This window comes from Theropithecus gelada, chromosome 4, assembly GCF_003255815.1.
Source record: "Theropithecus gelada isolate Dixy chromosome 4, Tgel_1.0, whole genome shotgun sequence".
NCBI classification, from domain to species: Eukaryota; Metazoa; Chordata; class Mammalia; order Primates; family Cercopithecidae; genus Theropithecus; species Theropithecus gelada.
In genome coordinates this window covers 95,782,118-95,843,065 of record NC_037671.1, presented here as the reverse complement: position 1 = coordinate 95,843,065, position 60,948 = coordinate 95,782,118, and the positions used below count along the sequence as shown (strand labels likewise).

Below are 60,948 nucleotides of genomic sequence, written 5' to 3'. Positions count from 1 at the left end.
GAACGCAATTCCACTGGGCAGTCGCCACTGGAGGTGCACTTTGGGGACCGTGGGAGCGGGAAACCAGGACCCTAAAAGGACTGCCAGCGATTAGGGGCGGAGCGACCCTCTAGGAGAGGGCCGCGGGGTTCAGGGCGCTGGCCAACGGCGAGGCTTGCCTCAGTGCCGGGCGGGCGCACTTGCGGTACCCTCCATGCCTTTGCCCAGGTAGAGGAGCGACGCGAGCTGAGTATAGAGGAGGTCAAGGCGGGGAGCGGCGGAAAGGGGCCGGCGATCCGCCCTAGGGCAGCTCGGGCGTGGCCTCCCGGGATCTCTCAGTCTCTACTTGCCTCCTCCCTCTTTACTTGCCTCCTCCCTCTTTCTCCTCTCCTCCCACTCACCTCACGGTCTAAAACCCGGGCCGGCGCCTTTAAGAGGGAGCGTTGGTTACCCTGGGGGCGGGAACCCCTCGGTAGCTCGCGAGGCGGCGGCGCTCGTCCGCGATGCTCCTCACTTTCAGCTCCAGCTCCCGCCACCGCCGCCTCTATAGCCGCCACCACCTCTTCCTCGTCGTCCTCCTTCCTCCTCCGCCTGGCAGCGTTGTTCTCTGCAGCGGAGGAGAGAAGTGCTATGTCAGGAAAGTTCCGGGAGGGACTACATGGGGCCATGCACCCTGGGCTCTTCCGCGGGCGCCCGCGCGCTGCTTTTCGCTTGAGGTGAGGCTGGGGGTCTCCGGCCCGCGGGACAGGTAGTCGCACAGGGCGGGGAGCGCTTGCATCCGCCGCGCTGGGCAGGGCGAGCGGTTTGGCAGTGTGCGTGGGGGGAAATGAGGCTGGGGAGACCGAAGTTGTGCCGGAGAAGCTTGGGTTTTCGGGAGGAATTTTGCAGCCGGACTGGAGTTATTTCGGCCGGCGCCACACGGTGGGGGCCCGGTAGGGACTCGGTTTCTCCCGGGCCGCCTGCCCCCCTCCGCTGCCCGTCTGAGCGGTTAGGCCTTCTAGGAAAACGGTCGCCTGCAGAGGTGCACCCCGCGCCGGCTCCTTCCCTGCTGGGCTGTTCTGGTCGAGAATTCAGTGCTGGGAGTAAGAGGAAGGAGATGGGCTCCACTTGAACTTTTACACGGTGGTCTCGCTGCTTGAGCGCTGAAATTTACCTTGTTGGCGGGAGCGAAAGGTCCCTTCGCGCTCCAACAGTTAAACGAGAGGTTCCCTCTTCCATGTGGTTCATTCTGCAGCGCTGTGTGTGTTGGCTGGTTTTCAGCGTCGCCCTGATTTCAGTCTTCTCTCCTCTGCTCTTTTCGGAAACATTCTTCTTTTTAATAATAAAATATTCGTGGAGGCTCAGAGTCCTTAAAAAAAAAAAAACCAACAACATATCTTTATGAAAATTGCCCCCAGGGCTAGCCCAAATTTTCATTTATTATTTAGTCTTTGATGAAATGTTTAGACTTAGTCTCGACACTTAGGGAATACAGGCATCCCTGTAGTAGCATGCAGGTTTTTAGTGAGGTAGGATGAAGTTTAAACCATATGTTTTTAAAATAGGATTTCTCTTTGTTTGTTGGTGAGCTTGTTTTTCATTATGTGTTGGATTAAGAAGCCTTCAACCAGTTCTAGGAGTAGTGTTTCTAAGAATCATGGATAGAACCTCATGTTTCTTGCATAAGCTGATACTGCTTCAGACATTCTAATCTATGGACGAGGTATGTAATACGTGTTTCATTTGATGAAACCTAACGTAAAAGTACATTTATCGCAGACGTGGTTAAGTTTTTTTTTTTCCCCCACATGTCCTGTGGGTAAAGGAAGCCCCATTTTCTCACACCCCCAGGTCTCTGCCACACCTCTATTCCTGTTTGCCTTATTCACCACATTGCCAACTACAAATCAAAGGTGCTGATGAAAAGTCCCTATGTTTTGTTAAGTGTTGCATAGCCAAAATGTTAGTGACATAATTGATTTTACATCAATTATGAACATGCAGATCATTTTGAACAATAAAAACAGAATGTGGGAGCTTAAATAAGAGTGCCTTGAAGTATTTCTGGTATATGCGTTACATACAATTTTGTGTGTGAAAAGTATACTACCAAAGCAGACAGGGGATAGTGTAGGAAACATTGTTTGCAGTGGGAAGTTTTCGAAGAAAATCGTCCCAGAATAACCATTAATACTGTCAAATTTTGTTTGGGATATAGATTTCTCATCTCTAAGTACAATTTTGTCACTTTACTGTAAAATATACCAGTACTAAAACTGAAAAAAAAGAAAACAACTCACCATCTCAAGCATTTTCTGAAAATTTTCAGCAAACCGAGCATTCTTGGAGAAAATTTGCTTAGGAAAAATAAATGTAACTAAAACCCGGATGTAGTTACTATTTTACCTTAAGTTTGCTGGACTACAAGCAAGAAAGTAAGAATTTAGTGTTCTTAGGTGGATGTGACTTAGTTTCTAGAGTTATTTGAGCACCTTGAGATTTTGTATATGGTGTATTTAATTTGGGATGATTGTTTTGTGAATGAGTGTTTTGGAAATGATACACACACGTGGATTTATATATATATATATCCATATCACACATATACCTATATTTATGTATCCATACTATATATAGTATAATTATATATACCATATCTATATATACTATTGAATATATAAAAAACACGAGAACCGTTTTAGGAATCTAATAATACGTGTGCACCAAGAACAGCAGGTCTAAAAGATCAGCTAAAAATGGTTATTGCTAGGGCTTGTCATCTTTTCAGCATTTTAGTCAATATCAGTTAGGTTAAAAAGCACTGATTTTCAATATGTTCTTGAACTCTTAACAAGGCTTGGATCAGGGAGCCATATCCTAACCACATTTATCTATTCAAATGGATTGAATTGCCCCACTAATGGATAATTGAACCAGGTATTTCTTAAGCTTCAGTAGGCAAATTTTAGGTAAAATTTAATTTGTCAATATAGTGTTTTCTTTTTTTAACACTTCAAAAATAACCTTTACGACATTCTTCATAGGTCTGGGATTTAGAGAGTATGTCTCAAAGGCATGAGAGGCAAACCTTGGGGAAGTTCTGGTACTCCAAATTTATGAAATGATGTCTTAAGTGCTTGATTTGAGAGATGGACCCATTAATGCTTGGAAAAACAATATGTATAAATACAGTGCTCCAGTTACTGCAAGCAAAACTATTTCATTCACCTTTGGTATATTTGTTACCACATTTCACAGCTGAAGCTGCTACATTTCAGCATATGTATGAAAATTAGAAATGAAATGAAATAATCTATTAGGCTGTTTTTTTTTCTTTAATTTGCTAGCTGTTTACCAGAAATGTGTTTATATTTGCTGCAAATGACCTTTACTTTGTTGCAGGTGGCAGTTTTTCCTTTTTTTGCAACTATGACATATGTATATTTAGGATGAATTCTTAGTGTGTGCTTGAAAACATGAGTTTCACAGAGTTTATGTTGTATTTCCTCACCTTTCGAAACATAACATATGACATGTTTGACTATGAGCCTGAGATCATGGACCTTCAGAGCTGATGTGATCCTGGTCAGTTATAGTTTCAGTTTCCTGGGAATTTTCTGTTTAAGGTTAGATGTGCCCTTAATTTGAACTAGATGATCCACGAAATAGGTACTTTTGCAACCATAAAACAAGAGAACATTCCAAATGATTTGAAGTGTGGGCAGCCCAACATGCTTTAGTATTTGGTTGGCTTGAGGCAGTATGCCATACTTGTAAAAATGGTTTCCGAAGCTGACAGCAAGCTGTTTCAGGCTTTGAATTTGACACATAGGATAAAATGCATTCTAACCTCTGCACCAGTAAATATGGACAAGATTTATATTCATTGCTGTTTGTATGACAGAAGATTCAGAAAACTCAAGCATGAAACTCTAGCTTAATATACAGGAAAGTTCATTTATATTTGTTATAAACATAATGAAGAGTTAGAAAAGTTGGATTTTGACACAGCCCTCAGGTCTTGGGGAATAGATGGTATATTTGCAGGTATGGGGGTAATCTTGTGGTTGCCTATTGAAATTAATAATAGGATTATTATTATCAGCATTTCCTTTGAGTGATATGCTAAAGAATTACATCTTCCCAGATCCAATTTAGATTAAAAACACCCCCAGCCAGATACTGTACCAATCACCTGGCATATATATTAATTGATTCTTAGATCTTTTTCAAATTCTTAGATCATTTTCAATTTAAACCTTTATGTGTTGTTATAGTTATAAGCTTTACATACCTTTTAGGGTTTTTGAGCAGAGCTTCTTGGTTAACTTCTTTCTCTCAATTGACTTAGCTCAGTCTGTGTTATTAAAGTGTTTGAAAAATATTTAAGGCAAATTCTTTTCTGTGGAAACTTCTAAGGATCTGCCTTGGGGAGGCTGGTGAAGAAGGGACATGATTCTGTATTCTAGCTGTTACCTTTCTCCTAAAGTGAGGCATCTTTACATCTTCCTACTTTATACAATAACAATATAAAACAAAATGAAAACAAATGCGTAGGTAACTTTAGAGAGAGAACATTTGTAGACATTTAAAGAAGCCTGAAGTTTAGATCAGAGTAAGTTTCAACTGAAAATTATATAAGAATCAATTAAATCTATCCCATGTGTTTGGTATGGTATTTGGCTGAGGCTGTCTGGTGCAGGATTTTTTGCTCTAAGTTGATCCTGGGAGGATGTGGATACAAAGGGAGTTGGGTGTAGGCATAACATCCATTGTCTTCCAGAGGGAAAAATGTTCAGATAAGTGTGCTTTTGTAATAAGATCCATTCTTTTCATCATTTTAACTTACTCCATTTCCCTTGTATTTGAAGCACACAGTCTTCCTACTCCATTTTGATTAACCCTGCATAAACCATGATACCTTCTAAAGTTTCACACTGTCTAGCACTAGCAGAAAGTCTCTTCTCTCAGCTCGTTCCCACTCAGCACTTCTTCAGATGTTTTTCCTTCGTTTGCATTATTCATTTCTTGAATGATAGGAGATTTGAGTATAAGTTGAGTATCAGGTTTCTCCATTTTCTATAAGTTACATAAATTTGCACCCACTTACAGGTTTGGTAATGTTGGGAACTTCTTGTTTTTGTTTCTATAGTTCATGTATAGTTACTATTTCAAGGTTTCAAATCTGTTTTTTTTTTTTTAAACTTTTATTTAAGTTCAGGGGTATAAGTGCAGGTTTGTTACATAGGTAAACTTATGCTGTGGAGCTTTGTTGTACAGATTATTTCATCACCCAAGTATTAAGCCTTGTACCCATTAATTATTTTTCCTGATCCTCTCCCTCCTCCTACCCTCCACCCTCATGATATAATAGATTTTTTCTTCCTTTATAAGTTATTCTTGTTCATTATAGGAAATTTAGAGGCCAGGCATGGCCACTCATGCCTGTAATCCCAGAACTTTGGGAGGCCGAAGTGGGAGGATTCTTTGATCCCAGGAGTTGGAGACCAGCCTGGGAAATGTGAGGAGACCCTGTCTCTCCAAAAGGTAAAAAAAAAAAAAAAAAAAAAGTTAGCCAGGTATGAGTGGCACATGGCTGTGGTGCCAACTACTTGTGAAGCTAAAATGGGAGGATCACTTGAGCCCTGGAAGTTGAGGCTGCAGTGAGCCGTGATCATACCATTGCACTCTAGCCAGGACAACAGAGAAAGACCCTGTCTTCAAAAATAAAAAGAAAGAAAAGAAAATTTAGAAAATCCAGACAAACAAAAAGAAAAGAAAAGAAGAATTACACCCAGTGATAACTATTATTAGCATTTTGGTATCTATTTTTATATACATATAGAAAAATACTATGATATTTTAATTTCTAAAAATGGCCCTTAGTGTATATCTATTGCTTTGTAATTTTCACATAAAGATGAATCACTTCCCTTGTCATGGAATGATCTGTAACATTTTAAATTCTGAATCATATTATTCTATGGATGTATCATAATTTATTGGGGATATAATTTTTTTTCTTCAGCTATACAGTAATGACTATCTTACAGCTCAATTTTTTATATTTATTTATTTATTTATTTTGTGATGGAGTCTCACTGTGTTGCCCAGGCTGCAGTGCAGTGGCGCGATCTTGGCTCACAGCAACCTCCGCCTCCCGGGTTCAAGGGATTCTCATGCTTCAGCCTCCTGAGTAGCTGGGATTACTGGTGCCCACCACCATGTCTGGCTAATTGTTGTATTTTTTGTAGAGACGGGGTTTTCACCATGTTGGTTAGGCTGGTGTTGAACTCCTGACCTTTAGTGATCTGCCTGCCTCAGCCTCCCAAAGTGCTGGGATTACAGGTGTGAACCACTGTGCCTTGCTATAGCTCAATTTTTATATGCATCGATGGTTATTCCCTTTGGGTAAAGCCCTAGATGTAGAATTTTTGGGGAGGAATAAAAGGGCATTGATATTTTTCATTGCCCTCAAGGCACTTTATTATTCCCAATATAAAATCTGTAGAGCTAATCATTGTCTTCCCTGTTTATCTTCTACAGTTTTGTGTGTGTGTGTGTGTTTTTGGTAAGTGTAATATGAAAGAGTCAAATCAGATAGGGTTTGAACCCAGACCTGATTGCTTTTTCCAAATGAAGTAACCTAGTTGTTCATAGAGATTTAGCCTCAATCCCAAACCATTCATGAGTGCTCAGTTATAACTATAAATGTGACCTCCAGCTAAACAGGTACAGTAGTTGAGTGTGCCATGAGAATGCTGTCCCTTTTTCAATTTCAGTTTACTGTATTGCCAGCTGCCCTCTTGCCCACACATATTGATACATAATTGTGGAATGATAGAGTGAATGAATGTCATTTTCTGTATAGTCATCTCTAAAATGTAAAAATATTCTGTTTTCTGCACTTTGCTGCCAACTCCTGGACTCTTAACATTTAAAATAAATTTGGAAGGTTTAAATTTACAAAATTTAGCCTTGAGCTGTGTGTGTATGTGTATGTGCATGTGTTTGTTTACATCTATATTTTATCTATATATTTGTATCTTTCTTCCTTTCTGTCAATAATACGAAACTTCTTCTTAGCCAGAAATTCCCTTTTGAAATCAGTTGAGTATCACTCTGGCTACTACAGAAGCATGTGGTCACTTCTAGGAACAAAACTAGAGCTATAAAATGAGCAAAAGTCAGGAAAAGATAGAAACTTAAACACTGACGGCTAAATGTAGAGAGAAATTCTCCCTTTTATTTTTGAAACTAAAATTATCTTTAGCTATCAAACATGATCCGAGTGAATGCAGTTATATTTGCATTTTTCATTTTTAGAATTTGGTTCTGAATGTAGAAGGTAAACACACGTGTACTCCCAAACATGCTTTCTGGGACAATTACTGTTTTCCAGACATTGTTTTCTTCACTGTGGAATAGTTGCCTTTCCTCCTTTCTCTAAGTCAGGCTTAGGTTATCTGCTCCCTTAATACCTGGTGCTTACCTCTGTTTTAGCACTTGGATAAGTGCTAAATACATTTTGTTTGTTTGTTTGTTTAGATAAGTATCATTTTCCTTTTTACTATCTCAAATAACAGGAACTATATTTTCAGTGTGGAATCTAACAGACATGAATAGGTTAAACAGGTAAATTTTTTTTCGTGAGATCTTGTGGATGTTCACTGTTTATAGGAAAGTTCAGAATATCCTTTAGAGACTGATTTTGCCATGTTATTTTTAAAGAGTATTTATTGTGAAGCACATTGTACATTTAAAATTGCATAAAACATGCCTTTAAGTTAAAAAAATTGAATACTCATGGACTTACTACTAAAGTTAAGAAATATACCTAGCATTCCTCTGTCTACTCATTCCTCACATGGAGGCAACTCTTGCTTTATCAACCCTCTTTGTGTGGTTATTTTTGGCCTTTACATAAAGGGAATTTTACTACTGTAAATATTTATACTTTTATGCTTGCTTCATTTGCTCATTGTTATATATTTTTAAGATTCATCAGTGTTGTTTGTAGCTGTAATTTGTTTTTTGTTGTTTAATGTATTGTATATAATATATAATATATAGTAGAGATGATCAGCAAAGCCAAAAGTTGCTTCTTTGAAAATATTTATATATTTGTTTCTAACATGTTCGGTTTTACTCTTTTGTTTCCATGTTTTTATGTTTATTCCTGCCTTTATTCTAATTTTTTAGGTTGAGTGCTTAGCTCAGTTTTGAGTCTTGCTTTTTCAGAGTATAAATTTCTCTTGAATCATCACTTTAGCTACTTATCAGAATTTTTTATGTTTTCATACAGTTCTAAGTATTTTCTTTGTTTTTAGGACAGGTTCTCGTTCTTTTAGCCAGGCTGGAGTGCAGTGGTGTGATCATGGCTCACTGTAGCCTTGACCTCCTGGGCTTAAACGATCCTCTCACCTCAGTCCCCTGAATAACTGGGACTACAGGTGCATGCCACTATGCCTGGCTAATTTTTTTTTTATTTTTATTTTTTGTGGAGATGAAGTCTTGCTCTGTTGCCCAGGCTGGTCTTGAACTCATGGGCTCAAGCCATCTTCCCATTTTAGCTTCCCAAAGTGTGGGCATTCTAGGAATCAGCCACCGCGTCTGCCCTAAGTATTTTCTATGATTTCTTTAATCCATGAGTTAATGAGCATCATGTTTCCTAATTTCTAAGCATATTTTGTTGTGGTTGTAGGTGATCTCTAAACTATTTGTGACATGGTCAGAGGATGTGGTCTGTATCTTACCAGTTCTTTGATTCTTGTTAAGGTTAGCTCCATGGACAATGGCAAGTCTTCTCTACAAATAAGTGTTCCATGTGTAGCTTTAAAACAATGTGTATTCTCTAGTTTCTGGATGCAGTTTCATGTGTTCCATAAGATGAAAATTTTAAATGTGCTGTTTAAGTCTTTATCCTTCTTGATGTTTTAATTTACTTGATCATTTAATTACTGAGAGATTATAATTATGGATTTATTATTTTCATCTGGTTAATTCACCGTTTACTTTATATGTTTTTGAGGTTTATTATTAGATGCATACAAGTTTAGATTTTTAAATATTTTTGTGGGAAATTAACCCTTTTGTCATATGTCATACCTTCTGTATCTCTAATAGTATAATTTGAATTAAAGTCTCTTTTTCTTTGATAGTAATAAAATGATATAGAGTCCCCTATAGATTATGATGGGCTTGACACACTTTTCCTTACTTGTTGGCTTTAATGTTGCATCTATATCCTTATGATTTTAGATGTGTCTCTTGTAAATAGCATATAGCTGGATCTTTGCTTTTAACTGGAGAGTTTAGAATGAAGAGTGACTTGGATTTATTTATCATATTATTATGTATTTTCTATTCTGCTTTTTCGTTGTCTTCTTTCCTGTCTTGCCTTCTTTTGGATAGACTGACCCCCTGCCCCACTTTTTTTTTTTTTTTTTTTTTACTATTTTTATTTATTTGGGGGGTCAGGAGATTGGCTATAAGTTCTATATCTATTATTTTAGTGGTTACCCAGACAATTTTAATATATACTCATCTTTATCTAGTCTAAAGTTAATATCCTTGCCTTCTATTACGGAATTGAATTGTATCCCCCAAAATTCATATGCTGAAGCCCTAATCCTCAATATGACTGTATTTGGAGATAGGGCTTATAAGGAGGTAATGAAGATTAAATGAGATTATAAGGGTGGAGCCATGATCCAGTAAGATCTCTGTGGAGATACAGAGATCTCTGTCTTCCCTCTGCATAGAGAGGGAAGGCTATGTAAGATCATACATGTCTACCAACCAGGAAGAGAGGCCTCACCAGAAATGCATCTAGATAGTACCTTGATCTTGGACTTCTAGCCCCCAGAACTGTGAGAAAATAAATTTCTATTGTTCAAGCCACCCCGTCTGTGACATTTCATTTCTTAGGAATTGTTTAACTCTTATAATACCTTCCTCCAACTTACATGTCATTGTTGTTGAGTATTTTAGTTCTAACCTGTTTTTTCTCTCTCAAGTTAGATATTACTTTTATTGCTTTATACAGTGTCTGTTATATTTAGCCATTTATTCATTAATATCTTTCCACCCGGTTTGTTCTTGTCTATCAGACCTTCTATCTGGGATCATTTCTCTTTTGCCTGACATATCCTTTAATTTTCCTCTGTTGAGTGAGTGTGTGTATGTGTGAAAGAGAGAAGGAGAGGGAGGGAGAGAGAGATTTTTGTTTGTGACAATCCTTTTAATTTGCTGAAAGGAAGTATCAAAAATATCATTTTATTGTCTTCTGAATTTTATTATCATTGAGGATTAAGCAGTCAAGCTCATTTTTTTCTTCGTAAGGGAACTTATCTTTCCAAACTCTGGTTCCTTCTAAGATCTTTTGAAGATGCTTTCTTTCTCCTTAAAGATATTCTCTCTCTCTATTCTGAATTTTTGATCTGATGTTTTTGGGCATGAATTTTAACATATTTGGCATTGGATAGGCTACATTGAGGACTAGCATTTTTCAGGAATTCTGGAAACCTATTTACAGTCCTTTTGAATATTTTCTCATTAATTTTATGATCTCCTTCTGGAACTCCAATTCCATGTCTGGTAGACTTTCTATGTTTTTCTTCCTTAGGTCATCCCTTTTATCTCTTACCTTTCATTGTTTTTGCTTGATTGTATTTGGAAAAATTTCCTATGTTCTAACTTGCAGTTTATTCACTTCAACTATGTCTAATATGCCACTTTGTCGATTTAGTTTTTAAGATCAGTTATAGTTTTCATATGTAGAACTTTATTTGCAAATCTGCTTGTCTTCTGGTCATAATTCTAACCAGTTATTATTTTTATATTTCTTGTCTAATAATTTTTATAACTGAAGTCTTTTGTGAGTTTGTCTTTTTTTCCCCTTGCTCTTAATCACTCATCTTACTTTATTTTGAGGTTTTTGTGATTTTTTTTTTTTTTAAGGCTGTGTTCACTTGCCTTGGAATTTTGCAGTCATTATTTCAGGCCTGTGTTGAAGGTGAGTTCCTCCAGAGGGGAAATATATTTCCTGTTGCCTACTGGCTTGGGTGGTGTACTGACTTCGGCACATTTTAAATTAGATTTCTGTTTGATGATGCCTTATTTCTTAAAATGTATCTTGTGGTTACAGATCTTTTGGGAGAGATTATTTTCTTTTTTCCATGGTGTACTTTGTTCATGTAATAAAATATAATTTTTATTTCTGTTTCCTTTGACATGGTAGAGTTTATTTTCTGTTCATTTTTTCCCTAGCAAATATTGGTCCCATGAAGTCCCTGGTTGCCATTGAGGTATTCTGACAAATATTCTAATTCTATAATCGCAACTCAAATGATTTTAATTTGACTATACTAAAGACACTATTTTATTTCTGAGATCATAAACATGTATAAAATAGAATATCTTTGTTATTCAGATTAATAAGCAGACCTTAACTAATCTTACTGTAGAGCATTTGCTTTTGAAAAGAAAAAGCAGCCATTAATGTATTACAATATGATAGCAAAATACCTTTCTCTTTTTAATTTCAATTTTTAATTTGACATTTTTCTCTGTTAATAAATTAGAAATTTCTGTATATAATGTTGTTGTCAGCACTTTGTGTTCTTCAGTCCCAAACTTCATTTTTACAGTCATTTAGTATTTAGTTTTGTGTTTTGTTTTTTAGAAAGTTATTACCAGCTCCTTGTTTTAAATTTGGTTTCATCTTCCAGCTGGAAAGACATTGCCAGTCACATTTAGCTTTCTGTTCCTTCATATGTCTAGGCTTTGCCTTTAAAATGGTAGTAGCTAAAGTTAAAAAGCCATCCATGGTTCACAGATTCCTTACTTATATTCTCAAAAGCAAGTTAAAGATGGCAAACTGCAGCGTTCTTCTGGGTGCTTCACTTTTAAAAAGGAACAGTTGTTTTATGCTTATTTGAAATGGTCCATCTTGGTAAATATTTTAAAGTAATGTTTGTTTTTATTCTTTTTATTTTTTATTTTTTAGTTTTTATAACATCTTCAAATTTTTACTTTTAATCCTACGTGATATGGTGATGTGGATGCAACCTTGATTGTGATGGACAGTTAGTTACTAGAAAGGTTGAAGAACTTCAGCATTATATCTCTCAATTCTCAGTTGCTGTACGTTAGCAATAAAAGCAGATATAGTAGCAAACGAAGCTGAATAAATTTTAAAAAAAGACTAAGGTAATTAGCTTGATTATCTTTGGAGAATGATTCCATTCATCAGGTGATGATGGAATAAAATTAAGCTTCCATGTCATAAAATTAAGCTTTTACTATTTTCTGTGCTGTTTTTACATTTTCAGTTTTAAAGTTTATCTTTTTGTCCTTTTACTTTTCCTCACTTTGAGTATACAGGCACCAAAATGGAAATAATCTTTGAAGCATACATAATAGAATCTCACTTTGGTAAGATCTTTGCTCATATCTAGATTCTAGGTTGGAATAAACTTCCTGCAAACAGTCCCTCTAGTAGCTATTTTTTTTTTTTTAGTAGATAGAAGACCCTCATATCAAAAGCCACATTTTATAAATAATCCATTTAGTCTGTGGCCCTTGTAGGAGGGAGAATTTTCTTTTTTATCTTATACAAACTTGAGACTTGATCGTTTCACTGAATGTTGTTTCTCCCAGACCCTATGTTCAAGTCTAATTTTTTTCCTGCTCAATTCCAGTGTAATAAATACTCTGCATATAAGAATTTTCACATTTGTTTCATCACCTGTTATACAAACTCAGCATTTGGGTCACATTGTTGCAGTGGTTCTTGCCCTAATTGAATATATATTGAATATACACATACATACACATATACACATCACTTTCTGGTGTTAGTCAATCTCTCATGGGCCCTATTTGCTAGATGAAATAAAATGAGTAAGCATGAGTGAGGTATAATACAAATGGAAAAGCTTTATGTAAGTATAAGCAGTGATATTTATAAACAATACTTCATACTTTTCATTCTGTGCCTCTGGTTTGAGAGAAAATCCAGGAATTGCATTTCTGACTTTTGTGTGCACAGTTAATGCTGAGCCATTGAATATCCTATGGGTCTTTGGTCTTACCAGTCTTAATATCAGTTGCATCAGCTCTTTGTGATCTTGCAAAGCTTTTACCAGTGCTTTAATCTTTGAGCAGAGAACTAGAAGACCAGTGGCAGGTGTCTTACTGTGTGGGGACAATAACTTGCAACACTATCAGTGGGAAACACCACAACCTCCCACCGGACCCTTTCTCCCTTGTGACTGTGGTGCATGATGATAAATTGTTCTTTGGTGTTAAGAACACAGCCATTTTATCATCTTGATTTTTTTTTTGTTTTCATTTTTAAAAGTTCAAAATGAATAGTGCAGATTTTCTTTAAAACATTTTTTTTGCTAAGTCATTTTTGGTGGGGAGTGAGCAGGGTTTATGTTGGTAGGTGACATGCAGTACTTTGAATTTAGAATGATAATTATGTAGCCCTTTTACTTGGAGTAGTCCTTTCCAGTTGTTGGTTGCACAGAAAACTTGACTGAATGTTAAAATTTAGAAATAGTAGAAATGGGGTTGTTTTAGAGGATTTAGTTTTTTGTTTAGATGAATTCTGCTTTATAACAGGATTCAGTAGAGTCGTTCAGCTAGTAAGGTTTTAAGAAATATTAAATATTGTTGAATTTAAAATGGTTTGCCAGCAATTTGATTTTAGAAGACATTTTTTCAGGACCACATGCATATTGTAAAATTTTATCTGTTCTTACAGTGAAAGACATCTGTTTTTGGTCTTTATTTTCTTTCTGCTCTTATTCCTCATGACCTATTCTTTCCCACTTTTTGCCTACCAAACTATAACAAATAAACTATAACTTGAAAACTAAAATATGCTAGTCTTTAGCCTAGTACTTAGAGATTCATCTTAGTAGATAATACCATGCTATCATAGAGCATGAGCTTTAGAGAGTGTTATAAGAAGACATGGACACATAAATGTTCTGAGAAATGAGTCATTGGGCAATTTCTTCATTGTGTTAACGTCATAGAGTGCACTCACACAAGCCTAGATGGTATACCCTGCTCTACACCTAGGGTATATTATGGTGTATACTATTGCCTCTGGGCTACAAACCTGTAAAGCATGTTACTGTATTGAATACTGTAGGCAATTGTAGCACAACTGTAAGCATTTATATATCTAAACATAGGTACAGTAAAAATATGGTGTAAAAGAGAAAAAATAGTACCCCGTATAGAGCACTTACCATGAATGGAGCTTGCAGGATGGAAGGTTATTCTGTCAGTGAGTGAGTGGTGAGTTAATGAAAGTCTGGGATGTTAACGTACACCACTGTAGACTTTATAAACACAATATACCTAGGTGACACTAAATTTATTTTTAAAATTTCTTCAGTAATACCTTACTGTAAATTTTTTACTTTATACACTTTTTCTTAAAACTTTTTCATTTTTTTGTAATAACATCTTAAAACATGAGTGCATTGTACATTTGTATACAAACATTTTCTTTATATTCTTATTCTATAAGCCTTTTTCTATTAAAATTTTTTTTGTTAACTTTTAAGCTTTTTGTTAACTAAGACACAAACACACAATAACTTAGGCCTACACAGGGCCAGTATGACTGTCTTCCACCTCTATAGCTTGTCCCGCTGGAAGGTCTTCAGGGGCAATAACACATGGAGCTGTCATCTCCTGTGATAACAATGCCTTCTTCTGGAATACTGAAGGATGTGCATGAGGCTGTTTTATGTTAACTTTTAGAAATCTTAATAAGTAGTACTCTAAAATAACAATAAAAAGTGTAGAGTAGTAAATACATAAACCAGTAACATCCTTTATTATGTTTGTTCAGTATTATGTGCTGTATGTGCTAGACTTTTATACAACTGGCAGCACAGGAGGTTCGTTTATGCCATCATCACTTCAAACACATGAATATTGTGTTGTACTACAAAGCCGTGATGGCTACGATGTCACTAGGTGATAGGAGTTTTTCAGCTCCATTATAATCTAATGAAAGGAATTTTTCAGCTCCATTATAATCTTATGAAACCACTGTCATATGGTGGTCTGCCCTTAGCTAAAATGTCATTAAACAGTACATGACTGTAAATGAGGAATTATGTTTTCACTGTTTTTCACTCTTGTAGCATCCTGAGTTTTTCTTCACAGCACATACATCATGGCATAACCCAGGAGTTACCATGTGAGTAGTGTGAGTCTCCCTGATGAACTTGTAAGTTACATAAGATCAGGAGATATATCCAGTTTGTTTCCCATTGTAAGTAGTGCTTAGTCAGAAGCTGGTTTAGAGCAGGTGCTTAGCAACTGTTTGTTAAGGGAAGGATGGAAATGTATTTAAAGAAGTGTGTAAGTCAAGTTGAAAAGTATATGCCAAAGATTTATATAGTATACTTGGATAGCGTGGTGGAAGACTGAGTATCAGGGAAAGATGTGCAAGTGAAGGTAATTTCGGTTGGCGCATGATGACGCTGTCAACATTTCTTTTGTCTTTATCTGGTGGTCACTTCGAATACTAAAACTGAAGTCTTATTTCATAGATTTTAAAATTCTAAGTATTTTTAGTATGACCTTTAGAACCTTTTCTTCAGAACCTTCTTAAGTTAACCGTAATTATTTTGATCATAGCAGTGAATCAAGGTCAAAACAGATTCGCCGTTATTTTTGAGGATGAGTCAGCGTTGCTCTTCACCAATCCTATTTTGAAATGGTGTACGTTAGAGCAGAATGATCTTTATTTCAGTGATGTTTCCCTTATGTTACTTTGTGGTTTCCCACTCATGAAAAAATTTCATAATTCTATATTTTTCTTTGTGTTCATTATTGGAATTTGCTATGGTAATTCATTACATTTACATAGTGCAGGACCAAAGGACTGAGGATCCATCCTTTGATTTTTTTTTTTTAAAGTATGTGTGTATGGTTGACTGTTGTATATACAATCATGAGGTTATTTGAGGTATCTGATGGTGTTGTGAAGGTCTTCTGATTCTATGTTCTATGAAATTTCTATTATACCCTTGGAAACGAGGTACCTGGTTGATGGGGGAGAGGTAGGGTAGGGAGTCTACCAGATGTGTCTGTTGTACCAAGAGATTATGCTTGAACTGTCTCAGATAGTGATGTTATCTGGTGTGGGAAGAAAGAGGAGACCGTGGTATATGTATATGTGTCCTTCACTTGTTTTTAGTAGATATCATGTCATATATGGGCTTGGTACATGATTGTTGCCTGAGACCTATTTGTTGAATTGACTTGGCTGGAGCTCTCAGGGATAATCACAGTCAGCAACAAAAAGTGTTGTTATGAAAAACAAGTAAGCTAGACTACAGATGCATCTGGGGGTAGAGGAATACTCTGGGCATAGTTGTAGTAGACTATTCCTAGAAAGTTGAGTAAGAAATATGTAGAATTCTGACGCTGCTTAAAGTCGTGAAAAGGCAAAAGAAGCTGTACCATTTTTTTTTTGTTCTGAAAAGAGATATTTGAAAGTCACTTTTCTGAAATAAAAGGGTAAGTTAGAGGAAGAGAAACAAAGACATCTTATCAAAAATCACAGCGCAGAATCTTGAAGTGAGAAAGAGGTTTAAACTCAGTTTGAGGTGAGGTATGGAAAAATAGTCGTTTGCAAGGATGAAGGAGTAGAATCCTAAATGTCACTGAAGGGTTGGTGTTGTAGAGGATGTGATTTTCTTTTCTGACTTAAGTGAAACTGCGAGTGCATACTTATTGAGCACTATGTGTCAATACTTAACATTTGCTATCTCGCTTAGTCCTTGCTATAGCTTCATGAGCTAAACTGCACTATGATCATCTCCATTTTTTCTGATGAAAAACCCGAGGTTCAGTAACCTGCCCAGTGACACACAGTTTGTAAATAGCAACCAGGCACTCTGACCACTGCCAAGGTGGGCACAATGAGCTTCTGGAGGAAGAGTGTGGAACTGCTCAATAGATAGACTATTGTTTCCCCGACTGACTTTTTATTCCCTCCAAAGAACACGCCAAAATCATTTGTAGTGAGATGCGGTGAAGAGAGTACCAGCATTTTTAGAAGAAATACCACCAGTATGATGGTATAAACATTTAGTTTTGATTAGATAAACTAATTTTAAGTCCTTGGAAATTCGTGCTAGATTTGTGACTATTAAGGAAAAATTAAGTGTCTAATTGTGAAGATAGGCATATGGGGTCAGATGAGTACAGAGTTGCTAAGGAAACAGGTTAAAAAAGTGAGTGGCATGCTGAGCTCTACCCAGAAATTCAGTTCAAGGCTAAAGCTGGATGAAAAAAAATTCTAGTGGAATAGCATGAAAATAACAAAATAAGCATGCTTTTTTGGCTCGTTTTGCTTTTTTAAAAAAATTACATTGATTCTGAGGGAATATTTGTGGAAACTGGAAAGATGACCTAGAGTTTAATATGAAAAGACAAAGACTTTTTTTTAGATTACTAGGTAAGTAATTGCAGGAAATATGGGGTACACTTAAAAGTAGTGACTAGGTAAAGTACCATATTTAAATTTTATTCTTTAGGGGATAACAAAATCCTATTCTCATAAGAAACATGTGCCCTTTACCGATGAGAGTACATTTCTTGCGTAATAACAGTAACACTTACCTAACAAGGTACATTTGAGTAGTTCCTCCTGTCACTAGTTTCTAAATGTTTAAATACCTTATTTCATTTTATCCATGGACAACAGGCATGATGAGATAGACAGGAGAATGCTTATCTTGCTGTCTTAATGTATTTCCTAACGAACAAATTTTTTTTAAGGAATATGTTTTATGATCATTGAAAGGAAATATTAACTTATATTTATAATATATGAAATGTTCAAGAAGATTTTTTTTTTCTGACTATAAGAAAACTCATTTTACAAGATTTGGAAAATAAGGAAAAGAAAAGCTGGAGAAAAATGTACCACAGACTGTCCTACTGGTCAGAAATATATGTGTTTTTTTTTTTTTTTTATTTTTTTTGAGATGGAATCTTGCTTTGTCGCCCAGGCTAGAGGGCAGTGGCACGATCTCGGCTCACTGCAAGCTCCGCCTTCCGGGTTCACTCCATTCTCCCACCTCAGCCTCCAGAGCAGCTGGGACTATAGGCGCCTGCCACCACACCTGCCTTATTTTGTTTTTGTATTTTTAGTAGAAACAGGGTTTCACCGTGTTAGCCAGCCATCCCTGACCTCATGATCTACCCGTTTTTTGTTTTTTCGACAATTTAGTTGGGTTTTCCTTTTTCTTTATTTTAGTTTAAGTTCTGGGATACATATGCAGAACATGCAGTTTTGTTACACAGATATACATGTGCCATGGTGGTTTGCTGCACCTATCAACCCATCATCTAGGTTTTAAGCCCCGCATGCGTTAGGTATTTGTCCTAAAGCTCTCCCTCCCCTTTGACGCTGCACCCCAAACAGGTCCCAGTGTGTGATGTTCCCTTCCCTGTCTCCATGTGTTCTCATTGTTCAACTCTCACTTAAGGGTAAGAACATGCGGTGTTTGGTTTTCTGTTCCTGTTAGTTTGCTGAGAATGATGCTTTCCAGCTTCATTCATGTCCCTGCAAAGGACATGAACTCATTCATTTTTATGGCTGCATAGTATTCCATGGTGTATATATACCACATTTTCTTTATCTAGTCTATCATTGATGGGCATTTGGTTTAGTTCCAAGTCTTTGCTATTGTAAATAGTGCTGCAGTAAACATATGTGTGTGTGTGTCTTTATAGTAGAATGATTTATAATCCTTTGGGTATATACCCAGTAATGGGATTGCTGGGTCAAATGGTATTTCTTGTTATAGATCCTTGAGGAATTGCCACATTGTCTTCCACAATGGTTGAACTAATTTACACTCCCACCAACTGTAAATGTGTTCCTAGTTCTCCACATCCTCTCCAGCATCTGTTGTTTCCTGACTTTTTAATGATTGCCATTCTAACTGGTGTGAGATGGTATGTCATTATGGTTTTGATTTGCATTTCTCTAATCACCAGTGATAATGAACTTTTTTTCATGTGTTTATTAGCTGCATAAATGTGTTCTTTTGACAAGTGTCTGTTCATATCCTTTACCCACTTTTTGATGGGGTCGTTTGTTTTCTTTTTGTAAATTTTTTAAAGTTCCTTGTAGATTCTAGATATTAGACTTTTGTCAGATGGGTAGACTGCAAAAATTTTCTCCCATTCTTAGGTTGCCTGTTCACTCTGATGCTTGTTAATATTTTGATATGTTCTCTTCTAAGTCTTTGAAAAAATTTTCAAAACATAGTGGGAACGTATTATATGTATACAGCTTTTCTTCACTCAATATGCTAGCATAATATTTTCACGTGTCATTAAATATTCTTCAAGAACAGTTTTAGTTGCTGTGCAACATTCTATTTTATAAATCATATAATTCTGTTTTTTAAATGTAAACCTTTAGATTGCTTCATATTTCTTACTATGACGTACATGAATTTTTTTTTTTTTTTTTTTTTGAGTAGGAGTTTTGCTCTTGTTGCCCAGGCTGGAGTACAATGGCGTGATCTCGGCTCACTGTAACCTCTGCCTCCTGGGTTCAGGTGATTCTCTTGCCTCAGCCTCCCAAGTAGCTGGGATTATAGACATGAACTACTACACTTGGCTAATTTTTGTATTTTTAGTAAAGAAGGTGTTTCACCATGTTGGCCAGGCTGGTCGCAAACTCTTGACCTCAGGCGATCCCTGGCCTCCTAAAGTGCTGGGATTACAGGCCTGAGCCACCACACCCAGCCATGAAATTTTTTTAACTTTTTGCTCAGGATTACTCTTGCTATAAGGGATCTGTGGCTCCATAGAAATTTTAGCATTTAAAAAAATATTTCTGTGAAGAATGTCATTGACATTTTGAGAGATTGCTGTGAATCTATGGATTGCTTTGGGTAATATAAAGTTACTTCTTAAGTATGGATCCTGAGGAGTAAAATTTCTAGAAAGTTTTAATATTTAATTTTCATAAACTTTTTGAAGTTTTACGTAACAGGCAGAAAGATGTACCAATCATAAAGGCACAGTTCAGTGAAATTTGAAAAAAACTGAATATATGAACCTCCCAGAAACCCTTTCCCAGTCATAACTCCTACTCTTCCCCAAAGGTAACCAATAAACTGCTAACATCATAGATGAGTTTTGCCTGTGTTTGAATTTTATATAAATTGAATAATATTGTATATACATATTTGTGTCTGTCTTTTGTTCAGTGTTATATTTGTGAGATTCATCCACGTGTTGTGTTATAGTAGTTTTGCCCATTTTCATGGCTGTGTAGTATTAGATTAATGAATATAATGACATTGATTTATCAGTTCTATTGATGGACATTTTTGCTGTTCTCATATTTCAAATAATGCTTCTAGGAATATACTTGTATTGAACTTTTGGTGTACAAATCTAAGTATTTCTGTTCATTACTCAGGAGTGGGATTACTGGGTAACAGAGCGGGCATAACTATAAATTTACCATAGACAGCATACTGTTATCTAGTTACCCGTTTCCACTCCCAGTGAATGAAAGTTTCATTTGCACCACATCCTGGTCAATATTTGCTATATTTTATATTTAGTTTTTCAACTTTAGTCATTCTGTTGGGTTTTTATTTTATTGTGATTTTCATTTGCATTTTCCTGATGAGTGGTGAGGAAGAACACGTTTACATATGTTGTGGATTTTGTTTTGTATTGTTTTGTTTTAGCTGTTTGGATATGTTTGTGAAGTTTTTGTTCAAATCCTTTGCCTATCTTTCAGCCTGGGTTGTTTATCTTTTTCTTACAAATTTGTTGGCATTTAAATATATATATTCAAAGGATGAGTCCTTTGTCAGTATGTGATTGCAAATGTCTTCTGCCTTTTGACTTGCCTTTCTGTTCTTATAATTTCACCTTTTGGTGAATTTATCCTTCTTTATAGGCAGTGGTTTTGACATCCTGTTTGTGCCTTAAAAATATATTTGATTTGGAAACTTAATAAATGTTAAGAAACTTAAACTTGAGCTAATTAGAGGCTGATATTTGGTTGTTATGAGAGCTATTCAATTTTTTCTTCATGCTTATTCCACGAGTGACGTCTTTCAGATGTTGTTTCTCCCAACCTTTCCATGAACCCAGAATGCCAGCTTCCAGCCCACTGAGACTGTGCTCTACCCAGCTTCCCAGCCTTTCAGCTGCCTCTTTTACCAGACTTTCAAGCTCTTCAGCAGCTTTTAATCCTTTCAGCTGCCACTTTGCAGGCTCTTGGTTTCTCAGCTGCCTTGAGAAAACCTCTGAGCTAGCATTTCAGAATTAGCTCATGCCTTCAGGTGAAAAATTACCCAAATTGCAGAGTGCCTCACTTTTCTATACTTCATTTCTCTCAGATCGTAGCCTCTCAGGTTCTCCCTGCTTTGGTGGCTCTTAGATGTCTTCAAAGAGATGTAAAAATGTTATCCAGCTTTTTTGGTTGTTTTTGGTGGGAGTGTTTGTCTGCTGCAGGCTTGACTTTATTTGCTAGAAGTGGAAGTCTCTAGGAATGTTTTTAAGGCTTTTGAAATAGCTTCCTGAATTACTATAGGCTTACATTCCCATTGGTGGAGTATCAACTTGCTAGAATTATTTTCATCTTGTTTAAACCTTTGAAAATCTAGACAAAAAATTAATATTCCATTATGTTTGAATTCTCATTTTTACTTGAGTGAGACTGAACACTGTTTCAAACAATAGTTGGTTTTTTGCACCTTCTATTTATGATTTACTCGCGAATATACATTATTATTCGTTGATTTTTAAGAATTTTTAATGTGTAATATTGCCTGTATTAACAAATAAGAATCCATCCATTTGAAGATACTATATTAATTGACCAGAATAATTAGCCTTTTCATTAATCTTTATAATGTTTTAATATTTTTGAAGGCAAGGGTTGTGTCCTCTTTTCTTTTGTATTCTGTCTTAGTATCTGGTATGTGGTACAGGTCATATTAACATGAACCGGATTACATTTAAAAAATAATGTCGAGAGAAGAGCAGGAAACCCTTGAGGAATGTTTTCTTATGTCATGCTGTGTTCAGTGGTTTATCTGTATGAAAGTTTGTCTATTTAGGAGCATCATCTCAAGTCTTAAGTTCATGAGACATCACATTTTTTAGCTTTATTGATATATATGATATACAAAAAATTGTACACCTTTAACATATACATCCTGAAGAGTTTGGACATATGCGTACACCTGCGATATCTTCACCACAACCAAGGCACTGAGCATATTCATCACCTCCAAAATTTTCCTTGTGTTGTTTTGTATGTGTGTGTTCTTGTAAGAACACAACATCAGATCTGTCCTCTTAATATATATTAAAATACGCAATACTCTATTGTTAATACAGGTACTATGTTGTACAGCAGATTATTAGAACTTATTCTTCCTGCATAACAAACTTTATAACCATTGAAGAACACGTCCCCATTTCTCCCTCTCACCAGTCCCTGGCAACTACCATTCTGTTCTCTTCTATGAGTTTGACTATTTTAGATACCTCCTATAAGTAGAATCAGAGCCATTCCAATTTTGAGTTGTTATTTTCTTTCTCACGTCCATGCAAATCACTAACTTAAGATGAAATTCTCCTTTGTGATATATCAGAAAGTACCTGTTTTATAAATCTCCACAAATTTAAAAGGGGAATTGTATATCTTGGCTTCCTCACATGAAGTTAAATTAATCTTGCTCCTGGAAGCATTCATATAAATGGTGAGTGTCAACCTTACCAGTTGCATTTTGAAGGAGTTGAAGTGTTAGACCCCTTTAAACTGATTTCAGAGTTCTAAAGCATGCACATAAAAATTTAGAAAATCTAAAACATTCTTTATTCCCATAGTTTATCCAAGTCTTAAGTGTTTGGATTTTAAGAAATCATCCAGTGTAATTTTTAGTCAGCAATATGAAAATTGTGTCTGAGGATAAGGGATAATGGAATTTTCCTTATCCACATTTTGGCTCTATTAATTGTGAAAGTATGATATAACTCACAGAAATGTCCTTGTTTTAGTCACTGCCCTACATTTTTTTTTTTTTTTTTTGGTCATTTTGTAAAACACATCATTTGCGCTCACGCTGCCTCAGGCCCTCAGGGAATGGTGTTCTGTAGAAAACTTGAAGCCTTTAGGGAAGGCTGGTCTAAAAATAAAACCCTCAAGGTGTTAGACCAGGGGTGAGGGACAGCATTTTTAACATTGCAAATTGCTATATTAAGTGGCATAAAAGTCTGTTCTCTTTCATAGGTTATGTGAGAAGCAGTAAAATCTTTTGGAAAGAGCAGAAACTGTGGAGCCAGGCACCCTGGGTTCTAATTCCAGCCCTCCCACCAGCTGTGTGATTGGCGGCACATTGCCCTCTAAGCCTTGGTTTACTTCTCTTGAAAATGGGGAACATAACTTCTATTTTTGGGGTGGTTTGTCAGGATTAGCAATAATATATGTTAAGGTCTGGTACATGGTAGACATTTAAGAATTGATAGCTATAGTAATTGCACATCTGAAATTTTGTTTCTTTTTCTGGGATAAGACCTTTTTTCTGCCCCTAGTATAATGATAACTCAAAGATGAGAGGTAGTTTACCTGAGTTCCAATCCTTGCTCTACTGTTTACCAGCTATGTGACCTTGGGCAAGTTACATAGTTTGTGGCTCAGCTTCCTCATTTATAATTTACATTTCCTCCTTTGCTTGAAAACTTACTAAGGTTTTACATGTATATACTATTGTATGTATTAGATATAAAGTTGGAGATTGAACAAGTACGTACCATTGAATGTCATTTACAAAAAATGACATTTTTTGTATTTTCTGAGTACGTACCGTTGAATGTCATTTACAAAAAATATTTTTTTTCTTTTGCTTTGAAGTAACAATACTAGAATTGTTTTCTTTTTTGTTGCATTTTTATAGTAATTTTTTTATATCCTACATTTCAAATATACCACTTTTTATATAAGGTTTTGTTTTACTCATAGTTTAGTATCAGGTAATCTTATGCAGATGTTCATATGATGCCATCTTTATGGCTCACTCTTATGTTAATAAACCATAGTTATTCCTCAGAGACAGAGAATATATAATTGTAGCCACTGCTCAGAGATACAGATAAAAGAATATATGACATCTCAAAAGTAAAACAAACTTGTAGAGGAGACTAAAGACTCTGTAGGGGACTTCAACACTACATTCTCAGCGTTAGATCATCTAGACAGAAAATTAACAAAGAAACCTTGGATTGGACCTAACAGACATTTTCAGAGTATTTCACCCAACAGCTACAGAATACACATTCTTCTCATCAGCACATGGAACATTTTTCTAGGATAAACCATGTGTTGGGATGCAAAACAAATGTCAACAGAATTGAAACCATATCAAGTATCTTTGCAGATGACAATGGAATCAATAACAAGAGGAACTTTGGAAACTTCACAAATAAATGGAAATTAAACATACTCCTGAATGACCACTGGGTCAGTATGGAGTTTTCTCCAAAAACAAAGAGTAGAACTACCATACAATCCAGCAATTTCAGTACTGGGTATGTATTCAAAGCAAAAGGAATTTGTATATCCAAGGATACCTGTGGTCGCATGTTTATCATAGCAGTATTCACAATAGCAAAGATATGGAATCAACCTAAATGTTCATCAACAGACAAAGGGCTAAAGAACATGTATATGTACACAATGGAGTGCTATTTAGCCATAAAAAATGAAAGCATGTTATTTGCAGCAAGATGGATGGAACTGGAGGTCACTATGGTAAGTTAAATAGTCTAGGAACAGAAAGACAAGTACCACATGTCTTATTCATGTGGGAGTCAAAGGAGATATGTCCTGGAGGTAGAGAATAGAATGATAGATACCAGGAGCTAGGAAGATACCAGAAGAGGAAGAGAGGATGAAGAGAGGTTGGTTAATGGATACAAAGATACAGTTAGATAGAAGGTATAAGTTCTAATGTTCAATAGCAGAGTAGGGTGACTATAGTTAGCAGCAATGTTCTTTATATTTCAAACTAGCTAGAAGAGAGAACTTGAAATGTTCCCAACACATAGAAATGTTAAATACTCTAGATGATGGATACTCCAGATACCCCGACTTGATTATTACACATTCTGTACATTTAACAGATGGTCACATGTACCCCACAAATACGTAAAATATGCATCAATAAAATAAAAAAATAAAAAGAAATAGAAATAAGAGACAAAGGGAATTATGAACAAAACCTATCACCCATAGGACTTATCACTTCTTTTGCTTTTTGCATTTCTAAAAGGTTAATCTTTTAGCCACTTAAAAATACATTTTAAAGTTTTCAATTATAATTAATTTTCTCTTTTATTAAATATTGACCTTTCCTGCCACTTGAGTTTCAGTTTTAATTGTCATCAGAAGTCACTTAGCATATTCTCTGAAACAGAGCCCTTGCTGGCATTTAGTTTCTTTTTAGTATTTTTGGGATAAAGTAACAGGAAGGCAAATAAATCTTTGTGCTTAATAATCTAATTTTTTAAAAGTCCATGGAAAAACTGAGTGTTCCTTTGAATATCAGTGAGAAAATTCTTCTTTTTTTGTGGTGAATATTCTGGTTGGAATTAGAAATATATTAGGAATGGAATGGCGTTATAAATAGAATACTACTTGTGGTTCATGCTTAAAATGTACACACAGCATGTTTTCCGTTAGCTTTATTGCATATAGGTTTTAGGTTAGATATGCCTTGCATACAAGGTAATTTTGATGCCATGATGATGTGCTCTATATAAAAAATAACTTTAGATAAGCTCTTCCTTACCCTGTCTCACTCTATGTGATTATTGTGTATTCCTTTTTGGTTTGTTTTCAAAGCTTCCTTTGACTCTATTTACAGGTAAACCAGAGAATAACAGAATTCAACAACAAAAAAATGTAGACATTGTTATAGTGATCTAAATTTATGGACTATTCATTTTAATTGCAAAGTAGGTTGCCCAATGAAAGTGATTGCCTTTTTAAAAAAAATGAAATAAAGTTGAAAGTTGCATTGCTTCTGAAGTGAAATGGTTGGTTCTTTATTTCTGGTTCCACCTTTTTCATAACAGAACTCAGGAGTATACTTCCATCCTGGTGTGTCCTTCAACTACCATTCCCCCGGTTTTAATTAGAATCTCTGGATATGTAGCAAGGGCCTAATATAGGAAGGAATATAAATTTATATGTGATACGTTTTTTTCTTTCCTCTCTTAGTTTGCAATTTTATTTCTTTCTTAGATGAGAGGAAAGATGGGAATGAAGGGAGAACCAAGTGAAATTCTTCTTGGCTAAGAGTGTGGCAAATAACAGAAGAACATGATGTGACATCTTTTCTCTTCGAGTGCAGCCTCTGGCCCAGAATCAAAGAGAGATGCTCCATAATGTCACAAGAGCTCTGCTTTCTTTTAGGCATTCTTTCTTTTAGACTTCCATTTTGTTCAAGACAAAAGCAGACACTCTTGAGTAACACCAGTATTTCAGATTCCTATCTGTTTTCTTCTGCTGTCAGTGATGAGTTGGCTAGAAGACGTGGGTTATTCCCTTAGTCCTCTCCTAGGCTTTACCAGCGCTAGTTTCTGTTTATCAGTTAGGGTATAGAAGAGTAATTTTAGAACAACAATTTTTTCATAGTGTTGCCACTCATTTCTTCCCAGCATCCTGGGATCAGTGGAATCAAGGCCAACCTTTAGAGCATATGCAGTGAGTACAGCATTTTAGAGGATTGGACTGGGACTGGGGCTGTTGGGAGGTCTCTACTGGGACCCCTGAGATGCTTGAGCCCAGGTCCTGCAGAATCTGCAGACTGTGGTTTGCTTCTTACCTTCTTTTCCATGGTTAGAGTGACATAAATGGTTATCGTATCTTAAGCAACACTAGGATACACAGCTTTGTGTTAGGTCAGATAGGTTGCAGCTTGCATCCTCAAGGAATTTTATACAGGAAACAGGAAGAAAAGTGTGACAGAATAGTACAAGATCAATATTGATTTAATGTGAAAAAAATTATACAAAACTGTAAGTGTATGGGTAAAATAATATTTTACTCCCTTAATTTCATACCAGAAAAGAAATCCCTTTTGTCCATTTGGTCTGTTTGTCTATACATATGTACATATGCACAAACACATGCATGTATATATATACACACACATCTACATACATACATAACAATGGGACTATGTTGTATGTCATTCTGCATGTTAATTTTTTTTTTTTAGTATATGATGAACATTCTCTGATGTCACTATTCTAGATTGACATTGTTTGTGATAGCTGCATGGTATTTCTAGTATGTATGTACCGCACTTTATTTAACTGTTATCTTTTTTTTTTTTTGAGATGGAGTCTCACACTGTCACCTGTGCTGGAGTGCAATGGCGCGATCTCAGCTCACTGCAACCTCTGCCTCTTGGGTTCAAGTGATTCTCGTGCCTCAGCCACTGAGTAGCTGGGATTAGAGGCACGTGCCACCACACCTAGCTAATTTTTGTATTTTTAATAGAGACAGAGTTTCACCATGTTGGCCAGGCTGGTCTCGAGCTCTTAACCTCAAGCCATCTTAACCTCAAGGCTGCCTCAGCCTCCCAAACTGCTGGGATTACAGGCGTGAGCCACTGTGCCCCAGCTTATTTAACTGTTATCTTACTATGAGTATTAAAAAGATGTTGAGTTTTTCACTATGAAGTAATGCTACAATGAACATTCTTATCTGCATGTTTATGCTAGTGTTTTTATCATGTAGAATTCTAGACAATATTTAAATTGTTCAATATTAAGAAATACTGCCTACTCTTACTCCCAAAATGTTGTACCAGTTCATACTCCCACCAATAGGCTATAATAGAGATATTGATTGCATAACATGGTCAAAATTTATCAGGGTAACCAGCCCCCCATATTTCAATGTAGGTTCTTTTCTGTTTTCCTTAAGTGTCAGCTGGTCTGAGAAGTAAAGAGAAAGAGTACAAAAGAGAAATTTTACAGCTGGGTCTCCAGGGGTGACATCACATATCGGCAGGTTCCGTGATGCCCCTTGAGCCACAAAACCAGCAAGTTTTTATTAGGGGTTTCAAAATGGGAGGGGTGTACGAATAGGGAATGGGTCACAGAGATCACATGCTTCAAAGGCAATACAATATCACAAGGGCAGAGAGGCAGAGTGAGATCACAAGGCCAGAGCGAAACTAGAATTACTGATGAAGGTCCATGCCCTGCTGGGCACACATTGTCACTGATAAACATCTTAACAGGAAACAGGGTTCGACAGCAGACAACTGGTCTGACTAGAATTCACCAGGCTGGAATTTCCTAATCCTAGCAAGCTTGAGGTCACTGCAGGAGACCAGGGCGTATTTCATCCCTTGTCTACAACTGCATAAGACAGACACTCCCAGAGCGGCCATTTTAGACACCTCTCCCTGGGAATGCATTAATTTTCCTAGGGTTATTCCTTACTGAGAAAAGAATTCAGCGATATTGCTCCTATTTGCTTTCTGAAAGAAGAGAAACATGACTCTGTTCTGCCCAGCCCTTCAGGCAGTCAGACTTTATGGTTATCTCCCTTGTTCCCTGAAAATCGCTGTTATCCTGTTCTTTTCAAGGTGCCCAGATTTCATATTGTTCAAACAGACATGTTTTACAAACAATTTGTGCAGATAACGCAATCATCACAGGGTCCTGAGGTGACATACATCCTCAGCTTATGAAGATGACGGGATTAAGAGATTAAAGACAGGCATAGAAAATGAAAAGAGTATTGATTGGGGAAGTGATACATGTCCATGAAATCTTCACAGTTTATGTTCAGAGATTGCAGTAAAGATAGGCATAAGAAATTATAAAAGTATTAATTTGGGGAACTAACAAATGTCCATGAAATATTCACAATTTATGTTCTTCTGCCATGGCTTCAGCAGGTCCCTCCCTTCAGGTTCCCTGACTTCCTGCAACAGAAGTCTGTAGAAGATTATGGTTATAATATGTTGTAATTTGATATCACTTTGTAGTTTATAATTCACTTTCATCTATCTTATTTAATTCACCAGCCTATGATGTGGTTTTATATCTGCATCTTTGAGATAAGGACATTTGAGAGTCAGGAAAGTTCACTGACTTGCCTGAACATCTTAGTTAATAAATGGAAGGGCCAAGACTATTACCCAGATATTTTTTCTCTACTTTTGACATCCTTATAGTAAGTTAATTTAGGAAAGGCTTGAGGTTGGCCATATTTAGATGACATTTTTTTAGCATTTGTGAAAGTTGATAGGTTTTATGTAGTACTGGGTTACTATGGATTTGAAGGAAGAGAAAAATACAGAAAATGATTCAAATCAAATTCCATATAAAGAGAACATATTTATTGAACCATGAAATAATTTTTTGGTTGTATATATACGTAATATCTATCTGTAGATATACATACATGCCTATATCTATATCTATCTGTAGATATAGATACATGCCTGTATCTGTATCAAATCTGTATATCTTTATGTCTCTGTCTAGGCAGCCTAATGAATTTTAACATCAAGGCAGAATTGTGTATAATGAGTTTCTTTCTAAGTTGTAATATGGTGGTCCTATCTCTTTTGTAAGATTTGCAGTTTGAGTCATGGTAGAGATAACAGGCAGTTAGACACATTAGTTAGCATGCACTCTGAATACAGGGCCATTTGAAGGCCTAACTGGTGAGGCAAAGATAGCAGGATTCTCCTGGAAGGGTTAGAGATGGAAGTTGTAGCAGAGAGGCTATGATTCTAATGGGCTGGTAAAGCCAGTATACTCCAGCATGTATGTGGATCCAAGGATGGTCTTTTATTGGAAATTAGAAAGTGAGGTTGGTTTTGAAAATGTTCAGTATAGAGATACAGTCAAAATAATATAAAAGAAGAGAAAAAGGAAAGGAGCAGAAAGGAAGGAAAATAAAACCATTTTGAAGAATTAGAGATGGCAGGACGAGATAAAGAAAGAAGCTGGCCCTGTTTAGTTGACTGGAGTTCAGTGTAGGTGTCCCACTTTTTTGCTGCTTTTCTCTGCAGTCCCAGTTTTGATGAGGACTGCTTCGCAGAGTTTTATGGACGCCCTCAGGACTTCAGCCTGTGAAACTCTTCTGAAAAACAGCCAGCATTTATATTACTGCAGCATTGGGAAATCCTTTTGGGCACTGAAAGAACTGGCCTGAAGAAGTCTTTGCTTTTACTCACTAAATATTCACTTCTATTGGGATTGTAGAATTTTCACTTTGTTTCATGTGAAATTGTGATTAAAAGGTGGTCACTCCAGTTTTAGCAACCGCATGGGAAAACTAATCTCATTACTTTGGAGCTTTATTGTATTTTTACCAGATATTTGTATCATCTGCATTGGGAAACACCGAGCAAATTCAGCACTGTTAAGATTCTTTTTACTGAGTCTTATTTTTTGAAAGGAAAAAGAAGTATTTGTATTTTTCATGCATATTTACATTCCATGTGTCATATATTTTTGGCAGACCTAGACTTCTGTAATCAAGGCATAGAGCCCTACATTTACATGAATATCCTGGTAAAATATATGGATATAATCCTGATTCATTTCCACATCATTTCTAAATTTATTGTAATTGCTTTTCAAATTTAGCAATATGTTTTTGAAAATATACAAGTGATATGTAAAAGAAAACAAAGTGTTATGTTTTTCTTATACTGGTGGCATTTCTGTACGTGATATTCTCTGTTTTATAGCATAGCATAGTGACTGAGAACAGACTTCCTGGGTTTAATTCTCAGCTTTGCCCGTTATTAGTCGTGTGACCTTGGACATGTTACTTGACCATTCTGTACAATCGTTCTGTCATCCTTAAAATGGATATTATAGCAGCAGGAATATCATAGTTGCTGTGAAATTTTTAAAGCTAACATATTCAAAGAGCTTAAGGCAGTTCTTTGATATTATACTTCCTAACAAAACTCAGGAGATAAAAGGTTATTCTTAAGAATGCAGATTGCCCCTTTGAATACTGAATATCTTGATATGTCTGTTCCTTTATGCTTCTGGATACTTAAAAAACAAAATTTTAAGAGTTTTTTTTTTTTTTTTTGAGTTCCCACTGTTTTTATTTGAAATCTGTAACCACAGTGGAGGTGATTATTAACTTTCTGATTACTTTTTTCTGATATGTGTAGGATATTGTGTGAAAGGAAGGAGGCACAGGATACTAAATATATTGATGTTATGCTTGATGGCCTAATTTGGTAAAATTATCCAGCATATGGATATATTCTAATAAAAACAAAGTCACCAATCATGGAAGTAGTCCGTGTAATCCACTTGTCACCAAGTAGCTGGCTAGTGTCTCCAGGAGATTATGTCATATTCAGTAAGTTTAGTTTTGGTCCCTGTGTTCCCACGTTGCGTGTTCAGTGGCTATAGCTAGATTGATCTGGGTGAGTGAAAGTCCATGTTGTTGAGCACATGTACAACCTCTGTCCCTTCTGCCATGGCTATGTTGTTCACGAACTCTTTAGGGAAGGACAGGAGTGACTAGAGAAAGAGATTGGTTGATCTCAATAGAATAGGTCATCTTGTCTGCCTGGTTATCAAGCTCTTCTATTGAAAATTGCTATTTGGTGAGCATTTACATGACTAGCCAGTCAAACCATTAGCTACTGTCTATGATGAATGTAGTTTTTCATCTCTGGCATGAATTCTTCAAAATGAACAACCAAGTATAGTATTCAAAATGTTGCCCACTGGGAGGTTTTCTCTGCTCTGCCCTTAAGGGCTTCCAAGTGGGGCTGTAATGCTGCAACTCGGCACAATAAATCAGGCCTAAATTTTTTTCTTCTTTAGTTAACTGGTCATGAGAAACTCCTCTCAGTGAGGTCACAGGTGAAGTTTAAAGAGAGGATCATTACAGCAAAAATAGGAGCTGTGGGAATCTCAGCCATTTGCTCATGTAACCGAACTGTGCCCTGAGCACCTGCCAGGTCTGATTTCATACATACCCTTCTGCATAAGGCTGAAATGCTCCATGCAAACCCAACTGTATGGCTTCAGAAGGTCAGACAGCACCAAGTTTATGTGGAGCACTCATGTTCCATAGCTTTGTTCCAAAATACTAAAGATCTGGTCTGACCTTTAAGGGGCCTGCCAAATGCTATACAGAATCCTTGTGTGCCACAGACACTTAAAACACCAGTGAATCTTTCGGCTCAGTGGCAGAGCAGGTTTCATAACAGCCTGGACCTGTTGTGGAGCCTTCTCTTATTATTACTGATTACTCAAATATGGCAGCTTTTCAAGCTACTTGATCAATAGGTCAGAATAACATACCCAAATGAGGTGTATGTTGCCTCCAGAGTCCAGAAAAGCCAACTAAATGCTGTGTCTCTGTATTAGTGGTAGGCAAGAGAGCTATCACTTTGAAAGGGATATCTTGAAATACTATAAGACCCCTAGAAAATTTAAAAGATGTAGTTAGCATGTAATGGACAGCATGACATTCTATGGACTAGAAGTACAACCAAGGTCCCTGTGGACTAGGTTATGATAGTGTGCAGGAGACTTGATAGAGCCCTGAGGTAGGACAGTAGGGTAGGCAAATGCTTCAAGTAGTCTGCTAACACATATAGAGAAAACCAGAATTTGACAGATCAATAGCCGTATACCAGATGCCAGGAAATACATTGATGTGCTCCATCAGTAAAACCACATCTGATACAGCATCTGCACTCTTCAGAATCCATCTGTTTTCTACAAAGCCAAAGAGGCAACTTGAATAGAGATATGGCAGAATTGATCACCTTCTTCTTCCAAGTCCTTGATGGTGACTCTAATCTTTGCAATCTCTGCAGGAATTAAATGTTGCTTTTGGTTTACCATTTTCACAGGTAGAAATAGATAGTTCTAGGGGTTTGCAGTTAACCTTTCCTACCATTATAGCCCTTGCTCCACAGATTAGAGAACCAGTGAGGGAATCTGCTGAGTTTGTCTGTTCTAACACTGCATTTCAAAACTGGTAGAATAACCATGGCATGAGTTCTGGGATGAGTGGGAGTTGTACTGAGCCCAAACTTCATTAATCATGAGATTTCCATAAACTTCTGCTCTGAATAGAAGCAGTACCATAGAATATGATATTGACATGGTTGGGATGTTTGTCCCCTCCAAATCTCATGTTGAAATGTAATCCCCAATGTTGGAGGTTTGGACCTGCTGAGAGCTATTTGAGTCATGGGGTGGATCCCTCATGAAAGGCTTGATGCTGTCCTCCGAATAGTGAGTGAGTTTTTGCTCTGAGTTCACACAAGATTTGGTTGTTTAAAAGGCTGTGGCACTAACCCCTCTTGCTCTCTTTTCCTGCTCTCACCCTTCACCTTCCACCGTGATTGTAAGCCTCCTGAAACCTCTCCAGGAGCAGATGCTAGCACCATGCTTCTCATACACCCTGCAGAATTGTGAGCCAAAATAAACCTCTGTTTCTTATAAATTATGCAGCCTCATCCTTTGGGGAAAAAAGTGTGTGTGTGTGTGTGTGTGTATATATGTATATATAAATGCTAACAAATTTATAAGAAAAAGATAAACAACCCAGCTGAAAGATGAACAAAGGACTTGAACAAAAACTTCACAAAAATATCCAAACAGCCAAAACAAAACAAAAAAAAATGGAGAATAAATATGTAAGTGAATTATTAATTTTAGGATTTCTAAAAGTTAAGAAAGGAAAATATTCTACTGTTGGCTTATCAGTAAATATACTATTTACATAACTACATTATTACAGTACTGTAACTCAAAAGTTTCAAATAAAGATTTTGATAGTACAAAGGGAAGAGAAATAAATTGGGCAATGCTGTGACAGCTAAATCTACATCTATACTTACAGGAAATCAGGAGTTAATATATATAATTGATAAACCAAGAAGTAATTTCTTCATGTTATTTAGATATATAAAGAATAAAAATATGAAAAAACCTTTAATTAAGAATGACTATTACTAAAAACAGGAATGGGGTGGTGAAGGTTGGGACAGGGTTTGATGATCACCTTAAAACTTATCTAATTATTTTTAAAATGTGTGTATTTCATGAATATTAAAATGAGTAAACAAAAAATTGATCCCACAAAACAGTGCAAATGAATTTAGTTATCTAAATATTTATCGGACTGTGTGCAAAGCATAGTGGTTGTAGGGAGCAATGGGATTAATAAAATCAATGGCTGCCTTCTAGAAGAATATAGCCTTTTCAGAGAATAAAACAAGTATTTAAAGCACTCCAAAGATCACTTGAGCTTGGGAGGTTTAGGCTGCCGTGAGCTGTGATTGTGCCACCGCACTCCAGTCTGGGTGATATACCCTGCTTTAAAAAAACAAAGCGCTCCAGTGGCAGGTAAGACTAAGGAAAGAGAACCAAGAGAATACCGCAACCTCCACTGACCATTCTAGCTACTGAAGCCCTATAAATGTGACATTCTGGCACACTCCAAATATAAAACACTCCACTTATATCATTAACCTGATAACCCCAGCATTGTTTCTGTAGATGCAATAAGAGAGAATCATAAATCCAATCACTTCTACCATATGTGAGTTTTACAAATGTACATACATGTGGTGTGTTTGTATAAACATATGTGTATTATGTATGCATATATCATGTGCACACATTCACACATAATTTAAAATTTTTCTCACTTGGAAGATTTGTTAAACATTTCCGACAAATGGCAAATAAAGACTAGTCTAGATTGGATTTAACATTAGGACTGCTGTGTAAATGTTACCAACCTAAGCTAATTGTCTGTTGATCTCATGCTGCTACTGTCCTATTTCATTTGGAAATACAAATTTTAAGTATGAAACTTTTTTACTTAGTCTTATATAAAATTCAAAGAAACTTCAGGTCACAGTGATATTTGATGAGAAATGCTTAGAGGGAAGAATATTTTAATGTAGTTACTGTGAGCATTCAGGAGCACTGCTTTGGTTATTATACTTCGTAAGAAAAGGAAGAAGGCCAGGGAATATTTACATTCCAGTGAGCCAGGAGTGAAGTAAGACCACTGTACAGATACTGAAGCAAAGGCATTATTAAGTCTGTTCATGCTATGTTCCTTAGTATTTTAAATTCAAGTTATTTCCCTTAATGTTTAACTACAAAAATGCCTTTGTTTAATCTCTTTGTTACATACTCTTTATTTCTTAGAGAAATTGACCATTTATATTTAATAGGCACTGAAAAGTTGATTAGAGTCTCTGCTTATGGGCTGGTTTGACAGTGGGTGGGCTTCCATGTACAGGGTGACTGGGCACCAAGCTGGCATTCTACCATCAGATATTAGTATCTAGAGGTTTTTCCTCTGTGGCTATTTAGTTACAGTCTTTCAGTCTTCTGCATAGGCAATATGTTCCTGGCTTCTGGCAGTCTGAGAGCAGGATGGCGAAAGGAGCTATGTTCTCAAATTGAATATGCGTTCACTCAGTTCCCCCGTTTTCAGCCTTGCACTGACATTTTCGACTTTGGTGCTTGTCAGGTTCAGTTGTGCCACAGAGTTGGGCTACTGAAATGGAGATAGATGCTTTCATATGATTATTCAGAGAGGAGGAGAACTAGGTGTGCAGTGGGGTTCCAGTGTCTCTGATTTTCAGTCAGTTTTCCAGTTTTCAGCTCTACCTATACTCTCTGTGGTAACTGGCATCCACAGATTCTCTGGGGATCTACAGGATTGTTTCAGTTTTTTCGAAGCATATTTCCCTGGAAGTATTGAGAATAAATTGTTCTCTGTTCTGCTTTCTTAAGTCAGTTACCACAACACCATTTGCTTTTTTTTTGCCTTAAAACATTAAAAAACATCCTGGCTAACCAGGTGAAACCCCATCTTTACTAAAAATACAAAAAAAAAAAAAAAAAATAGCTGGGTGTGGTGGTGGGTGCCTGTAGTCCCAGCTACTCGGGAGGCTGAGGCAGGAGAATGGTGTGAACCTGGGAGGCGGAGCTTGCAGTGAGCTGAGATCGTGCCACTGCACTCCAGCCTGGGCAACAGAGCGAGACTCCGTCTCAAAAATAAATAAATAAAATGAATTTAAAAAATTTTTTTTATCTACTAATGTGTCTTTCATTTATACCTCTTGTTCTTTTGGTTTATATACTTTGTTTAAAAAAATCCCTTTACTGTCATTTCAGTGTGATTTTGGGGATGTGGACTGTGGTCAGTCTGCATTTTTAACCAGAAATTTAGAAGCCTTTTATTTGCTCACCATTTTCGTTTTAGTATCTGGCACGTAGTAGGTTCTTAAACAGATATTTGATGAAATATTAAATGAATTGTTAGAAGTTTTTATAGTTGTGGGAGGCTTTTATGGTAGAACGATGTTATGACTATGCAAATATAACAAGTTAAAAGGCATCTTTTAAATTATGGTTTTACTTTGGCTTCATTCCATTTTTTGTTTTTGTTCCTTAACATGGTCAAGGGAATGAAATACTTTGAACAGTGTAGTAATGCAGGATGGATATATGTTAGTTTACTTGGTCAAACACAATTTTAGCTGTCACATTAGGCTTAAGATACACAATTGTCTATTTATAATTTTTCTAGAGAAATTACCTCTACCTCTATAGAGGTAGACTTGTATTGAGATTAATTTATAATTATGCACAGCCTTTAGTCTTAATTATATGTATATTTAGGGTACTTCTGTAGAGGCCGATGGTGATTATGGTGTAAAAATCTTCCAACTACCACTGCTGTCTTTCCACTGGCCCCTTTGTGGTTAATAAAGTTCAAGAGCAGCTGGCTTAGTGTGGCATCATATCCAGGTATGTTTTGTATTACAAAATGAATATGTGAGGATAGATAAAATCTAGTAAGGGCAAAGAAATTAAACTGTAGAAGTGAAAGTAAGTAGTAAAGTTGATATTTTGAAGGAGTAGATCAGGATTCTTCTTTTTTATAAAGGCAGCCCTGGACAAAGAAAGATGGGATTGTAGAGCTATAGGTATGGTAGAGAGTCCCTGATTTGGCTACATTGCTGGATCTTGGATCTTAGAAATGTGATATTCCTGCCCATCATACACTAGTAAGTGAATGAATGAAATTTTGACAATGACCCTTAAAATCAATGACTAGGCTGGGTGCAGTGACTGATGCCTGTAATCCCAGCACTTTGGGAGGCTGAAGCAGGTGGATCGCCTGAGGTCGGGAGTTCCAGAACAGCCTGACCAACATGGAGAACCCCCATCTCTACTAAAAATACAAAGTTAGCTGGGCATGGTGGCACATACCTGTAATCCCAGCTACTGGGGAGGCTGAGGCAGGAGAATCGCTTGAATGTGGGAGGCGGAGGTTATGGTGAGCCGAGATCGCGCCGTTGCACTCCAGCCTGGGCAACAAGAGTGAAACTCTGTTTAAAAAAAAAAAAAAAATTCAGTGACTGATTCTAAGTCAAAATAATGAGTAAACTGCAATTTGTTTTAAACTGCTGTACATTTATGTTTTCCCAGTCTTTTAAGAGCTTATTAAAGGAATCTTGCCAGAAATTCAGAGACTTCTTTCTAACTATAAAGAGGTTACCTGTCCAGTAAAGACCTACATAAGGAAAAACCCATACCACAAAATGTGTAAGACAGCAGATTAAGAAAGTCCCTTACAGAAAACTCTAGAGCTACAGAAATCTGGTTAAGAAATTGGGGGTTAGGATAAGAGAAATGTGATAAGAAACTCTTTGGAGTAGATTCTTTGTAAGTTTTCTGGAGTAGATTCTTCATACCTGAATTTTTTTTAGTCATCTCTCCTTTAACATCTCTAACTTTATTATTTGGTTGACACATTCTGATCAAGTTGCTAACACAAAATAAGATTGGTTATTTAGGGAAAAGAAAATAGAGAAGATAGATGTATATATATCAGAAAAGAAAGGATGAAAGTCAGTGGACTTGGGAGAGAAGAGAGACTATGAGAAACAAAGAGAGCTTTAGTAAAATAAAACTTCTGAAAATATTACCAAGACTTCTTACTTAGAATTTTTCTCTCCTCTTGAGTAAATTCTCCAGTATGGTTGGTGGTGGAACTTCTGGAAAGAAATTAAAAATGAATGAATTTTTAATTCAAAAACTAAAAATGAAAAAAAATTGATGAATTAATTGGATAAATAAATAGAAAGCAAGCCAATAAAATGTTTCAGATCTTCATTGACAATTACCTAGTACCTACTTAATAAGGATGTTAGAACTAAAAATTGTTATGTGTGAAATAGGAAACCTGCTTTAGGTTTCTTTGTCATCCGGTTTTGTGCTAATGTAAAATTAGAGTAAGAACTTGTACCAAACAACTATTAATTAAAAAAAATAGTGCTCTCAGGAGAACCAGGTAATAAAAATCTTTATTAATAGTGACTATAGAAAAGCATGAAAATTAAAATTAACATTTAATTAAAATTAAAGCCACTGGAAATATTTTAAAAATTAACAGTAAGATTATAACTTTTGTCTTTGGGGCAGTAATACGTTTTGAGATTCCTTGCAGTTTTGCTTTATATATGAATGTCATGAAATTTCCACCATGATTGACAGATAAAATAACAACAGTATTTTAGTGTTGACTACACTGGAGGCTAAAATATTTTTAAAGGATCAAAAAGAGCAAAACTGATCCTTCATAATGAAAGGCAGCCCTGGAGTTAAATGTTATTTACAAATCTCATTTCTCATTGATTTTTTGTGTTTTGGTTTTGTTTTCAGGCAAAAGGACTCTTGTGGAAGATGGAACTCATTGTCCATTTTCCAGAATGTATTTCCAAGCCCATCAATGGAACCTGATACTGCTGTTCTGTGTTGAAATGCTTGAAGAACACCTGCATCTCTGCTTGCATCTTCCATCCTACCGAAACCATGGTCTTCTCGGCAGTGTTGACTGCGTTCCGTACCGGGACATCCAACACAACATTTGTAGTGTATGAAAACACCTACATGAATATTACACTCCCTCCACCATTCCAGCATCCTGACATCAGTCCATTGCTTAGATATAGTTTTGAAACCATGGCTCCCACTGGTTTGAGTTCCTTGACAGTGAATAGTACAGCTGTGCCCACAACACCAGCAGCATTTAAGAGCCTCAACTTGCCTCTTCAAATTACCCTTTCTGCTATAATGATATTCATTCTGTTTGTGTCTTTTCTTGGGAACTTGGTTGTTTGCCTCATGGTTTACCAAAAAGCTGCCATGCGATCTGCAATTAACATCCTCCTTGCCAGCCTGGCTTTTGCAGACATGTTGCTTGCAGTGCTGAACATGCCCTTTGCCCTGGTAACTATCCTTACTACCCGATGGATTTTTGGGAAATTCTTCTGTAGGGTATCTGCTATGTTTTTCTGGTTATTTGTGATAGAAGGAGTAGCCATCCTGCTCATCATTAGCATAGATAGGTTCCTTATTATAGTCCAGAGGCAGGATAAGCTAAACCCATATAGAGCTAAGGTTCTGATTGCAGTTTCTTGGGCAACTTCCTTTTGTGTAGCTTTTCCTTTAGCCATAGGAAACCCTGACCTGCAGATACCTTCCCGAGCTCCCCAGTGTGTGTTTGGGTACACAACCAATCCAGGCTACCAGGCTTATGTGATTTTGATTTCTCTCATTTCTTTCTTCATACCCTTCCTGGTAATATTGTATTCATTTATGGGCATACTCAACACCCTTCGGCACAATGCCTTGAGGATCCATAGCTACCCTGAAGGTATATGCCTCAGCCAGGCCAGCAAACTGGGTCTCATGAGTCTACAGAGACCTTTCCAGGTGAGCATTGACATGGGCTTTAAAACACGTGCCTTCACCACTATTTTGATTCTCTTTGCTGTCTTCATTGTCTGCTGGGCCCCGTTCACCACTTACAGCCTTGTGGCAACATTCAGTAAGCACTTTTACTATCAGCACAACTTTTTTGAGATTAGCACCTGGCTACTGTGGCTCTGCTACCTCAAGTCTGCATTGAATCCACTGATCTACTACTGGAGGATTAAGAAATTCCATGATGCTTGCCTGGACATGATGCCTAAGTCCTTCAAGTTTTTGCCGCAGCTCCCTGGTCACACAAGGCGACGGATACGTCCCAGTGCGGTCTATGTGTGTGGGGAACATCGGACGGTGGTGTGAATATTGGAACTGACTGACATTTTGGGTGATACTTGTTCTTTATTGACATTGAAGTTTCTTTCTCATAGCCTCTCCACTTATACTTTATTGTTTTTTATGGACTTTGTGTATGTATGTGTGTGAGCAGTGTAAAGAAAGAATGGTAATTATGGTTCTGTTACCAAGAATAAACAATAGGAAAGTGATTACAAATATTACCTCCAGGGTTCAATAGAAATCCTCAATTTAGGGTGAGGAGATGTTTTTTTGGTTTTGGTTTTTGGGTTTTTCCTTGATTGATTTTGTTTTCATAGTAGGAATCAGGATTGTGCTTTATTGAGCCTGCAGTTATATTGAATTGTAGGCATTTTATTTGCTGCTAAGGTATGCTTAGTTGAGTTTATCAAGACTTTTTTTTTTCTGGAAGACACTGCTGCTTTTTACCATCATATTGGAGCCAAACATCTCAATCAATATATATTTAGATTTATTTTAAAAACTAACCCAAGAAGGTTAGTGACATTTTAAAGGTCATTACTATTTACTTTGGTGCACTTTAAGAGACAATGTACAAATTAATTCAGTCTTATTTTTCAGAATTGTTTTTATACATGATACGTGCTTTAGGAAACGTGCATTATCATTTATGGGAAGATAGTTTTAAAAAATGTTTTATCTGCATGTACAGTTGTAAAAGAGAGAACATAAAAGGTAGAAATTTTTCTAAGCACAATAGCAACTCTTCAGAGCAATAGCACAAAATCAAGGAGACAGCATCCTTGCGAATTTAAAAGGTGAATGTAGTGAGGGGGATGGCAGGTGGCTGGTGCAGGCTGTGGTGATTCCTTTTACTCAAGGGTTTTTGTGGAGTATAGGGAGAAGGGGTTGACATTTATGGACCTACGTTTCAGGCACTGTACATCATTTTATCCTCACAAGATGCTGTGAGGTAGGTATTATTGTTTTCATTCTTAGAGGTGAAGAAAGCAGGTCTCAGAGGGACTAAAATCCTGCCCAAGGTTAGTGGTAGAGCTGGGATCCAAAAATCTGTCAGAATCCTGAGGCTGCGCTGTTCCAGTATGCCACACAGACAGTTCATTCAGTTTAGATGTCTCATAGTCAAGAGGGAACTCTATGCATCCTTTAATTTTTTAGACTATAATATTCTTTTTAAAAATTAGCCTTTATTTTCTTACTACCAAAAGAAATATGAAGGCATTACAGAAACACTGGAAAATAGAAAAGAAAAAATATAATCACTTACAACTACTTTTTGTTTTTTGGAGACAGAGTCTCGCTTTGCCACCCGGGCTGGAGTGCAGTGGTGTGATCATGGCTCATTGTAGCCTCAACCTTGCAGGCTCAGGTAATCCTCCTGTCTCAGCCTCCTGAATAGCTGGAACCACACACACACACACACACACACACACACACATGTATGCCACCACACCCAGCTAATTTTTTGTATTTTCTTTTGTAAAGACAAGGTTTCACTATGTTACCCAGGCTGGTCTCAGACTCCTGAGCTCAAACGATCTGCCTGCCTTGGCCTCCCAAAATGTTGGGATTACAGGCATGAGCCACCACACCTGATTTACAACCACTGTTTAATGTGAGACTTAAAAATCTTAGATAAATAAGGCTATGAAGGAAATCCAGTGATTTTTTTGTTTTTGATTTGCAAAACAAGTGACTAACAATTATTGAGAAATTAAAGAGCTGTGTGTAGGTCTTGAGCCTGTGGGTTTGGGGGTTTCTAGTTGTCCACCTGTGTTAGTTCTAAGTGTTCTGGGTAAAACAGTATTGCCCCAATGCTTGCCCTAGCAGAGCTGGAGTTTGTGAACATACTCAGATGTGTGTCTCCTACAAAGAAGGGAAAATGAACCCTGGTCTGAGCCTAGAACAAGTTTTAATGGGGCATGTCTGACATTTCAAATTATTTTTCTCTTGCTGACAGTCTGCTCCCAGGTACATCTAAGGCCTTGGTCAGCTTCTCTGTTACCAGTGGCTCACTTTATAAAACAGCCCACAGGGATAAGGGCTGAAAGTATAGCCACTTGGCTACATCATTGATTAATTAAGTAAGTTAACTGTGGACTTACAGCATCTTTTCAGGATGTTAGTGCTTGGTGAGCCAGTGGAAAAAAATAAGCTTCTATTTCTTCATTTGTAAAACCAGAGAGTTGGATTAGATGAATCTCTAACGTCCTGACCAACTCAAATGTGCTTTCCTCCATACTAGGGTATAGATTTTTGAAGAGCCAAGCTGACTTCAGCATCACCTCACTCTTTGGTCTCTAGTATTACTTCTTTACATTTTACTTCATTAGCTATTTCTTAATATTAAATATCTGAAGAGCTTGTGGCACTGTGTCTGGAGTTTAGGGCATTGAAAGGTTGATGACATCATGAAAGACCTGGGAAACCCTGCTCTTAAGGAAATTGTACCGGTGTTGGAACTCATTGACCAGTTAAAGAGCTCTTTGGAGACTCAAGCATATTATTCAACATGTTTTTGGGATTATCTTCAAATGATAGTCACCTACCTCTTTCATTTCTAATTTTTATTCATAAGTAAAATTGGTTTTGTCCATAGGGATTTTATAGGACATAAGCACTGTAGTAGATACTAGTAGCATGTTGTATTTTGCTTTCCATTTTCAATATAAACTAGATTTCAAGCAGATATCGATACGGACTTTTTTTTATTAGACTTTCTCTGAGGAAAATCAGCATGATCTGTATTCATCTTACATATTGGTAGGTCATGAAGACTCCTTTTTGGCTGGAGTTGAAACTGAGCTTTGTTTTCTTTGTTCCTGTTTTATGGGCAGTCTTTAGGTACTTTCATGCTACTTAATAGGCAGTGCCTCATTTGGTGAGAGTTCTGGAGTGCCTGCCGAGACGCTCCCTGTTTGTGAACAAAGATTATGAAGGGGTCTTTGTGAGAATTCAGCAACAACACTGAACAGCAGTTTTTTTTTACACTGGATTATCTTGATCTGATGAGAGTTTACAAATCATTTTGAACATTTTTATTATGTATACATTTTGAAAGCTTTAAAAATAAGTACTATGGAGCACCTTTGAGAAATGTAGGAGCAAAATCATTTGTTGCCTATTCCCCCATATTTTCTTGAGGCAGGGAAAGATACCACTACTAATTCTCACTGCTGACAGGCATAATCCAAAATGGTTTTTTGTTTGCCTATTTTTCCTTCTGGCTAGTAAGAAGCATGACCACGAACGAAATATTTGTGGTCAAAAGAAAGATGCAAGAGAAATTCCAAATAGTATGAAGTAATGTTATTTAAACTTTTAATACGTGTTTAAGCATTCCCAAGGGAGCTTGTTAGCAGTACAGATTCCTGGGCCCCCAGAGGGTCTGTGGTTGAGCCCAGGAATGTGCATTTTTATTTTATTGAGCACTCTGCCTGACTCTGGCTCAGGTAGTCCCTGGGAAACACTTCAGGAAACATTCCTGTAGAAAATATATCTATTTAAATATTGTCTGTTTTATCCCACAATGTTTGTTTTGCGTCGCAAGCCATTATCTTCTAGGCATGGGTAATCCACATTGAGAGGAAAATCTACACAACATCGTGCCTAATTTGCTGCCACCTGTGTTTGTGCTGGATCTTGCCAGTGTTAGCTTTATTTTCTTTCAACTGGCAAAATACTGATAAAGCATATAGCTTCACAGTAGAGCAAAAAAGGTGACTAAATTGAAAGTCATGACTGTCAGCAGTCTAATTATGCTAATATTTTATTTTCTTCTAGAGAGGTGTCTTTATTGTATGTAATTCCCTGAAGAAATGTAAAGATTTATCTAATTCCCATTGCTCTGCCAGTTGTGTTCGATGGAAGCATTGAAGTAAAATAAAATAACCTTTTTAATCTCTGTATTTCTGTTGCCCACAAAGATATTTAAATTTTTTCTTGATCTTTGTTTTTGTTTATGTGAAAATATTTACGTATGTATCATTTCTGTATATATCACAGAAAAGTTTTCACTTGCTTGACATTTTATTCTACAATGATTTTTAGTTTAAGTTTAAAGAATGGCTACATTCAGATTTATTTTCACAACTATAGTCCTGCTAAACTGCCTTCATTGAAAACTCAGTTTTTATAATAAAAAATGTCAAAGCACAAGTTTGTTATTGGAGGTAAATTATAAGATTCTCAGATACCTATTGGTACTAGACCTTTGTGATTAAAATTAATTTATTTTACAATAGTAACTGACCTATATGGAGAAAAAGAAACACCTTGAATTATGGGTTCTAATATTTAAATATAAAAAAATTAAAAAATATGGTTATTTGTGCATATTCTTATCACAACCAAGAAAACAGCTCCTAATAAGAAAATAAATAAATATTTAACATTTCTAAAGTGGAGTTTTTTTTAAAAAAAAGGACTACTGCATCTCATTTAGAAAAGTTTATCATGAATAATAATTTCTGTTAAAAGCTGAATTTAGCTTCAGATTGTGCTTCCTTTGGGTTCTTATTTTCAAATTAGACCTCAAGACCTGTGTGCATATAACTGTATTCTAGTTTTAGAAGTTCTCAGAGTAGTTCAAGATGATATGACAAAAAACTAGTAGTATAGTCAACAATTGTTAGTAGAGTTATAAAGCTGTTAAACAGCTTTAAGAAATTCTGTCTAGGAAAGTGATGAAAATTTTACTGCTGAATTATTTAAAATTAGATTGTCAGTTTGGCAAAGCAATGATAATGTCTGCTTCTATTTTGATGAAATGATTTCATACTGCATTTCCATTTCTAAAAGCAAAGGCCTTTCTGTACTTATAAATCCATAGGAAACATCATTTATTTGTATAAGAGTTTCAGTTTTGTGCCAGTTAAACATGAGGGTTGTAAGTCACAAAAGAAGGTTGATTTACAAAAGCAGGTTGTTATTGAATCTACATTTGATGTTTCCTTCTGACACAAAAAAGTAAGAAAGATACAGCAAAATAGATATTAAAGCAACATGTTGAATTAAAAGAATAGTCACATCTACTATGAGACTAATGAACCCCACTCAATTCATCCATAATAAAGAGAACCCTTATAGAGCAATTTCTGCCTTCACTATCAAGGTGCAGTCAATTAGATTTAATATAAAAAAGGAAAAAAAAAAAGTAAGTTTCATGGCTGTATCAGTCAAGGTTTAAGCAGAGAAGCAGAACCAGTAGGAGAGAATAAGATTTATTGCAAAGAATTAGCTTATATGATTGTAGGGCTGGCTAGGCAGGTTGGAAATATGAAAGGCAGGCTTTCAGGAAGGAAAGACTGGAACTCTCAGGCACAGGCTGAAGGTGCTGTCCACAGATGGAGTTTCTTCCTTAGGGAAATCTCAGCTCTAATCTTTGGGCCTTTCAACTGCTTGAATCAGTCCCATCCAGATTATTAATCTCCTTTAGTTAGTGTGGACTGATTATAGACTTTAATCACATCTACAAAATACTTAACAGCAACACCTAGATTAGTATTTGATGGAATAACTGGGAACTATAGCTTAGCTAAATTAACTCATCAGAAGACCATCACAATGGAGATCTCCAAATTTAAAGTACTCTATGAAATAAAATCCTTCTATAATGCTGGAGGTGGTGGTCCAAAAATACAGCCACATAAATCTGTGTTGCATAAGTGGGAGTTTAATAATAAAATGACCAAGTTAAACTTGTTGCAGAGGATGGGATACACATTCTGACTGCATTATGTTTAATGTGCATAATCACAGGGCACCATATTTTGCTCTGATATTTACTTGATTTTGAAACTTCCTTAGAAGGGAGTAATAATTGATCAGATGATTATGTAAACCAGTATCCTTTCTATATAAGTTCTCATTTTCTGTGATACTTATCAAAGGCGATCCTTTTAAGGAATTTAAAAGCGTTTATAGTTATTCTAAGTGTGAAAGTACAATAATAGTACCAATAATAACAGATGCCACATTTTGGCCTCTAATTGTGGTTAAATACACCTTCAATCTATTTAATGCACAGTATTTCCCCTTTTCTGGCTGAGGTAACTGTTCCCAAGAAGTTAAGTACATTTTTCAGGAATAACTAGGATTCACATCTAGGCCACCTTCCCCTATTATTCTCTGATAACTGAACCAATCCCCTAGTGAGTGGAGCTTACTAAATGTCATACTGAATGAGTATTACTCTTAATGCATCAGAAAATCAGCAGCAAAATCTGTATTCCAAGATGGGGATATTAATGCTAAACTGAGATTGGTTTAGTCTTGGTTTTAAGTCATGAACTGTATTTGGATAAGTCATAAATAAGACTATTAGGCTGACTGGGGCCCTTAGAGCCTGGGACACAGCATCTGTAATGTCATAGAACATTCACAGAACCTGCTGACTGCAGCAGAAATATTGGAGCACCCAACTAATGTCCTCAGATCACATGGATCTCAGAACTCCTTTTGAATAGACTCTCACCCTGGTGCATAATTGGGGTTCCATTATGTACTAATTTGTCTGAAGTACTGGGAGTTATCTGTAGTAGCCAAGAATGAGGGAAAGGAGCTGGAGGTGATGAAGATCTGGCAAGGCTGGGTGGGGCCTAAATGTTGGAGGAGGCAGTGTGAGACTTTCCTGATCACTGCTCTCCCCTGTACCCTACCCTTGCTGGAGCCACCTGCCTAGCTATTCTGGGGACGGAAAACCCAAAGAATAAAGAACTGCCAAGGACTCCAGCAGTTCCACAGAGGAAAACTCCTCTGAAAGAGCTCACCCTAAGAAGTGGTGATTTCCTTCACCAGACGGAGCCCCTTGAGTCAGTAAGGCTGTGTTTTGCTTACTGCTGCATCCCCAGTGTTGAGTCAGAGCTGGGCCGTGGTATGCACTCAATTAATATTATTAGTAGACATTGTTTTTTTGTTTGTTTGTTTTGTTTCGTTTCTCTTTTTTAAAACAATGACTGAAGAGAAAACCAGTGTTCAGAAGAGATCAGTGTTTGGGGATCAGAATGATATTAGCATCTTCATATATAAACTGACTCAGTGGGACTTCTTTGCGTGTCATTAAACGTCTATCTTTGGCTGGGTGTGGTGGCTAACACCTGTAATCCCTGCAATTGGGAGGCTGAGGCTGGCAGATTGCTTGAGCCCAGGAGTTCGAGACCAGCCTGGCCAACATGGCGAAATCCTGTCTCTACTAAAATACAAAAATTAGCTGGGCATGGTGGCACATGCCTGTAATCCCAACTACTTGGGAGGCTGAAACATGAGAATCACTTGAACCCGGGAGGCAGAGGTTGCAGTGAGCTGAGATCTCACCACTGCACTCCAGCTTGGGCGACTGAGCAAGACTCTATCCAAAACAAACAAACAAAAAAAACCTATCTGTTATATATATATATAAATACAGTAACACCCATCAGTTTGGAATGTAGGATAAGCAGGCACAGGCACTGGTTTGTATATAGTTTATCTAAGGTTGATTAAACCAATTAATAATATAAATTGTTACTGGAGCATATTTAACTGTCAAAGACAAATCAGATAGTACTGAGCACAAAGTTGGGCCCTTTGGGTCCCCACACCAGTTTTGAAATTCTTACTGTGTCACCAAACTTTCAACATGTTGTAAAATGGCAGTGTTTTAAGATACCTTTAAACTCATGATTGTTACAAGAATTAGAATTGCTTAATCGATTGAGTACTTTGTATAAAAAACTGTCCCAAAAAACTGTGGTACTGTAATTTGTTAGACATATTTGAAAATAATGAGACAGAATATTTTTAAATTATGTAATTTATCATCTGTTCTGTGACAGAACCTCCATTAGAGGTTTTTGAATACATTATGCCCTAATAAGCAGACAAGGAACTAGTTCTGGGGCAATTAAATGACTGGACCAAATTTTTGCAGCAGTTAGGAAACAGAGTTGGGATTCAAACCAGACTCCCCAACTCCCAACTTTAGAGCTCTTTCCCACTTCATTTGAGTCAGTGAGATTTTACTGTCAGAAAGGAAAGGGCTGAATAGTGAGGTTGCAAGCTTTGGAAAAACCTGTTATCAAGTGAGAAGAGGCCAGACAAATGATTCTGGAAAATATCAGATAGATACGTTTTTATTAGTAGAAGCAATAATAATGGAACTTTTGTAGTATCTTAAATAAGATAACATTTTTTAAGGAGTTCATCTACGCTGCCTGGACTTAAACTTCTGAGGGGACCTAAGCTGACCTTTCATAGCCCACCTGCTCTGGTAAGTATTGCTATCACTTTTGCTGGACTTAAACTGGAAGAACTCTTTGTTCATGGATGTTGGGACTCCTTGGGAAGCTGTCAGCCAGAGATACCTTTCTGTACTTACCACCTCTCTGTGGACTCATTAGCAAGGTAACTGCAAATGGCACAGAAGACATTTCTCTCTGACAGGAGAGAGAAGAAAAGATTTTTCTTACACAGTTTCCCCAAAGGTAATCTCAAAAGCGATGATTAACCTAGAATGCAAGACATCACTATATGTGAATCTGTGTAAAGGCTGCTATTGCCAAGCAGTGGGTTCTATTTGATTTCTCCTGAGGGCAAAAGCCTTCTCATGAAAACAAATCTACAGTGAAACAAGAGGCATACTGAAGGGAAATATAAAAAATGTGATCTAACAGATGTGATGCCAGCCACCTCTTCCCACCCCTCTAACCCAAGACTTCTTATATAGACATAGATCTTTATTTCTAGCCCCACCTTTCTCCTTTAATTACACTTTCTCTCCTACTGGATGCTAAGCTCCCTGAGGGCCAGGCGCTAGGCTTGTTCATGGTTTCCCTAGCATCTACCATGGTGGCTGACAGAGAGCAGTACCCTCTCAAAGTCTGGAAGTGGACCTTTTGATAATAGAATCTTGCTAATAAAAACTAGAATGGACTTTTCCAAGCCAAATAAGTTCTAGCTAGCAAGAACTGAGATCAACGCCCACGTCTTCAGTCTCTGGTGACTCACCTACTATTCTAACCTGCTTCCTGGACTTAAGAGAAAGTAATCTGGGGGTTTTCTTATACCATCTAGGCAAGTTTGGGGATTAATGTGTAGAGTGAATAAGATTGCTAATTTGTACTTGCTAAATCCGGCAGCCCTGAATTCTGAACCATATATATATATATATATTTTTTTTTTTTTTGACCCTATGATTTCCAATTCATGTCATGTGGGAGGTCCTCCATTTCACTTATTTATAAGGTGGCCCTATGACTGCATCTTGTGGTGTCGACTAAATATGCTCAGGCTCAGGCTCTTCACGGGGTAGAGGGAGAACATAACTTATGATGCAGATGAGGAGTGCACATACAGATGGACTGATAACACCAGCATGTAAGGTGTGTTTCTGTGACTGTTTTGGGTAATCAGAATGAATGATGATGGGGATATGGACAAGTCATATTCCATGACCACCTCCGTCATGGAAATTTGGGCTGGGAAAAGTTTTCTGTTGTTGGAATTAGATATACATATGTCGAATGCCATTTTGAACACTTGCAACAGATCTTCAGAGTTTAAATCACTTTCACCACAGTTTTGGCAGGACCGTGAACACATTTTTTTTAGTTGTTCTTCCTGATGGAAGCTATAAATAGCTTTGTGGAAGGATATAATTATCCCAAAGTAGAAGCTAAAGATAAAAAATCTGCTTGAGATTTTTTAAGGAACATTTAATAGTTATTATTATGTAACATTTATTAAGTATGCTCACTGTGTTCATTGTCTTTGCCAGGAAGAAACTGGGAATAAAAAGTCAATCCAAGATGTGACACGTATAAATAGACTAAAAGGTACATACTTTAACATGGTGCCAGAACAAACAGTTGGCTTAATAAAAAAAGAAAATTTAGAAGAACAAAAAGGCAGCCAAATCAGTCTACTATTGTATAGAAGTGAGGAAAACTTAAATTTAGTAACAAATCTTTAAAACACTGACCATTTAAAACAAAGATGGATAGTCTGTAAAAACAGGAAACACTGGCTGGGTGCGGTGGCTCATGCCTGTAATCCTAGCATTTTGGGAGGCCGAGGTGGGCGGATTGCCTGAGCTCGGGAGTTCCAGACCAGCCGGGGCAGCACAGTGAAACTCCATCTCTACTAAAATACAAAAAATTAGCTTGGTGTGGTGGCATGTGCCTATAGTCCCAGCTACTTGGGAGGCTGAGGCAGGAAAATTGCTCGAACCTGGGAGACAGAGGTTGCAGTGAGCCAAGACTGGCCACTGCACTCCAGCCTGGGCGACAGAGTGAGACTGTCTCCAAAGCAAAACAAAACAAAACAAAAACCAGGAAACATTATGGTATGTGCTTGGGGTGGGGGTGGGTAGTGCTGTGTTTTTGGCAGCTAGCTCAGACTTTTACATATAAAAGGTGTTTACTTTGCTTAATGAAGAAGTTCTAAAATACGTAAATGCTAAATAAAGGTTCAATGTTGGTTGAAGCAAGGTCAGTGTTACAAATAATAATTTTGGTTGTCAGTTCCTGGTTAAGACTTTTATTGCTGTTTAAGCCCATAGAAAGTCCACAACCAAATAATTACATTAATGGAAGTCATTTATTTGACTCCTGCTAGGTGATGCAAATACTTTATCTTTAAATGTATAATCGCCAGTCCTTATAATGACTCTGGGAGGTAGATATTATTCTATTTTATAAATCTTTAAAGCTTCAAGTGGTTAATTGAATTTTGAGAGGCTACAGGACTCATAAAGTGGGGGTACTGTTACCAAAACACCAGGGGTTCCTTCTAAGTCCTGCTGAAAGCCCGTCACTGAGACAAGTATCACCAGGGAAGAAGGCTTCTAGTGTTGCAGCCAAGAATGGGAGATCAATCTCAAATCTGTCTCTGCAAGTGACTAAAATTAGGGGTTTATATAGAAGGGAAGAAATGGAACTCCACATGGGAAAACAGGAATTGGAGAAGGGGGTAAGGAAGAGGTGTTGGTTACCAGGCAGCAAGTGGTTGGCTAGGCGATCATGACAGGTGTTGGGTCTGACGTCTCGTCCAGATGCAGTGATAGATTGGAAAATTTCAGTTTCTTGACACTGTCTGGGAGGCCTGATGGTTGGTTTCCTGAGAAAGGAACTCAGATAAGACAATGCAAGTTTCTCAAGTTTTAAAACTGCAAGGGTCAATTTCTAGGTTTTTTCAAAAGAAATCATAAACATCCGTTCTATGGGACAGTTGGGCTGGTTTCAGAACAAAAATTTAAACCTGTGTCTGTACAGACACTGAAACTCAGGTGTTTTTTACATCATAATACTGCCAATCCAACCTCTTACCTGTACTTTTTTGTTTCCTTCACTTTATTCTTCCTCATTCATGAAGGATTTTCCTTTAGAATCCAATGGTCCCAATCAACCTAGCTTGGGCCTCATGACTCATCCTGTTGCCTCTGGCCCTGCTCAGCTTGTCCTCAACTCCTCCATGGTCGGCTGACTCTAAGCTTGTGATTTGTCTACATTATTCATCACTTCTTCATCTCAGTATATACCAGGTTCAGCATTACTAAACCCAACTCAGCACTGGTAATTTGCAGCAGTGCCACCCCACAATTTCTGACACAGGTAAAACATGCATAACCACATTGTGGCCTAAAGTAAAATGTTTCTCATTTGCAAGCAAGAGACACAGGAAATGAATTCAAGATCCCTATTAAGCATTATTGGCTCTTGTATCTTCAGAGAAGGTCTGACTGTAGGGCAGAAATCTAGGCAGGCCAGGCAGGCATGCAGCTTCTGGAGGGCAGGGCAATAGAAGACTTTTGAGATCTAGATAATACAAACAATGGTAGTTTCTTTGTGCTAGGTTATTCTTGGAAAAATTTTCAGACATGGTGACCGTCAGAAAGGCAGAAAAGATTTAGGTAGTGAGTAGGGACTCAGGCTGGTGAAGTTCCTACTCAGGTCTTTATTAACTGAAAGTCAAATACCTCCTTTCTCAGGAATGCTAGCTTGACCATGGGATCTCAGGAGATCTGAAGGCCCGTGGCTCTGGTCATGAAGCCCTGATTCTCAGAAGCAGAGCCTCATGGAAACTTGACCCTTTCTGTAGCCTGGGTGCTTATCTGGGTGCTTTCAATATAATTTCCAAAGTAGCTGACACAGTACTATGGAGTTAGAATGGTTAGGAGTAACACTAGAGTAAAAACAGCAGTTCCTTCCTCTTCTGGAAAGGAAACCATTATGCACAAGGGTATACTCAGCAATCATGCAGATGACAAAAATTAAAATCTGGGACATGGGATATGGTGAGGGCTAGTAAATGAACCATGAAAACACTGTCACTGTGGGACAGGTTATAATATAGCTATTCAAATGCTGTCTTGACCTAGTTTGGGGGACCTGGTTAGAGGCTGGCCAGTTGCCCTTCTTGAACAGCTGATTAAGTCCATACCCACAAACACCTTCCCTATCAAGCTTTTATTCCCTAAGTCAGCCATAAACCCCACCTGCCCTAATTCCCCCATTCAGACAATTAGGAACAGCCCTTAGGCTCTAGAGCTCGCTGGATTAGTCACACTAGCCAATCCCAAGTCTGCATACCCTGCCTCACCCCTGAGCAATGCACAATAGAAGCTTCAGCCCACAGTTCCCCTTCTCTCTCTGCCCTGTGACAGATCCCAGTATAGCCTCCTATGGCGTGACATGTACTCTTTCTTGGGAACTGTTAGTAGCACAAACTGTCTTTTCAATGGCTGTCATCTCCTGATGTGTTGGCCTTACCACACAGAAATAATAATAAAATCTATTACAACACAAGTGCACACCAACGGTAGATGAGAGAATTTGGGAAATGACCCAAGAATTTGTAAACCTTAAGAAATGGACTTTATAAGAATGATGCCAGTGTGTAAAGACCTCAGGAAGTTAATGGGGTGCAGAGCTGGCTTAAAGGTAGGGGCTGAAGTTACCTGGTTTTACATAGTTCTTTTATGCCTTCAAATCTCTCTCTATTATCATTTGAAGAAAACAGACTTTTGTTGCCCTCACATCTCCTCTGCCCTTGTTCCATACCATGTGCTCTGATTGTCTTCATGCTCTGCAACTTGACTTGCTCACTGGCATCCTGGCTAAAGTCTTATTGCTTAGTATCTTGTGAATGACTTCCTCCACTGACTCTGACTTTTGGGGCTGTTTTTCTAGCAGTTAGTTTTGCTTCTTTCTTAAAGGAATTAAAATTCTTTCTCTAGCCATGCTTCCTCAGGCTGCCTGGGTAATCACTGGTCCAAACATTATTCTAGGTGTATTACCCTGACCCCACAAAGGTGACATGAAAATCAATCTGTGTATTCATTAAAGTAGTGATAGCTTTTGTGACAATAAACCCCTCAAATCAATAGCTTAATATAAGAATAGTTGATTTCATTTTCATATAACAATCCAATTCAAATGTCCCCCGTTGGTTCCAAGCAGTCACCCAGGAATCCAGAATGATGGAAGCTCTAGTATCTTCAGCATGCAGATTCCAATGTATTCCAATATACAGCTAGTATTCCAATATACAGCTGTATTACAATATACAGCCAGTGATAAAAGAGATACCATGCCTGGACACCTGGAAGATTTTTATGGGCCAAACTTGAAAATGGCTTCCATCATTTCACAGATATTCCCATGGATAGAAGTTGGTTATGTGGATATACCTTCCTGCAGTGGAGGCAGAAATATGGTGTAGCTTGTGTGCACCAGATGAAAAGGAAATGAATTTTGGTGAAAACAAAGTCATTTCTGTATAGTAGAGCCAACAGTGGCCACTTGTTTGTGGCCACAGCATCCCAAAGAGAGAAAACCTTCACCTGAGACTGTGGGTTTCCCTCACTGTTTGATAGTAGCCCAGGAGAGTTAGTCCAGGTACAGCTCCAGCTTCCATTTTCAGACCCATGCCAGAAAGATTTCCTCTGACACAGTCTGAGTCCTCACTTCCTTATGGCATTGATGAGCTCTGTATCCCAGGCTGTGAAATTTATGGATGAGGCAGAATGACTGACAGTCTTGATATCCTGGCTGAGAAGAGAGACAAACAGATGAACAACCCCACACTCGTGACTAAACAGACTTTCCCCAGATCAGCATGAGGATTTCTCACAGTATTTCAGGCCATGTTAGGTCATTCCAGCCTGGCACCAAGTGCCTTCACACCCATCTGCCGCCTCTCCCGGGGCATCAGCTAATGCATTGCTGTATCTTGAAGTTCTGGTTGCTGGCACAGGTTTCATTCAGGGTCAATGAGAACCAGAGTGTTTGACACCAGGAAGGCTTTCAAGACACGTCTATGATTTATTACACTAGGCCACAAAGTTAACTGTCTGTGTATAGAAGGTCAACTGACTAGCCAGCCATATCTTCTCATTGGCGGAGGGCTGCACATAAACTATGTGAGTGGAGGAAGAATGCTGCTGCACAATCAGTGGGTACATTTACAGTTACATCCCCAGGAAACCAGCTGCTTTTGTAAATATTCCTCTCTGTCTATTCAAGGTGCCCTTTATCTGATGATTTGTAAATGCTGTAGTCTGCTTTAGTAAGTGCAACTGCTAGTTTTCTTCTTCTCTTTACTAGCTTATTCTTTTCTTCTTGTCTTCTTCCTTCTTCTAACTATTCCAATAAGACAATGAACACTGGGTGCTCATAGAATCCAGGTGGGCTGGACACAGTCCCATAGAATAGCAGTTGGAGAAAATCCTGTCCTCTGGGTCCTGGTGCATAGGCCCAGCTACTTTGTTTAAGTCTGAGTAAATACCACTGATTACCACTGATGGATGTACACTAGGATAGGGCTTATGGCTCAGAAATGTTTGGGTGGAGGATCACATGGAACTGGTACTGGAGGTCAACTGTGATAAACAGGCATCCATATAAAAGTGCACCTGAAACATTCTATGTGTCTCAGGGCCCTCACATACTCATAAATGAGATTTTCCCATCTTCTGAGCTCATTTCTTAATTCTTCAATTTATGATTTCATTTTACTCCCAGGATCTGATGCTTGGCTCTAAATTTGTTGTATTTTCTTGACTGTAATTCAAATTATGCCTCTGGAATCATGGCTGCAAGTTTCCTGGGAAGATATTTCACCTGGCCCAAGATTTCCTCCAGATTCCTGTACACCACCCAGACCTTAATCTGCAGTTCTTCTGAGGCTCCCTTGCCCAGGCTGGAGTGCAATGGTGCAATCATAGCTCACTGCAGCCTCAAACTCTGGGCTTAAGCCATCTTCCCACCTCAGCTTCCCAAGTAAGTAGCTAGGACTACAGCCACATGCCCCCATTGCCCAGCTATATATATTTTATTTTTTGTAGAAACGGGTTCTTGCTATATTGTCCATACTGGTCTCAAACTCCTGGCCTCAAGCGATTCTCCTGCCTCAGCCTCCCAAAGTGCTGAGATTGCAGGTGTGAGCCACTGTGCTTGGCTGAGAAGTCAGATTCTAATACTATTTTAATTTGCTTTTCACTCAGTAACAATTCCATTCAGTATTGCTTTACAATATTACATAAAATGCTGTGATGAACATCCCTGAACATATTTACTCACACTCGTGGGTTTTGTTGGTTTCGTTTATTTGAGATCAATTCCAAGGGGTTGAATTGTGAGGTTCAAAAGGCAGTCAGTCATTTTTGAAATTTTGGACTTATTGTCAAATTGCTGTTTAGAAAAGTTGTAGGAGTTTATATTCACTGTAGCAAATGCCTATGTCCTAATTGAAGACTGAACTCCAGAATTAGTTTTTAATTTTTATTTTGGTAAATGAAAAATGGAACGTATTTCAAAATGCTTTTCTTTTATTGTTAGTAGACCAAGCAATATTTCTGTTTATTTCCTTTTTCTATTTCTTGTGAACTACTTTTCCCATTTTTCTGTCAGGGCATTTGTCTTTTCCTTGATAATTTGTGGGAGTTTTCCTAACATACACCAGATGTAACCTTAGCATTGGTTTCTCTAGGCTCTGGCCATTGGCATTGCTTTCAGTTCTTTAAACATATCACACCCACTGGCCTTCATGTCTTCATATGTTATTAGTAAAAAATTTATCTTTAAGCAGTTTGACTTAACCAGGTAGCAACTAGCATGTCAGGAAATTGCCATAAGCTGAAAAGAATTCTGATGTGCCTTGACCCTTCCCTTAACAGAGATACAAATGATCACAAGTTTCTAGTGAAGCTTTATGGGTCAGTGCAGAGTGAGAAGAATTCAGTGAAATTCTGGTACAAATGTTATTTTACTTATCTAATTTAAGTCATAAATTTGGATTTAGTAGAGTTCCTCTCTCTTCTTCAGGTCTTAAACATTCCTCAGGGTGGTCTTCTGTAAACTTCCGCACCCCCACTTGTCAATGGTAAATCCTTGCTATCTATTCTGAAAGCATAGCACTGTATACACTTCCCTTTTCATAACACTCTTCACAGTTAGAATTTCTTTTTATTGCTTGCCTTCTGCAACAGTGTAAACACTGTTAGGGTAAAGACATGCCACCATTGTTCACTGTTGTTTGACCAAAGCCACAATTTCTTCTTTCTCTTTGCTAATGGAAATTTGTTCAGATATTCATCCCTGAATATCTCAGAAGAGGCCATCCTCACACCCCACTCTAACAGTAGTTTCATTGATCTAAATTCTCCTTTTTTTTTTTTTGCCAATGAATTTATCATGATTAGGAGTGCGATACAGTTTGAGCTGAGGAAGCACAAGGAAAGATTTCCTGAAAGCATTTCCTTCATCTCCTGGGGTAGCTTCCAAAAAGGAGGTCACTCATATTCTGGACATGGAGATGTATCTCACAACTCTGCCTCTTTTTCCTTCGGATGAGGATGAAATCAATGCACAGGTGTCACTCCTAAAATCCACATCATGACTGACTTTTGGTTATGTGTACCAATAAATGTCCTTATTTAAGCCAGTTTGAATCAGATTTTCTATTACTTTAGCAAAGTGCACCATGTGTAATATTATATATCTAATCAGTCCCTACACTGAACAAATACTTACTGAACTGAATCAAAAATTATTTCTCATGTATGATGCATGTGTCTTCCTTAGTTTAGCTTTTATCCCTTACATTTTTGTTTTGTTTAATTATAAGATAATAAATATTTTTTTTCAAAAGTCAAAGCGTTATAGAAATATGACAGAGAACTTTAATTTCTACTTTCTTCTTTCTAATTACACTTTCCTGAGGTATCTAATGCTAACCTTTGGCTGAATGTACCTGTGTATATTCCTCTGGGCTCACAGAGATTTATGAACTTCTACTGTGTTTAGTTTTGTTTTCTTGTTTATTCATTTTTTAAAAAATCGGGTCATGGTGTATATATTGTTGTACAATGTCTTCATTTTATTTTCAAATTAATAGATCATGGCTGTTTTTATAGGTTGGTCTACCTGGATACAACTCATTCTTCTTAATAACTATATACCATAGCTGATTTCTTTACATTTCTGCTGTGGTTAAATGTTTCTCACAGATTTTTTCTTCTTGGGGCATAAGAAGAAAATAGTAGATAGCCTGCACAACATGACTTAACCTCATCTCTACCAAAAAACAAAAGCAAAAACAAACAAACAAAAAACACGAAAATTAGCCGGGCGTGGTGGTGGCACATGCTTGTAGTCCCAGCTACTTGGGAGCGTGAGGTGGGAGGATTGCTTGAACCCAGGAGGCAGAGGTTGCAGTGAGCCGAGATTGCGCCACTGTACTTCAGCCTGGGTGACAGAGCAAGACCTTGTGGAAGAAAAGAAGAAGAGGAAGAAGAAGAAGGAGAAGAAGAAGAAGAAAGAGGGAGAGGGAGAAGAGTGGTTGATGAAGTGGCTTAGGCAGTGGGAAGGATGTGTTAAGGCATCTAGCTTACCAGTTTGAGATTTAAGATCCTTCCTTCCTTCCTTCCTTCCTCCCTCCCTCCCTCCCTCCCTCCCTCCCTCCCTTCCTTCCTTCCTTCCTCTCTCTCTCTCTGTCTCTCTCCCTCCCTCCCTCTCTCTCTCTCTTTCTTTCTTCCTTTTTAAAGCAGGGTGTTTTTTCTTATAGTAACTCGAAATTTGTTCTTTGTGCCCTTTGCAAGAAACCATACCTGGAGAACAGCCTTAGGGAGATTTTTTTGGCTGCAGGTAATAAAGTAATGGGTTCATGAGGGCCTCAGAAATTAGATGAAAACCAGAAAGATCTAAGATTTTAATCCCAACCCAGAAAATCAGGACTGTGTTTTCCCTTTGAAATGAAAATTTAACTCTTAGGTATACAGATTTATTTATTATCAGTGTGGGATATACCTTTTGTTTTTGATAACTCTATTAAATACTAATTCTTGCTGATTGGGGATAGCTTAATTTCTTGTTAGTAGATATGCTATAGTTGAAAGGGTGAGTGGTAAATGACTTTATAAGGATCAATTCTTCTGTCTACCTGCCTTCAAAGACACATAAGAAGATAAAACAGTGATTTTAAATTGAGGAAAAACTAAAATTACCTGACACTTACGTTCAAGGTGACATACAATCAGAATTTTTACCAGTTTCCCTAAGGAACAGTTCATTCTTGGCAACAGCAAAATCAAATTTCAGAGGCAAAGAGAGAAAGAGAGAGCTGGGATGATCTGAATCAATTTGGACAATATAATAAGGGTAAAATGTGGGTAGTCACATTTCCAAGCAGTTTTTATCAGCTGAATAATACCAGAGAGGACCAGACAGAACATCCTGTGGCAAATTAACCTATAAGGCACATAGATAAAGGTGGGTATGGTTTCTGTATAAGTTCAAAGCACAGATGGAAATTAGCTCCTTCCAGGTATAGTAATTTTAGACTCCAGGAACACTGTAGTTTTCTGAGGTTAAAAATAGTGCAAAAGTCTAAAGCTCAAATTTTCTCGAGGTAACTCAACTCAGCTTGTCTAAGTATACAGTGATCCAAGGCTTAGGGAGAGTAAATACTGAGTCGCTCACAGAGCCACTGAAAACAAGATCAGAAACACAATAAAAACAAATGAACAAATAGACAAAACAAGAGGAAGATAACTTTTTGCTTTTATTCTTAAGACAGATATAAACATTTGTGTTATCTTAGTTTTGGTTTTTTAAAATCACAATGAGCTAAGTTTTCATTTTGTATAATACATATTTTCCTAAGTGGAATATACTGGCAACCTTCCATGAGTGGAGTGATATAGAGAGAAGTTTGAGAACAGAGGGAAATCCTCTCCATTGTACTAGATAGTTCTGTAGAAGGAATTCACTGAAGGTGAATAGAAAAAGGATACCAATGATATGATTTAGAGTAAATTTGGATTTTTAAAATACAATAATAAGTTTTCTGTTCTGTAAAATGTAATATTTTAAAATAATGTTGCAGGTAATTTTAGTTAGCTCTTTGGGTGATTTTATTTTTTTACTTGTTTGAGACAGTGTCTTACTGTGTCGTTCAGGCTAGAGTGCAGTGGTACGATCTCGGCTCACGGCATCCTCTGCTTCTCGGGTTCGAATGATTCTCATGCTTCAGCCTCCTGAGTAGCTGAGATTATAGGCGTGCACAAACATGCCTGGATAATTTTTTTGTATTTTTGGTAGAGATAGGGTTTCACCATGTTGGCCATCCTGGTCTTGAATTCCTGGTTTCAAGTGATCTGCCAGCCTCAGCCTCCCAAAGTGCTAGGATTACAGGCGTGAGCCACCACGCCCGGGCTCTTTGGGTGATTTGATTGCAGCAACAGGGGCTCAAAAATTTCTAGGAAGATTACGTTTTGAGTATCAACTTCTACTTTAATTTAAAGGCTCCATGTCTGTTTGGCTTCAAATAAATTATTAGTAAAAAAAAAAAAAAAATCATCTTTAAGAAGTTTGATTTAACCAGGTAGCAATTAGCATGTCTGACAATTGCCATAAGCTAAAAATACTTCTGATGTGCCTTGACCCTTCCCTTTACAGAGATACACGTTTTCATTTTTAATTTTTTCTAATTTTATTTTATTTTATTTTAAGTTCCAGGGTACATGTGCAGGATGTGCAGGTTTGTTACATAGGAAAATGTGTGCCATGGTGGTTTGCTGCATCTATCAACTCATCACCTAGGTATTAAGCCCAACATGCATTAGCTATTTTTCCTAATGCTTTCCCTTCCCTCACACCCCCTCCCATAAGCCCCAGTATGTGTTGATCTCCTCTCTGTATCCATGTGTTCTCATTGTTCAGCCTCCACTTATAAGTGAGAAGTGTTTAGTTTTTCTGTTCCTCCATTAGTTTGCTGAGAATGATGGCTTCCAGCTCCATCCGTGTCCCTGCAAAGGACATGATCCATTCCTTTTTATGGCTGCGTAGTATTCCATGGTGTATATATGCCACATTTTCTTTATCCAGTCTATCATTGATGGGCATTTGGATTGATTCCATGACTTTGCTATTGTGAATAACAATAAACATACACATGCATGTATCTCTATAATAGAATGATTTATATTCCTTTGGGTATATACCCAGTAATGGGATTGCTTGGACACATGATATTTCTGGTTCAAGGTCTTTGAGGAATCGCCACACTATCTTCGACAATGGTTGAACTAATTTGTATTCTCACCAACAGTCTGAAACCAACAGTATCAATAACTGAATAGACCAAGTGCAGCAAAAGATCCACTTTGTTTCTCTGCAGCCTCAGCAGCATCTGTTGTTTCTTGACTTCTTAGTAATCAACATTCTTACTGATGCGAGATGGTATCTCATTGTGGTTTTGATTTGCATTTCTCTGATGATCAGTGATGTTGAA

General features: G+C 37.3%; 1 protein-coding gene across 1 annotated transcript; it reads left to right on the top strand.

Moving 5' to 3' along the window:
* Positions 1-339: 339 nt before the first annotated feature.
* Positions 340-44,576, top strand: GPR63 (G protein-coupled receptor 63). The gene is made up of 2 exons (XM_025383350.1): positions 340-695; positions 38,794-44,576. The coding sequence occupies exon 2, from the start codon at positions 38,944-38,946 to the stop codon at positions 40,201-40,203; it is 1,260 nt and encodes a 419-aa protein (XP_025239135.1). The 5' UTR covers positions 340-695; positions 38,794-38,943; the 3' UTR covers positions 40,204-44,576.
* Positions 44,577-60,948: the final 16,372 nt, after the last annotated feature.

Coding starts and splice junctions, on each gene's coding strand:
- GPR63 (XM_025383350.1), top strand. CDS start 38,944: ATGGTCTTCTCGGCAGTGTTGACTGCGTTCCGTACCGGGACATCCAAC.